Genomic DNA, 72,089 nt, shown 5'->3' on the forward strand with positions numbered 1-72,089 from the left:
TCTAATGCTCATTCTGAGTGCTGGGAGGTGAGAAACATGGGCTTTGCACTGAAAACTTCATTTTGTGTAAAACTGGCTGTGTGCATAATGAAAAATGCGTTTAGGAACAGATCAGAGTTACTTTTCTTAATGCTCATTCTGAGTGCTGGGAGTGAGAAACATGGGCTTTGCACTGAAAACTTCATTTTGTGTAAAACTGGCTGTGCATAATGAAAAATGCGTTTAGGAACAGATCAGAGTTACTTTTCTTAAATGCTCATTCTGAGTGCTGAGTGAGAAACATGGGCTTTGCACTGAAAACTTCATTTTGTGTAAAACTGGCTGTGCATAATGAAAAATGCGTTTAGGAACAGATCAGAGTTACTTTTCTAAATGCTCATTCTGAGTGCTGGAGAGTGAGAAACATGGGCTTTGCACTGAAAACTTCATTTTGTGTAAAACTGGCTTGTGCATAATGAAAAATGCGTTTAGGAACAGATCAGAGTTACTTTTCTTTGCTCATTCTGAGTGCTGGGAGAGTGAGAAACATGGGCTTTGCACTGAAAACTTCATTTTGTGTAAAACTGGCTTGTGCATAATGAAAAAGCGTTTAGGAACAGATCAGAGTTACTTTTCTAAATGCTCATTCTGAGTGCTGGGAGGTGAGAAACATGGGCTTTGCACTGAAAACTTCATTTTGTGTAAAACTGGCTGTCTGTGCATAATGAAAAAATGCGTTTAGGAACAGATCAGAGTTACTTTTCTTAATGCTCATTCTGAGTGCTGGGAGATGAGAAACATGGGCTTTGCACTGAAAACTTCATTTTGTGTAAAACTGGCTTGTGCATAATGAAAAAGTGCGTTTAGGAACAGATCAGAGTTACTTTTCTAAATGCTCATTCTGAGTGCTGGGAGTGAGAAACATGGGCTTTGCACTGAAAACTTCATTTTGTGTAAAACTGGCTGTGTGCATAATGAAAAAGTGCGTTTAGGAACAGATCAGAGTTACTTTTCTTAAATGCTCATTCTGAGTGCTGGGAGTGAGAAACATGGGCTTTGCACTGAAAACTTCATTTTGTGTAAAACTGGCTTGTGCATAATGAAAAAGCGTTTAGGAACAGATCAGAGTTACTTTTCTAACATGTCATTCTGAGTGCTGGGAGGTGAGAAACATGGGCTTTGCACTGAAAACTTCATTTTGTGTAAAACTGGCTGTGTGCATAATGAAAAAGTGCGTTTAGGAACAGATCAGAGTTACTTTTTAATGCTCATTCTGAGTGCTGGGAGGTGAGAAACATGGGCTTTGCACTGAAAACTTCATTTTGTGTAAAACTGGCTGGTGCATAATGAAAAATGCGTTTAGGAACAGATCAGAGTTACTTTTCTAAATGCTCATTCTGAGTGCTGGGAGGTGAGAAACATGGGCTTTGCACTGAAAACTCATTTTTGTGTAAAACTGGCTGTGTGCATAATGAAAAAATGCGTTTAGGAACAGATCAGAGTTACTTTTCTTAATGCTCATTCTGAGTGCTGGAGAGTGAGAAACATGGGCTTTGCACTGAAAACTTCATTTGTGTAAAACTGGCTGTGCATAATGAAAAAATGCGTTTAGGAAGATCAGAGTTACTTTTCTTAATGCTCATTCTGAGTGCTGGGAGGTGAGAAACATGGGCTTTGCACTGAAAACTTCATTTTGTGTAAAACTGGCTGTGTGCATAATGAAAAAATGCGTTTAGGAACAGATCAGAGTTACTTTTCTAAATGCTCATTCTGAGTGCTGAGTGAGAAACATGGGCTTTGCACTGAAAACTTCATTTTGTGTAAAACTGGCTGTGTGCATAATGAAAAATGCGTTTAGGAACAGATCAGAGTTACTTTTCTAAATGCTCATTCTGAGTGCTGGGAGAGTGAGAAACATGGGCTTTGCACTGAAAACTTCATTTTGTGTAAAACTGGCTGTGCATAATGAAAAAATGCGTTTAGGAACAGATCAGAGTTACTTTTCTAATGCTCATTCTGAGTGCTGGGAGGTGAGAAACATGGGCTTTGCACTGAAAACTTCATTTTGTGTAAAACTGGCTGTGCATAATGAAAAAGCGTTTAGGAACAGATCAGAGTTACTTTTCTTAATGCTCATTCTGAGTGCTGGGAGGTGAGAAACATGGGCTTTGCACTGAAAACTTCATTTTGTGTAAAACTGGCTGTGTGCATAATGAAAAAGTGCGTTTAGGAACAGATCAGAGTTACTTTTCTAAATGCTCATTCTGAGTGCTGGGAGTGAGAAACATGGGCTTTGCACTGAAAACTTCATTTTGTGTAAAACTGGCTGTGCATAATGAAAAAATGCGTTTAGGAACAGATCAGAGTTACTTTTCTTAATGCTCATTCTGAGTGCTGGGAGAGGAGAAACATGGGCTTTGCACTGAAAACTTCATTTTGTGTAAAACTGGCTGTGTGCATAATGAAAAATGCGTTTAGGAACAGATCAGAGTTACTTTTCTAAATGCTCATTCTGAGTGCTGGAGAGTGAGAAACATGGGCTTTGCACTGAAAACTTCATTTTGTGTAAAACTGGCTTGTGCATAATGAAAAAATGTGTTTAGGAACAGATCAGAGTTACTTTTCTAAATGTCATTCTGAGTGCTGGGAGTGAGAAACATGGGCTTTGCACTGAAAACTTCATTTTGTGTAAAACTGGCTGTGTGCATAATGAAAAAGTGCGTTTAGGAAATCAGAGTTACTTTTCTAAATGCTCATTCTGAGTGCTGAGAGGAGAAACATGGGCTTTGCACTGAAAACTTCATTTTGTGTAAAACTGGCTGTGTGCATAATGAAAAAATGCGTTTAGGAACAGATCAGAGTTACTTTTCTTAATGCTCATTCTGAGTGCTGGGAGGTGAGAAACATGGGCTTTGCACTGAAAACTTCATTTTGTGTAAAACTGGCTGTGTGCATAATGAAAAAGTGCGTTTAGGAACAGATCAGAGTTACTTTTCTTAAATGCTCATTCTGAGTGCTGGGAGGTGAGAAACATGGGCTTTGCACTGAAAACTTCATTTTGTGTAAAACTGGCTGTGCATAATGAAAAAGCGTTTAGGAACAGATCAGAGTTACTTTTCTAAATGCTCATTCTGAGTGCTGGGAGGTGAGAAACATGGGCTTTGCACTGAAAACTTCATTTTGTGTAAAACTGGCTGTGTGCATAATGAAAAATGCGTTTAGGAACAGATCAGAGTTACTTTTCTTAATGCTCATTCTGAGTGCTGGGAGTGAGAAACATGGGCTTTGCACTGAAAACTTCATTTTGTGTAAAACTGGCTGTGCATAATGAAAAAATGCGTTTAGGAACAGATCAGAGTTACTTTTCTAATGTCATTCTGAGTGCTGGGAGTGAGAAACATGGGCTTTGCACTGAAAACTTCATTTTGTGTAAAACTGGCTGTTGCATAATGAAAAATGCGTTTAGGAACAGATCAGAGTTACTTTTCTTAATGCTCATTCTGAGTGCTGGGAGATGAGAAACATGGGCTTTGCACTGAAAACTTCATTTTGTGTAAAACTGGCTGTGCATAATGAAAAATGCGTTTAGGAACAGATCAGAGTTACTTTTCTTAATGCTCATTCTGAGTGCTGGGAGGTGAGAAACATGGGCTTTGCACTGAAAACTTCATTTTGTGTAAAACTGGCTGTGTGCATAATGAAAAATGCGTTTAGGAACAGATCAGAGTTACTTTTCTTTAATGCTCATTCTGAGTGCTGAGGAGAAACATGGGCTTTGCACTGAAAACTTCATTTTGTGTAAAACTGGCTGTGTGCATAATGAAAAAATGCGTTTAGGAACAGATCAGAGTTACTTTTCTTTAATGCTCATTCTGAGTGCTGGGAGGTGAGAAACATGGGCTTTGCACTGAAAACTTCATTTTGTGTAAAACTGGCTGTGCATAATGAAAAAGTGCGTTTAGGAACAGATCAGAGTTACTTTTCTTAAATGCTCATTCTGAGTGCTGGGAGAGTGAGAAACATGGGCTTTGCACTGAAAACTTCATTTTGTGTAAAACTGGCTCTGTGCATAATGAAAAAGTGTTTAGGAACAGATCAGAGTTACTTTTCTAACATGTCATTCTGAGTGCTGAGTGAGAAACATGGGCTTTGCACTGAAAACTTCATTTTGTGTAAAACTGGCTGTGTGCATAATGAAAAAGTGCGTTTAGGAACAGATCAGAGTTACTTTTCTAATGCTCATTCTGAGTGCTGGGAGAGTGAGAAACATGGGCTTTGCACTGAAAACTTCATTTTGTGTAAAACTGGCTGTGTGCATAATGAAAAATGCGTTTAGGAACAGATCAGAGTTACTTTTCTAATGCTCATTCTGAGTGCTGGGAGTGAGAAACATGGGCTTTGCACTGAAAACTTCATTTTGTGTAAAACTGGCTGTGCATAATGAAAAAATGCGTTTAGGAACAGATCAGAGTTACTTTTCTTAAATGCTCATTCTGAGTGCTGGGAGGTGAGAAACATGGGCTTTGCACTGAAAACTTCATTTTGTGTAAAACTGGCTGTGCATAATGAAAAAATGCGTTTAGGAACAGATCAGAGTTACTTTTCTAAATGTCATTCTGAGTGCTGAGTGAGAAACATGGGCTTTGCACTGAAAACTTCATTTTGTGTAAAACTGGCTGTGCATAATGAAAAAGTGCGTTTAGGAACAGATCAGAGTTACTTTTCTAAATGCTCATTCTGAGTGCTGGGAGGTGAGAAACATGGGCTTTGCACTGAAAACTTCATTTTGTGTAAAACTGGCTGTTGCATAATGAAAAAAGTTTAGGAACAGATCAGAGTTACTTTTCTTTAATGCTCATTCTGAGTGCTGGGAGATGAGAAACATGGGCTTTGCACTGAAAACTTCATTTTGTGTAAAACTGGCTGTGCATAATGAAAAAATGCGTTTAGGAACAGATCAGAGTTACTTTTCTAAGCTCATTCTGAGTGCTGGGAGGGTGAGAAACATGGGCTTTGCACTGAAAACTTCATTTTGTGTAAAACTGGCTGTGTGCATAATGAAAAAGTGCGTTTAGGAACAGATCAGAGTTACTTTTCTTAATGCTCATTCTGAGTGCTGGGAGGTGAGAAACATGGGCTTTGCACTGAAAACTTCATTTTGTGTAAAACTGGCTGTGCATAATGAAAAATGCGTTTAGGAACAGATCAGAGTTACTTTTCTTAATGCTCATTCTGAGTGCTGGGAGGTGAGAAACATGGGCTTTGCACTGAAAACTTCATTTTGTGTAAAACTGGCTGTGTGCATAATGAAAAATGCGTTTAGGAACAGATCAGAGTTACTTTTCTTAATGCTCATTCTGAGTGCTGGGAGGTGAGAAACATGGGCTTTGCACTGAAAACTTCATTTTGTGTAAAACTGGCTGTGCATAATGAAAAATGCGTTTAGGAACAGATCAGAGTTACTTTTCTAACATGCTCATTCTGAGTGCTGGGAGGTGAGAAACATGGGCTTTGCACTGAAAACTTCATTTTGTGTAAAACTGGCTGTGTGCATAATGAAAAATGCGTTTAGGAACAGATCAGAGTTACTTTTCTAATGCTCATTCTGAGTGCTGGGAGGTGAGAAACATGGGCTTTGCACTGAAAACTTCATTTTGTGTAAAACTGGCTGTGCATAATGAAAAAATGCGTTTAGGAACAGATCAGAGTTACTTTTCTTAATGCTCATTCTGAGTGCTGGGAGGTGAGAAACATGGGCTTTGCACTGAAAACTTCATTTTGTGTAAAACTGGCTGTGCATAATGAAAAATGCGTTTAGGAACAGATCAGAGTTACTTTTCTTAATGCTCATTCTGAGTGCTGGGAGGTGAGAAACATGGGCTTTGCACTGAAAACTTCATTTTGTGTAAAACTGGCTGTGCATAATGAAAAATGCGTTTAGGAAGATCAGAGTTACTTTTCTTAATGCTCATTCTGAGTGCTGGGAGGTGAGAAACATGGGCTTTGCACTGAAAACTTCATTTTGTGTAAAACTGGCTGTGTGCATAATGAAAAAGTGTTTAGGAACAGATCAGAGTTACTTTTCTTAAATGCTCATTCTGAGTGCTGAGTGAGAAACATGGGCTTTGCACTGAAAACTTCATTTTGTGTAAAACTGGCTGTGCATAATGAAAAAATGCGTTTAGGAACAGATCAGAGTTACTTTTCTTAATGCTCATTCTGAGTGCTGGGAGGTGAGAAACATGGGCTTTGCACTGAAAACTTCATTTTGTGTAAAACTGGCTGTGCATAATGAAAAAGTGCGTTTAGGAACAGATCAGAGTTACTTTTCTTAATGCTCATTCTGAGTGCTGGGAGAGTGAGAAACATGGGCTTTGCACTGAAAACTTCATTTTGTGTAAAACTGGCTTGTGCATAATGAAAAATGCGTTTAGGAACAGATCAGAGTTACTTTTCTAATGCTCATTCTGAGTGCTGGAGAGAGAAACATGGGCTTTGCACTGAAAACTTCATTTTGTGTAAAACTGGCTTGTGCATAATGAAAAAGTGCGTTTAGGAACAGATCAGAGTTACTTTTCTAACATGTCATTCTGAGTGCTGGGAGGTGAGAAACATGGGCTTTGCACTGAAAACTTCATTTTGTGTAAAACTGGCTGTTGCATAATGAAAAAATGCGTTTAGGAACAGATCAGAGTTACTTTTCTTAATGCTCATTCTGAGTGCTGGAGGTGAGAAACATGGGCTTTGCACTGAAAACTTCATTTTGTGTAAAACTGGCTGTGCATAATGAAAAATGCGTTTAGGAACAGATCAGAGTTACTTTTCTTAATGCTCATTCTGAGTGCTGGGAGGTGAGAAACATGGGCTTTGCACTGAAAACTTCATTTTGTGTAAAACTGGCTGGTGCATAATGAAAAAATGCGTTTAGGAACAGATCAGAGTTACTTTTCTAATGCTCATTCTGAGTGCTGGGAGGTGAGAAACATGGGCTTTGCACTGAAAACTTCATTTTGTGTAAAACTGGCTGTGCATAATGAAAAATGCGTTTAGGAACAGATCAGAGTTACTTTTCTTAATGCTCATTCTGAGTGCTGGGAGTGAGAAACATGGGCTTTGCACTGAAAACTTCATTTTGTGTAAAACTGGCTGTGTGCATAATGAAAAAGTGTTTAGGAACAGATCAGAGTTACTTTTCTAAATGCTCATTCTGAGTGCTGGAGTGAGAAACATGGGCTTTGCACTGAAAACTTCATTTTGTGTAAAACTGGCTGTGCATAATGAAAAAGTGCGTTTAGGAACAGATCAGAGTTACTTTTCTTAATGCTCATTCTGAGTGCTGGGAGATGAGAAACATGGGCTTTGCACTGAAAACTTCATTTTGTGTAAAACTGGCTGTGCATAATGAAAAAATGCGTTTAGGAACAGATCAGAGTTACTTTTCTTAATGCTCATTCTGAGTGCTGGGAGGTGAGAAACATGGGCTTTGCACTGAAAACTTCATTTTGTGTAAAACTGGCTTGTGCATAATGAAAAAGTGCGTTTAGGAACAGATCAGAGTTACTTTTCTAAATGCTTTCTGAGTGCTGGGGAGAAACATGGGCTTTGCACTGAAAACTTCATTTTTGTAAAACTGGCTGTGCATAATGAAAAATGCGTTTAGGAACAGATCAGAGTTACTTTTCTTAATGCTCATTCTGAGTGCTGGGAGATGAGAAACATGGGCTTTGCACTGAAAACTTCATTTTGTGTAAAACTGGCTGTGCATAATGAAAAAGTGCGTTTAGGAACAGATCAGAGTTACTTTTCTAAATGCTCATTCTGAGTGCTGGGAGGTGAGAAACATGGGCTTTGCACTGAAAACTTCATTTTGTGTAAAACTGGCTGTGCATAATGAAAAATGCGTTTAGGAACAGATCAGAGTTACTTTTCTTAATGCTCATTCTGAGTGCTGGGAGAAGAAACATGGGCTTTGCACTGAAAACTTCATTTTGTGTAAAACTGGCTCTGTGCATAATGAAAAAGTGCGTTTAGGAACAGATCAGAGTTACTTTTCTAAATGCTCATTCTGAGTGCTGGGAGGTGAGAAACATGGGCTTTGCACTGAAAACTTCATTTTGTGTAAAACTGGCTGTGTGCATAATGAAAAAATGCGTTTAGGAACAGATCAGAGTTACTTTTCTTAATGCTCATTCTGAGTGCTGGGAGTGAGAAACATGGGCTTTGCACTGAAAACTTCATTTTGTGTAAAACTGGCTGTGCATAATGAAAAATGCGTTTAGGAACAGATCAGAGTTACTTTTCTAATGCTCATTCTGAGTGCTGGGAGGTGAGAAACATGGCTTTGCACTGAAAACTTCATTTTGTGTAAAACTGGCTGTGCATAATGAAAAAGTGCGTTTAGGAACAGATCAGAGTTACTTTTCTTAATGCTCATTCTGAGTGCTGGGAGTGAGAAACATGGGCTTTGCACTGAAAACTTCATTTTGTGTAAAACTGGCTGTGTGCATAATGAAAAATGCGTTTAGGAACAGATCAGAGTTACTTTTCTTAATGCTCATTCTGAGTGCTGGGAGTGAGAAACATGGGCTTTGCACTGAAAACTTCATTTTGTGTAAAACTGGCTGTGCATAATGAAAAAATGCGTTTAGGAACAGATCAGAGTTACTTTTCTAAATGCTCATTCTGAGTGCTGGGAGTGAGAAACATGGGCTTTGCACTGAAAACTTCATTTTGTGTAAAACTGGCTGGTGCATAATGAAAAAATGCGTTTAGGAACAGATCAGAGTTACTTTTCTAATGCTCATTCTGAGTGCTGGGAGGTGAGAAACATGGGCTTTGCACTGAAAACTTCATTTTGTGTAAAACTGGCTGTGTGCATAATGAAAAAATGCGTTTAGGAACAGATCAGAGTTACTTTTCTAATGCTCATTCTGAGTGCTGGGAGAGTGAGAAACATGGGCTTTGCACTGAAAACTTCATTTTGTGTAAAACTGGCTGTGCATAATGAAAAAATGCGTTTAGGAAGATCAGAGTTACTTTTCTTTAATGCTCATTCTGAGTGCTGGGAGGGTGAGAAACATGGGCTTTGCACTGAAAACTTCATTTTGTGTAAAACTGGCTGTGTGCATAATGAAAAAATGCGTTTAGGAACAGATCAGAGTTACTTTTCTAATGCTCATTCTGAGTGCTGGAGTGAGAAACATGGGCTTTGCACTGAAAACTTCATTTTGTGTAAAACTGGCTGTGTGCATAATGAAAAATGCGTTTAGGAACAGATCAGAGTTACTTTTCTAAATGCTCATTCTGAGTGCTGGAGAGTGAGAAACATGGGCTTTGCACTGAAAACTTCATTTTGTGTAAAACTGGCTGTGTGCATAATGAAAAAATGCGTTTAGGAACAGATCAGAGTTACTTTTCTAATGCTCATTCTGAGTGCTGGGAGGTGAGAAACATGGGCTTTGCACTGAAAACTTCATTTTGTGTAAAACTGGCTGTGCATAATGAAAAAATGCGTTTAGGAACAGATCAGAGTTACTTTTCTTAATGCTCATTCTGAGTGCTGGGAGTGAGAAACATGGGCTTTGCACTGAAAACTTCATTTTGTGTAAAACTGGCTGTGCATAATGAAAAAGTGCGTTTAGGAACAGATCAGAGTTACTTTTCTTAAATGCTCATTCTGAGTGCTGGGAGTGAGAAACATGGGCTTTGCACTGAAAACTTCATTTTGTGTAAAACTGGCTTGTGCATAATGAAAAATGCGTTTAGGAACAGATCAGAGTTACTTTTCTTAATGCTCATTCTGAGTGCTGGGAGTGAGAAACATGGGCTTTGCACTGAAAACTTCATTTTGTAAAACTGGCTGTGCATAATGAAAAAATGCGTTTAGGAACAGATCAGAGTTACTTTTCTTTAATGCTCATTCTGAGTGCTGGGAGGTGAGAAACATGGGCTTTGCACTGAAAACTTCATTTTGTGTAAAACTGGCTGTGTGCATAATGAAAAAGTGCGTTTAGGAACAGATCAGAGTTACTTTTCTTAATGCTCATTCTGAGTGCTGGGAGAGTGAGAAACATGGGCTTTGCACTGAAAACTTCATTTTGTGTAAAACTGGCTGTGTGCATAATGAAAAATGCGTTTAGGAACAGATCAGAGTTACTTTTCTTAAATGCTCATTCTGAGTGCTGGGAGTGAGAAACATGGGCTTTGCACTGAAAACTTCATTTTGTGTAAAACTGGCTTGTGCATAATGAAAAATGCGTTTAGGAACAGATCAGAGTTACTTTTCTAAATGTCATTCTGAGTGCTGGGAGTGAGAAACATGGGCTTTGCACTGAAAACTTCATTTTGTGTAAAACTGGCTGTGTGCATAATGAAAAAATGCGTTTAGGAACAGATCAGAGTTACTTTTCTTAATGCTCATTCTGAGTGCTGGGAGGTGAGAAACATGGGCTTTGCACTGAAAACTTCATTTTGTGTAAAACTGGCTGTGCATAATGAAAAAGTGCGTTTAGGAACAGATCAGAGTTACTTTTCTAAATGCTCATTCTGAGTGCTGGGAGGTGAGAAACATGGGCTTTGCACTGAAAACTTCATTTTGTGTAAAACTGGCTGTGCATAATGAAAAAATGCGTTTAGGAACAGATCAGAGTTACTTTTCTTAAATGCTCATTCTGAGTGCTGGGAGGTGAGAAACATGGGCTTTGCACTGAAAACTTCATTTTGTGTAAAACTGGCTGTGTGCATAATGAAAAAGTGCGTTTAGGAACAGATCAGAGTTACTTTTCTTAATGCTCATTCTGAGTGCTGGAGGTGAGAAACATGGGCTTTGCACTGAAAACTTCATTTTGTGTAAAACTGGCTGCTGTGCATAATGAAAAAATGCGTTTAGGAACAGATCAGAGTTACTTTTCTTTAATGCTCATTCTGAGTGCTGGGAGGGTGAGAAACATGGGCTTTGCACTGAAAACTTCATTTTGTGTAAAACTGGCTGTGTGCATAATGAAAAAATGCGTTTAGGAACAGATCAGAGTTACTTTTCTAATGCTCATTCTGAGTGCTGGGAGGTGAGAAACATGGGCTTTGCACTGAAAACTTCATTTTGTGTAAAACTGGCTGTGCATAATGAAAAAATGCGTTTAGGAACAGATCAGAGTTACTTTTCTTAATGCTCATTCTGAGTGCTGGGAGTGAGAAACATGGGCTTTGCACTGAAAACTTCATTTTGTGTAAAACTGGCTGTGTGCATAATGAAAAATGCGTTTAGGAACAGATCAGAGTTACTTTTCTTAATGCTCATTCTGAGTGCTGGGAGGTGAGAAACATGGGCTTTGCACTGAAAACTTCATTTTGTGTAAAACTGGCTGTGTGCATAATGAAAAAATGCGTTTAGGAACAGATCAGAGTTACTTTTCTAAATGTCATTCTGAGTGCTGGGAGGGTGAGAAACATGGGCTTTGCACTGAAAACTTCATTTTGTGTAAAACTGGCTGTGTGCATAATGAAAAAATGCGTTTAGGAACAGATCAGAGTTACTTTTCTAATGCTCATTCTGAGTGCTGGGAGGTGAGAAACATGGGCTTTGCACTGAAAACTTCATTTTGTGTAAAACTGGCTGTGTGCATAATGAAAAAATGCGTTTAGGAACAGATCAGAGTTACTTTTAAATGCTCATTCTGAGTGCTGAGTGAGAAACATGGGCTTTGCACTGAAAACTTCATTTTGTGTAAAACTGGCTTGTGCATAATGAAAAATGCGTTTAGGAACAGATCAGAGTTACTTTTCTTTAATGCTCATTCTGAGTGCTGGGAGATGAGAAACATGGGCTTTGCACTGAAAACTTCATTTTGTGTAAAACTGGCTGTGTGCATAATGAAAAATGCGTTTAGGAACAGATCAGAGTTACTTTTCTAATGCTCATTCTGAGTGCTGGGAGGTGAGAAACATGGGCTTTGCACTGAAAACTTCATTTTGTGTAAAACTGGCTCTGTGCATAATGAAAAAGTGCGTTTAGGAACAGATCAGAGTTACTTTTCTAACATGTTCATTCTGAGTGCTGGGAGGGTGAGAAACATGGGCTTTGCACTGAAAACTTCATTTTTTGTAAAACTGGCTGTGTGCATAATGAAAAAATGCGTTTAGGAACAGATCAGAATTACTTTTCTTTAATGCTCATTCTGAGTGCTGGGAGACTGAGAAACATGGGCTTTGTACTGAAAACTTCATTTTGTGTAAAACTGGCTCTGTGCATAATGAAAAAGTGCGTTTAGGAACAGATCAGAGTTACTTTTCTAACATGTTAATTCTGAGTGCTGGGAGGTGAGAAACATTGGCTTTGTACTGAAAACTTCATTTCTGTAAAACTGGCGCTGTGCATAATGAAAAAATGCGTTTAGTAACAGATTAGAGTTACTTTTCTTTAATGCTCATTCTGAGTGCTGGAGGATTAGAAACATGGGCTTTGCACTGAAAACTTCATTTTGTGTAAAACTGGCTCTGTGCATAATGAAAAAGTGCTTTTAGGAACAGATCAGAGTTACTTTTCTTAAATGCTCATTCTGAGTGCTGGGAGAGTGAGAAACACGGGCTTTGCACTGAAAACTTCATATTGTTTAAAACTGGCTCTGTGCATAGTGAAGAAATGCGTTTAGGAACAGATCAGAATTTCTTTTCTAACATGTTCATTCTGAGTGCTAGAAGAGTGAGAAACATGGGCTCTGCACTGAAAACTTCATTTTGTGTATAACTGGCTCTGTGCATAATGAAAAAGTGCATTTGGATCAGATCAGAGTTACTTTTCTAACATGTTCATTCTGAGTGCTGGGAGGATGAGAAACATGGGCTTTGCACTGAAAACTTCATTTTGTGTAAAACTGGCTGTCTGCATAATGAAAAAATGCGTTTAGGAAGAGATCAGAGATACTTTTCTTTAATGCTAATTCTGAGTGCTGGGAGGGTGTGAAACATGGGCTTTGCACTGAAAACTTCATTTTTTGTAAAACTGGCTGTGTGCATAATGAAAAAATGCGTTTAGGAACAGATCAGAATTACTTTTCTTTAATGCTCATTCTGAGTGCTGGGAGACTGAGAAACATGGGCTTTGTACTGAAAACTTCATTTTGTGTAAAACTGGTTCTGTGCATAATGAAAAAGTGCGTTTAGGAACAGATCAGAGTTACTTTTCTAACATGTTCATTCTGAGTGCTGGGAGGTCGAGAAACATTGGCTTTGCACTGAAAACTTCATTTTGTGTAAAACTGGCTGTGTGCATAAGGAAAAAGTGCTTTTAGGAACAGATCAGAGTTACTTTTCTTAAATGCTCATTCTGAGTGCTGGGAGGACGAGAAACATGGGCTTTGTACTGAAAACTTCATTTTGTGTAAAACTGGCTCTGTGCATAATGAAAAAGTGCGTTTAGGAACAGATCAGAGTTACTTTTCTAACATGTTCATTCTGAGTGCTGGGAGGGTCGAGAAACATTGGCTTTGCACTGAAAACTTCATTTTGTGTAAAACTGGCTGTGTGCATAAGGAAAAAGTGCTTTTAGGATCAGATCAGAGTTACTTTTTCTATAATGCTCATTCTGAGTGCTGGGAGGGTGAGAAACATGGGCTTTGCACTGTAAACTTCATTTTGTGTAAAACTGGCTGAGTGCATAATGAAAAAATGCGTTTAGGAACAGATCAGAGTTACTTTTCTAACATGTTCATTCTGAGTGCTGGGAGGTGAGAAACATGGGCTTTGCACTGAAAACTTCATTTTGTGTAAACTGGCTGTGTGCATAATGAGAAAATGCGTATACGAACAGATCAGAGTTACTTTTCTTTAATGCTCATTCTGAGTGCTGGGAGAGTGGAAAACATGGCTTTGCACTGAAAACTTCATTTTGTGTAAAACTGGCTGAATGCATAATGAAAAAATGCGTTTAGGATTAGATCAGAGTTAATTTTCTTAATGCTCATTCTGAGTGCTGGGAGACTGAGAAACATGGGCTTTGTACTGAAAACTTCATTTTCTGTAAAACTGGCTGTGTGCATAATGAAAAAATGCGTTTAGGAACAGATCAGAGTTACTTTTCTTAATGCTCATTCTGAGTGCTGGGAGGTCGAGAAACATTGGCTTTGCACTGAAAACTTCATTTTGTGTAAAACTGGCTGTGTGCATAAGGAAAAAGTGCTTTTAGGAACAGATCAGAGTTACTTTTCTTAAATGCTCATTCTGAGTGCTGGGAGGAGTGAGAAACACGGGCTTTGCACTGAAAACTTCATATTGTTTAAAACTGGCTCTGTGCATAGTGAAGAAATGCGTTTAGGAACAGATCAGAGTTTCTTTTCTTTAATGATCATTCTGAGTGCTGGAGGGTGAGAAACATGGGCTCTGCACTGAAAACTTCATTTTGTGTATAACTGGCTGTGTGCATAATGAAAAAGTGCTTTTAGGAACAGATCAGAGTTACTTTTTCTAAAATGCTCATTCTGAGTGCTGGGAGGGTGAGAAACATGGGCTTTGCACTGAAAATTTCATTTTGTGTAAAACTGGCTGAATGCATAATGAGAAAATGCGTTTAGGAACAGATCAGAGTTACTTTTCTTTAATGCTCATTCTGAGTGCTGGGAGGGTCGAGAAACATTGGCTTTGCACTGAAAACTTCATTTTGTGTAAAACTGGCTGTGTGCATAAGGAAAAAGTGCTTTTAGGAACAGATCAGAGTTACTTTTCTTAAATGCTCATTCTGAGTGCTGGGAGAGTGAGAAACACAGGGCTTTGCACTGAAAACTTCATATTGTTTAAAACTGGCTCTGTGCATAGTGAAAAAATGCGTTTAGGAACAGATCAGAGTTACTTTTCTTTAATGCTCATTCTGAGTGCTGGGAGACTGAGAAACATGGGCTTTGTACTGAAAACTTCATTTTGTGTAAAACTGGCTGTGTGCATAAGGAAAAAGTGCTTTTAGGAACAGATCAGAGTTACTTTTCTTAAATGCTCATTCTGAGTGCTGGGAGAGTGAGAAACACGGGCTTTGCACTGAAAACTTCATATTGTTTAAAACTGGCTCTGTGCATAGTGAAGAAATGCGTTTAGGAACAGATCAGAGTTTCTTTTCTAACATGTTCATTCTGAGTGCTAGAAGAGTGAGAAACATGGGCTCTGCACTGAAAACTTCATTTTGTGTATAACTGGCTCTGTGCATAATGAAAAAGTGCATTTGGATCAGATCAGAGTTACTTTTCTAACATGTTCATTCTGAGTGCTGAGAGGATGAGAAACATGGGCTTTGCACTGAAAACTTCATTTTGTGTAAAACTGGCTGTGTGCATAATGAGAAAATGCGTATAGGAACAGATCAGAGTTACTTTTCTTTAATGATCATTCTGAGTGCTGGGAGGGTGAGAAACATTGGCTTTGCACTGAAAACTTCATTTTGTGTAAAACTGGCTGTGTGCATAAGGAAAAAGTGCTTTTAGGAACAGATCAGAGTTACTTTTTCTAAAATGCTCATTCTGAGTGCTGGGAGGGTGAGAAAAATGGGCTTTGCACTGTAAACTTCATTTTGTGTAAAACTGGCTGAGTGCATAATGAAAAAATGCGTTTAGGAACAGATCAGAGTTACTTTTCTAACCTGTTCATTCTGAGTGCTGGGAGGGTGAGAAACATGGGCTTTGCACTGAAAACTTCATTTTGTGTAAAACTGGCTGTGTGCATAATGAGAAAATGCGTATAGGAACAGATCAGAGTTACTTTTCTTTAATGCTCATTCTGAGTGCTGGGAGGGTGAGAAACATTGGCTTTGCACTGAAAACTTCATTTTGTGTAAAACTGGCTGTGTGCATAAGGAAAAAATGCGTTTAGGAACAGATCAGAGTTACTTTTCTAACCTGTTCATTCTGAGTGCTGGGAGGGTGAGAAACATGGGCTTTGCACTGAAAAGCTTCATTTTGTGTAAAACTGGCTCTGTGCATAATGAAAAAGTGCGTTTAGGAACAGATCAGAGTTAATTTTCTTTAATGCTCATTCTGAGTGCTGGGAGACTGAGAAACATTGGCTTTGTACTGAAAACTTCATTTTCTGTAAAACTGGCGCTGTGCATAATGAAAAAATGCGTTTAGTAACAGATTAGAGTTACTTTTCTTAATGCTCATTCTGAGTGCTGGGAGGATTAGAAACATGGGCTTTGCACTGAAAACTTCATTTTGTGTAAAACTGGCTCTGTGCATAATGAAAAAGTGCGTTTAGGAACAGATCAGAGTTACTTTTCTAACATGTTCATTCTGAGTGCTGGGAGGGTGAGAAACATGGGCTTTGCACTGAAAACTTCATTTTTTGTAAAACTGGCTGTGTGCATAATGAAAAAATGCGTTTAGGAACAGATCAGAATTACTTTTCTTTAATGCTCATTCTGAGTGCTGGGAGGACTGAGAAACATGGGCTTTGTACTGAAAACTTCATTTTGTGTAAAACTGGCTCTGTGCATAATGAAAAAGTGCGTTTAGGAACAGATCAGAGTTACTTTTCCAACATTTTAATTCTGAGTGCTGGGAGGGTGAGAAACATGGGCTTTGTACTGAAAACTTCATTTTCTGTAAAACTGGCGCTGTGCATAATGAAAAAATGCGTTTAGTAACAGATTAGAGTTACTTTTCTTTAATGCTCATTCTGAGTGCTGGGAGGATTAGAAACATGGGCTTTGCACTGAAAACTTCATTTTGTGTAAAACTGGCTCTGTGCATAATGAAAAAGTGCGTTTAGGAACAGATCAGAGTTACTTTTCTAACATGTTCATTCTGAGTGCTGGGAGGGTGAGAAACATGGGCTTTGCACTGAAAACTTCATTTTCTGTAAAACTGGCTGCTGTGCATAATGAAAAAATGCGTTTAGGAACAGATCAGAATTACTTTTCTTTAATGCTCATTCTGAGTGCTGGGAGGACTGAGAAACATGGGCTTTGCACTGAAAACTTCATTTTGTGTAAAACTGGCTCTGTGCATAATGAAAAAGTGCGTTTAGGAACAGATCAGAGTTACTTTTCTAACATGTTCATTCTGAGTGCTGGGAGGGTCGAGAAACATGGGCTTTGCACTGAAAACTTCATTTTGTGTAAAACTGGCTGTGTGCATAATGAAAAAGTGCGTTTAGGAACAGATCAGAATTACTTTTCTTTAATGCTCATTCTGAGTGCTGGGAGACTGAGAAACATGGGCTTTGTACTGAAAACTTCATTTTGTGTAAAACTGGCTCTGTGCATAATGAAAAAGTGCGTTTAGGAACAGATCAGAGTTACTTTTCTAACATGTTCATTCTGAGTGCTGGGAGGTCGAGAAACATTGGCTTTGCACTGAAAACTTCATTTTGTGTAAAACTGGCTGTGTGCATAAGGAAAAAGTGCTTTTAGGAACAGATCAGAGTTACTTTTCTTAAATGCTCATTCTGAGTGCTGGGAGGACTGAGAAACATGGGCTTTGTACTGAAAACTTCATTTTGTGTAAAACTGGCTCTGTGCATAATGAAAAAGTGCGTTTAGGAACAGATCAGAGTTACTTTTCTAACATGTTCATTCTGAGTGCTGGGAGGTCGAGAAACATTGGCTTTGCACTGAAAACTTCATTTTGTGTAAAACTGGCTGTGTGCATAAGGAAAAAGTGCTTTTAGGATCAGATCAGAGTTACTTTTTCTAAAATGCTCATTCTGAGTGCTGGGAGGGTGAGAAACATGGGCTTTGCACTGTAAACTTCATTTTGTGTAAAACTGGCTGAGTGCATAATGAAAAAATGCGTTTAGGAACAGATCAGAGTTACTTTTCTAACATGTTCATTCTGAGTGCTGGGAGGGTGAGAAACATGGGCTTTGCACTGAAAACTTCATTTTGTGTAAAACTGGCTGTGTGCATAATGAGAAAATGCGTATAGGAACAGATCAGAGTTACTTTTCTTTAATGCTCATTCTGAGTGCTGGGAGGGTGAGAAACATTGGCTTTGCACTGAAAACTTCATTTTGTGTAAAACTGGCTGTGTGCATAAGGAAAAAGTGCTTTTAGGAACAGATCAGAGTTACTTTTCTAACATGTTCATTCTGAGTGCTAGAAGAGTGAGAAACATGGGCTTTGCACTGAAAGCTTCATTTTGTGTAAAACTGGCTCTGTGCATAATGAAAAAGTGCGTTTAGGAACAGATCAGAGTTAATTTTCTTTAATGCTCATTCTGAGTGCTGGGAGACTGAGAAACATTGGCTTTGTACTGAAAACTTCATTTTCTGTAAAACTGGCGCTGTGCATAATGAAAAAATGCGTTTAGTAACAGATTAGAGTTACTTTTCTTTAATGCTCATTCTGAGTGCTGGGAGGATTAGAAACATGGGCTTTGCACTGAAAACTTCATTTTGTGTAAAACTGGCTCTGTGCATAATGAAAAAGTGCGTTTAGGAACAGATCAGAGTTACTTTTCTAACATGTTCATTCTGAGTGCTGGGAGGGTGAGAAACATGGGCTTTGCACTGAAAACTTCATTTTTTGTAAAACTGGCTGTGTGCATAATGAAAAAATGCGTTTAGGAACAGATCAGAATTACTTTTCTTTAATGCTCATTCTGAGTGCTGGGAGACTGAGAAACATGGGCTTTGTACTGAAAACTTCATTTTGTGTAAAACTGGCTCTGTGCATAATGAAAAAGTGCGTTTAGGAACAGATCAGAGTTACTTTTCTAACATTTTAATTCTGAGTGCTGGGAGGGTGAGAAACATTGGCTTTGTACTGAAAACTTCATTTTCTGTAAAACTGGCGCTGTGCATAATGAAAAAATGCGTTTAGTAACAGATTAGAGTTACTTTTCTTTAATGCTCATTCTGAGTGCTGGGAGGATTAGAAACATGGGCTTTGCACTGAAAACTTCATTTTGTGTAAAACTGGCTCTGTGCATAATGAAAAAGTGCGTTTAGGAACAGATCAGAGTTACTTTTCTAACATGTTCATTCTGAGTGCTGGGAGGGTGAGAAACATGGGCTTTGCACTGAAAACTTCATTTTTTGTAAAACTGGCTGTGTGCATAATGAAAAAATGCGTTTAGGAACAGATCAGAATTACTTTTCTTTAATGCTCATTCTGAGTGCTGGGAGACTGAGAAACATGGGCTTTGTACTGAAAACTTCATTTTGTGTAAAACTGGTTCTGTGCATAATGAAAAAGTGCGTTTAGGAACAGATCAGAGTTACTTTTCTAACATGTTCATTCTGAGTGCTGGGAGGTCGAGAAACATTGGCTTTGCACTGAAAACTTCATTTTGTGTAAAACTGGCTGTGTGCATAAGGAAAAAGTGCTTTTAGGAACAGATCAGAGTTACTTTTCTTAAATGCTCATTCTGAGTGCTGGGAGACTGAGAAACATGGGCTTTGTACTGAAAACTTCATTTTGTGTAAAACTGGCTCTGTGCATAATGAAAAAGTGCGTTTAGGAACAGATCAGAGTTACTTTTCTAACATGTTCATTCTGAGTGCTGGGAGGTCGAGAAACATTGGCTTTGCACTGAAAACTTCATTTTGTGTAAAACTGGCTGTGTGCATAAGGAAAAAGTGCTTTTAGGATCAGATCAGAGTTACTTTTTCTAAAATGCTCATTCTGAGTGCTGGGAGGGTGAGAAACATGGGCTTTGCACTGTAAACTTCATTTTGTGTAAAACTGGCTGAGTGCATAATGAAAAAATGCGTTTAGGAACAGATCAGAGTTACTTTTCTAACATGTTCATTCTGAGTGCTGGGAGGGTGAGAAACATGGGCTTTGCACTGAAAACTTCATTTTGTGTAAAACTGGCTGTGTGCATAATGAGAAAATGCGTATACGAACAGATCAGAGTTACTTTTCTTTAATGCTCATTCTGAGTGCTGGGAGAGTGGAAAACATGGGCTTTGCACTGAAAACTTCATTTTGTGTAAAACTGGCTGAATGCATAATGAAAAAATGCGTTTAGGATTAGATCAGAGTTAATTTTCTTTAATGCTCATTCTGAGTGCTGGGAGACTGAGAAACATTGGCTTTGTACTGAAAACTTCATTTTCTGTAAAACTGGCGCTGTGCATAATGAAAAAATGCGTTTAGTAACAGATTAGAGTTACTTTTCTTTAATGCTCATTCTGAGTGCTGGGAGGATTAGAAACATGGGCTTTGCACTGAAAACTTCATTTTGTGTAAAACTGGCTCTGTGCATAATGAAAAAGTGCGTTTAGGAACAGATCAGAGTTACTTTTCTAACATGTTCATTCTGAGTGCTGGGAGGGTGAGAAACATGGGCTTTGCACTGAAAACTTCATTTTTTGTAAAACTGGCTGTGTGCATAATGAAAAAATGCGTTTAGGAACAGATCAGAATTACTTTTCTTTAATGCTCATTCTGAGTGCTGGGAGACTGAGAAACATGGGCTTTGTACTGAAAACTTCATTTTGTGTAAAACTGGCTCTGTGCATAATGAAAAAGTGCGTTTAGGAACAGATCAGAGTTACTTTTCTAACATGTTAATTCTGAGTGCTGGGAGGGTGAGAAACATTGGCTTTGTACTGAAAACTTCATTTTCTGTAAAACTGGCGCTGTGCATAATGAAAAAATGCGTTTAGTAACAGATTAGAGTTACTTTTCTTTAATGCTCATTCTGAGTGCTGGGAGGATTAGAAACATGGGCTTTGCACTGAAAACTTCATTTTGTGTAAAACTGGCTCTGTGCATAATGAAAAAGTGCGTTTAGGAACAGATCAGAGTTACTTTTCTAACATGTTCATTCTGAGTGCTGGGAGGGTGAGAAACATGGGCTTTGCACTGAAAACTTCATTTTTTGTAAAACTGGCTGTGTGCATAATGAAAAAATGCGTTTAGGAACAGATCAGAATTACTTTTCTTTAATGCTCATTCTGAGTGCTGGGAGACTGAGAAACATGGGCTTTGTACTGAAAACTTCATTTTGTGTAAAACTGGTTCTGTGCATAATGAAAAAGTGCGTTTAGGAACAGATCAGAGTTACTTTTCTAACATGTTCATTCTGAGTGCTGGGAGGTCGAGAAACATTGGCTTTGCACTGAAAACTTCATTTTGTGTAAAACTGGCTGTGTGCATAAGGAAAAAGTGCTTTTAGGAACAGATCAGAGTTACTTTTCTTAAATGCTCATTCTGAGTGCTGGGAGACTGAGAAACATGGGCTTTGTACTGAAAACTTCATTTTGTGTAAAACTGGCTCTGTGCATAATGAAAAAGTGCGTTTAGGAACAGATCAGAGTTACTTTTCTAACATGTTCATTCTGAGTGCTGGGAGGTCGAGAAACATTGGCTTTGCACTGAAAACTTCATTTTGTGTAAAACTGGCTGTGTGCATAAGGAAAAAGTGCTTTTAGGATCAGATCAGAGTTACTTTTTCTAAAATGCTCATTCTGAGTGCTGGGAGGGTGAGAAACATGGGCTTTGCACTGAAAACTTCATTTTGTGTAAAACTGGCTGTGTGCATAATGAGAAAATGCGTATACGAACAGATCAGAGTTACTTTTCTTTAATGCTCATTCTGAGTGCTGGGAGAGTGGAAAACATGGGCTTTGCACTGAAAACTTCATTTTGTGTAAAACTGGCTGAATGCATAATGAAAAAATGCGTTTAGGATTAGATCAGAGTTACTTTTCTTTAATGCTCATTCTGAGTGCTGGGAGGGTGAGAAACATTGGCTTTGCACTGAAAACTTCATTTTGTGTAAAACTGGCTGTGTGCATAAGGAAAAAGTGCTTTTAGGAACAGATCAGAGTTACTTTTCTAACATGTTCATTCTGAGTGCTAGAAGAGTGAGAAACATGGGCTTTGCACTGAAAACTTCATTTTGTGTAAAACTGGCTGAATGCATAATGAAAAAATGCGTTTAGGAAGAGATCAGAGATACTTTTCTTTAATGCTCATTCTGAGTGCTGGGAGACTGAGAAACATGGGCTTTGTACTGAAAACTTCATTTTCTGTAAAACTGACTGTGTGCATAATGAAGAAATGCGTTTAGGAACAGATCAGAGTTTCTTTTCTAACATGTTCATTCTGAGTGCTAGAAGAGTGAGAAACATGGGCTCTGCACTGAAAACTTCATTTTGTGTATAACTGGCTCTGTGCATAATGAAAAAGTGCATTTGGATCAGATCAGAGTTACTTTTCTAACATGTTCATTCTGAGTGCTGGGAGGATGAGAAACATGGGCTTTGCACTGAAAACTTCATTTTGTATGAAACTGGCTGTGTGCATAAGGAAAAAGTGCTTTTAGGAACAGATCAGAGTTACTTTTCTAACATGTTCATTCTGAGTGCTAGAAGAGTGAGAAACATGGGCTTTGCACTGAAAACTTCATTTTGTGTAAAACTGGCTGTGTGCATAATGAGAAAATGCGTATAGGAACAGATCAGAGTTACTTTTCTTTAATGATCATTCTGAGTGCTGGGAGGGTGAGAAACATTGGCTTTGCACTGAAAACTTCATTTTGTGTAAAACTGGCTGTGTGCATAAGGAAAAAGTGCTTTTAGGAACAGATCAGAGTTACTTTTTTTAAAATGCTCATTCTGAGTGCTGGGAGGGTGAGAAACATGGGCTTTGCACTGTAAACTTCATTTTGTGTAAAACTGGCTGAGTGCATAATGAAAAAATGCGTTTAGGAACAGATCAGAGTTACTTTTCTTACATGTTCATTCTGAGTGCTGGGAGGGTGAGAAACATGGGCTTTGCACTGAAAACTTCATTTTGTGTAAAACTGGCTGTGTGCATAATGAGAAAATGCGTATAGGAACAGATCAGAGTTACTTTTCTTTAATGCTCATTCTGAGTGCTGGGAGGGTGAGAAACATTGGCTTTGCACTGAAAACTTCATTTTGTGTAAAACTGGCTGAATGCATAATGAAAAAATGCGTTTAGGATCAGATCAGAGTTACTTTTCTAACATGTTCATTCTGAGTGCTGGGAGGATGAGAAACATGGGCTTTGCACTGAAAACTTCATTTTGTGTAAAACTGGCTGTCTGCATAATGAAAAAATGGGTTTAGGAAGAGATGAGAGATACTTTTCTTTAATGCTCATTCTGAGTGCTGGGAGGGTGAGAAACATGGGCTTTGCACTGAAAACGTCATTTTGTGTAAAACTGGCTGTGTGCATAAGGAAAAAGTGCTTTTAGGAACAGATCAGAGTTACTTTTCTAACATGTTCATTCTGAGTGCCTCTAGCGTTTTCTAGGGAAACGGACACTGATTGTGGAACGGAATTCCAAGATCGTTATTGATTATTTCCTTCACGTCCATTTCGTCTGACCACCTATCGACCACTTTTTTGTGACCTCCTCTATGATATGACATGAAGTTTATCCCTTTCGGATAAACAATCAGCTCTTGAACAATCACCAAAGTTGCAAAGATCTGTTGCAATACCTGTATCTACCCCGGCGCTGTTGGATTACAAATGAACCAGACAGGAAGAATTTCATCAGCATTAACATTTAGACGAAATTCCTAAATTGATGTCTGCCTTCCAAAAAGTCTGTTCTCGCTGTAATGATTCTTTCAAAAAGTATGTTTACACAGTTATGTTTCTTCGACGTTACATTTTGAAACATTGATTTTTGCCTTCAGAAATTTCACTATTATAATGCTATGAAGTTTACATACGGACGAATTTCATCAGAATTAACATTTAAACTAAATTCCAAAATTGATGTGTGCCTTCCAAAATGTGTGTTCTCGCTGTAATGATTCTTAGATGTTACATTTTGAAACATTGATTTTTACCTTCAGAAATGTCACTGTTATAATGCTATAATAGAATAATGAATGGGGTTAATAGGATTTTGGAATGGCTTTCTTGGACTACTGATTAGTTCACTTTTCTACCACTAGAGTGTGCGCTTTCACGGACGGACATGCTTTCCTGAAATCGGAAAGACTTTATGGAATACTGTCAGTGTTTTGGAATACAAAATATGGAACTGATTCCAACTTTTGTCGTTATGTAAACAATTTTTTTTTCACAAAGATGTAAGAATACTGCTTAACTATTGACGGATGCTCCATAAAATCCTCGTCGTCAGCTAAGAATCTTGGCATTGTATTCGATAGTAATCTGTCATTTGAGAGCCATGTCGCCAAAACCTGTAAAATTGCATTTTTCCATTTTAAGAATGTATCTAAACTACGTCATATGCTGTCACTGACAGATGCAGAGAAATTAATTCATGCATTCATGACATCAAGACTAGCTTACTGTAATGCACTTTTAGGTGGTTGCCCTGCAGGCCTATTACAAAAACTGCAACTTGTTCAAAACGCGGCAACTCTAGTTCATACACCTACAAAAAAAGTATGAGCATATAACCCCGGTTCTGTCAACCTTGAACTGGTTACCTATAAAGCATCGCATTAACTTTAAGATTTTGCTTATTACCTATAAAGCCCTACATGGTCTAGCACCGCAGTATTTGAATGAACTTCTATTATATTACAATCCTCCACGTGCATTACGCTCTAAGGCGTCCTGTCAGTTAGTAATACCTAGAATTTCAAAATCAAGTGCAGGTGGTAGATCCTTTTCTTATCTAGCACCCAAACTTTGGAATATTCTTCCCTGCACTGTCAAGACACACTCTGTCAGTTTAAATCTAGACTAAAGACGCATCTTTTTAATCTTGCATACACTACACTTCCATAATATTAATCCTCAGAGGATTTCGACTGCTTTATTTAGATCAACCGGAACCAGGAACACATCCAACAACAAATAATGTACTTGTCTGCATCAAAGAGTGCAGAACAGTACTCTACTCTCAGCCGGTCTTGTCTTATTGTTCCAAGGTTGCCGCAGGATGCAGTTCATGCCCAGACCTGATGGCAGAGCTGAGAATGGGAAGCGGTGACCTGACAAGAGCCGAGATGATAGAGCTGGATAAAGGACGCTGAATAAAGGACGCAGCAACTTGACACGATTTTTCTACAACACTTCAAATGCTATTAGATTGTTAATGATAATCTTAAATCTATAATTTACCTTATTCGATATTATTATGGAACGTCGTGCAACTAATATGGTCCAGTCCAGGTATGTCACCATAATGTAACGGAGTTAGCTGGGTTGTTTCCTGCAAGACACATATTAACCTTCCACTAGAGTGTACGGTTGTGTCTGTTATGTTTTAAAAAGACCTACTTTAATGTTTATTTATTTTTATTTGTAATTATGAAAGATGAGCACATTAAGATTTGTGCTGTGTTGCTTATGTTATCATGCATTATACTTTGAATGATAGCCCAAAGCCAGGATCACATAGTCCAAAGCCGGGATCACATTGAGCTGCACCACTTCAGAGACAATTGAATTGTAGAGTAAAATTATACTCATTGAACACTTTTTGAGTCATATGCAATCCAATTATTATGAATGACGTGATTACAGGTTACCAAAATTGTTTTAAAGTAGTTAAGTTCTACATAAACAGTGTCATGATTCCGCTATCATGTCATGTTTATTCATGATATTGGAGTGGAGTCATGGCATAACCTATTGTTTTATGTGAGATTGAATGATTCTTTCTCGTGTCTCGCCATTGTTCCCTACATCTCGTTCCTCGTCAGCCTCTCCTCAGTGCTAATCCCCAGCACCTGTTCCTCGTTATGATCCTGTGTTTGTTACCTTTAAAACACCCTCGTGTTCTTTTTCTTGTGCTCGTGCATTGTTCTTGTTCTTGTACCTGTTTGAAGTCCCTTGCTGTTGTTTCGTAGCTGTTCATTACCTGTACGTGTATGTAGCTGTCGGTGTACCTGTTGTTCCTTTAAGTGTCAGTTTAGTGTTTGTTTCAAGTACTTTGTTTTGTAGTTTAGTCAGTCATTGTCCTTGTTTAATTATATATATATATATATCCTGTCCTGTTTACCCCCTCGTGGGTCTTTGTTTTGTGTTTATTATTTCCAATATTGACTACTAAATTCCAAACAAAATTGTCCACCAAAACTTGGTTGATTTTTGATAAACAACGTCATTATTCCACAAAAATATTTTCCATCTAGTGGACATCTAGACGTATAATCGAACAAATCAAACATAATGAAAAATAAATTGAGCTATTAATGGACGAAATCATTATCATTTGAGATCGCTCTTTTATTTTAAAAAGGTCAGTTACTCTATTTACTATTTGTGTAAAAACTTTTAAAGGTTTCAAGGACTACATTATAAATTAATTTCAAGGCACATACATGGAAAACAGCAACACATATGGATGTGGAAACGCAACAATAGATATATGAAATAATTAAAAGTTACTTTGGTTCCCAATGGATTACCTTCACAGTTTACTGACCAAAACGATGATACCAGTAAGATAAGTCTCTTTTGTAAAAAAATGTGTGAACCTTATGCTAATAAAATGGACAAAACAATTTCTTGCTGTGTAATTTAACCTAGTTTCAGGTTGTAAAGTAATAAACAATCACTCATCAGCAATGCATTCATTAAATATCAGCTAGATTGCTGCTACAGTAATACCACTGTCAACTTTTGAGATATTGACTTATGTTATGTTGTGTTTCAATAAGGGATACAGTATATACTGTACATGTGACAAAAAATATTTAAAAACAAAAAAAAACAATAAAAAGGACATACAAAGATCAAGGACATATTTAACCACATTGTGGTCACATTTGAGCTAGTGCTTTGTTCAAAATGACATCACAGTCTTTTAAAGTAAATATACCAGACCAAATCAATGTGCTTTTTTAAGAAACAGATTGACTGGGTATGATTATGGGAACGGACCACTGCTCACAACCTAAAGATCTCTGCTTTAAACAATATCGAATTCCTTAGATTAAGAATTAGTTTACATAAATTATTACATTAAGACCTACTTCTTCATATCTTTAAGGCAATAAATAAACCTGCTAATGTTTAATATTAAATATTTTCAGGTTTTGGTAATAATCCAGCTATAACAACTTCCAAACTAACATTGAGGTCTTATGTAGCAGGAAAAATGTAACGACAATGTCCCTCAATGCTTAGACTACATTTACTTGCACATTTGTCTCAGTAATGGTTAAATTTTGGGTCTCCTCAACCACAAACAACTCTCAGGGAACCTGAGCCCTGACAATCGCACTGGACTTCAGTGAAACAATTCTTTATGTGGTACACATCAGTTAAAGCCTTTTAACGAAAAATGCATCTTAAGGTTGTTCCAGATTCTAACCGAATCAGAGACACATGGTTGGAACAGCCTGCTGGATGCAGAGGATAAATACTTTCTTGACCACGAATGTGTAGAAGCCCCTTTTACAGCATTTTGTTTGTGCTACTGAAAAAACATGTGTGTTTACAGTCTGTGCAAGGTCAAGGTCACCAAAGTATTCCTCAAATGTAGACAATACTAGTCATTGAAAATAAATGTTTGTTTTTAGGTAATGGCAGGAGCAGTTTGGATATAAATGAATATAGACTAATTATCAGTTTGTTAACACTTTTTTTAATGACTTGTTTATCTTAAAATAGCATATTCAACTATGATTCTATAGGAAATAATATCATATTTTTTGCCATTCCTATTCTGACAGACAACAATAAAAAAACATGTTTTTGAAGGAATTGTCAGTCATTGCTGCTTTTTTTCACTGTTTTTCTGCAACCACTATGGGCTGTTCAGTGATCTAGTCTGACCTTTGTGCCAAACTGGAGGGCAATGAAGGGTTAACTCCATCAATAAGAACTTCCACCTTACTACAAACCCCTACCCCATCTTACATCGTCCTGCCAGGCAAAAAAACTGCATATTTTCTCTCTTTCATGGGCCAGGGATTATGCGGCGAGGGTATAAATTTAGCCCACAAAATAAAATCTTGTCAATGCAAGTAAAGTATTTGAGTAACAGTGCATAAAAAACCCTATACACAGCAAGTCTTGATTCCAAACTTGGCTCTCTGTCCTGGATATCTGGTTGACCATTGTCCTAAAAAATTGTCCTAATTGCACTCATACAAGGAACTGATTGATGGATTATTAAAAATGGGTCTTGATAAGTAAAGCAAAAGCTAGATAATTGTGTGGATTTCCATTATGTTACTGATGAATGGATATGATAACATTCATTTGAAAGCATGAGTGATTCGATGTGATCTATGTGTAATGAACCCACACTGGTGTAAGTATGGAAACACCAAGTTTCTGGGTAATAAATGATTCTGGACAAAAATTCCCAAATTCGAAATAGTACATGTCATGGCCTAATTTATAATTTACAGAAAATGTAATTGCTAATTACTGTGTACAAAAGGTAAATAATCATAAAGTTGTCATTTTATCACTGTTGCATTACAAAAAAAACACACTAATCTCTGTGTACACCAAAACAAGCTGTCCCCTTGTGGATAAATGAGAGACATGGCTGATTATGCTTCATATCCCCACACCATGTTAACTGCTGTTCTCCTCTTACTGAGTGAATTTCAAGGTGATGAATAGTGGGTGGTGCTTTTCACTTCAATGTGATTTCCACAAAAGCTAATTTCCTGAATGATTGCTCCTTCTTTCCCCCGTTTTTAGAAAGTGGCTTCCATTTGCAAAAAAGCCCACAAACACAGTGTTGTTTCCTGACCACTGTGTTTTTTTTAAGTACGGTTGGGTGAAGGGGAAGGTGTTTTTCAGCAGAAAAAAGGGATATACTGTGGTTAATAACGGTTTAATTATCTAAAAGTGGTCAAGAAGCAGGACTTATACCAGGTAGCCTACAAACTCTGATTATACAAAAAAAAAGATAACTACAGCATCTTTGAACCAAACCACTTTCAGCCTCCATTTTATAAAACCATTTCACATTTACTAAGAATAAAAATATATATGTATAAGTATATTGTACAGTATATACATAACAATTGCATTTTCCTCCAACAAATTGTGTAGCACCCATTTAAAAGCATCATGTGCGGCAGAAGTCCACACTGGGAACACTGCTGCTCTTGCAGTAACCTATTCTGTTGTTACTAATGTGACAGTCTCTGGGGCCAATTCCTCCATTAGGAGAGTAAATGTGATTAATTCCGAAGTCCTCTTTTAAAAGCTGCTCATTCTTTAAAGACACTATCTGAAAGCTTGTTTCAGTCATTTCCAGAATGGAGCTATCCATTTTGGTGCCGGCCTCACAGTAGTCATCTTTTCTCCTGCCACGATTGTACTTCCAATTGGTTGATGATAATGACCTGTTTTTTTTGTGCATGTGCCAGCAAATAAGGCTCAGAAGTGTCACTAAGACCACCAAAACTGCTCCACCTATTACTCCGGCCAATAAAAGTGTGGAGGTGTTGTCTTGCTGAGCAGCCTGCTCAGATTCAGAATATGTAGATAAGGATTTGGTCTTTGCCTCAGAACAGATAGTATCCTCCCCTGGCCTATAAGTGTTAAGATTATCAAGAACATACACGCAAATCCGATAGAGAGAAAGTGGCTCTAGATTTGTTAGGCTTAGCTGGCGCTGGTTTCCCGGGACTGTTCTTTCTCGAGTGATGTCACTCATTAAGCTCTTCCCCATCTTCACCCATCTCACTTTGTAAGCTGTCACAGTAAAGTAGGATTCCCAGCTCATGTCAATGCAGGTAGAGTTAACAACATGAAAGGACATTTTTAATGGGTCCTCATAGGGAGGTAGGGGCAAAAGAGGGAACTGTGGTACTGGGGTTGTTGGGTTGGCTGAGGTGGGGTTAAAAGCAGGGGATGAAATGGTAGTGATGTGAGCAGATCCAGGAGTGGAGATAATGGAGGTCTTGCGGGGTGATAATGTAGATGGATATGAATGGGTGGGCCAGGGATGCAGCACTGTGCCCGCTGGGCAATCAATGGCATCTAAGGTCAGTTCTCGGATTACCGTGCCACGAACCCTCTCTGGACTTTGGCATGTAAATCCACGGACATTTACCAAAGATGGCAGAGACCTAAGCCAAGCAATGACCCACTTAATGCTGCAATCACAGCGCCAGAGGTTGTTTCTCGCATTAAGGTATCTCAGGTTTCTCAAGCCATCAAAGACACCTGGTGGAAGAAACTGAAGTTGGTTGCTGGAGATATCTAACCTTTCCAGTTTTTTAAGATCAGAGAAGGCAGCCACATTAATACTGTCAATCTGATTTTCTTGCAGATTGAGTTTAGTCAGGGATGTACCGGGGAGCAGTGGTGGTGGAGTGGTGAGTGCATTGCGTGCCAATGAGAGCTCTTTGAGGTTCACAAGATCCTGGAATGTCCCAGGAGCAATGTCCCTATCTTCCAGTAGGTTTCCATCCAGCAACAGTCGTTGTAGTGTGGTGACATTCTGAAAGGCGTCCTCATTGATGTCAGCGATGCGATTCTCATCCAATCGCAGCTCCTTCAGATCTGCTGGTAATCCGATAGGTATGCTGCTCAAATGGTTTTTAGTGAGGAAAAGAAGCTTGAGGCTGACAGCCTCCCTAAATGCCCCCTCTTCTACTCCTACAGAAGAGATCGAGTTGTCATCCAGGTGGAGTTCCTCCAGCATGGCTAGCTGAGCTAGTGCTCCCCTGGAAATAGTCTGGATGTTGTTTTCCTGGAGGTGAAGCACTCGAACATGCATGGGAAGGTTGAGGGGAAATTCATCCAGCTGGTTTCCATATAGGTAAACAGTCTCTACAGAAGCAACATTGTGTAGGTCCAACGGAAAGCCGGCATTGTTGATCTGATTGTTGTGGAGGAAGAGGGTCTTAGATCCCTTTTGCACCCCCAGAGGCACAGATGTGAGGCTTCTCTCATTACAGTAAACAAATGTTTTTTCACAACGGCACTCTTCAGGACAGGAGTAGACAGGGGTGAGCTGCATATGCAAACTTAACAACACTGTTAACCAGAACCGAAAAAATGAAGTCCAATAATTCTTCCAAAATCCAGCTTGAAACTCCATAATGAAAAAGAAATGGAGGGGTAAGAAATGACAAAAACAGACAAAACCACAGTTCTGAGGGAGTAAAAAGGAAACTTAGCCAAGCCAGCACAAAAAGTCCTCTAAAATGGTATTTTGCAATGGTTATGCTCAGTTTGCAGATAAACCAGAAATGTATAAAGTAATCCTTGATCCTTTGTAGTCCTTGTCTGGTAAGGTTATTAGAGTGCATGGGCTCTTTCAATTAAGCCATCTAAGCTGAAATATCAGATCATTCCAGAACTCTTCTTGCTCATTACAGGGCCCAAGCAGGGTGTTACTAAGAGTGCACTGGGGCACCTAGAGATACTGGCCACCTCTCAGCCTGCTGTCAAGTGCTCATGGGCCACAGCCCAAGCTGCTTCCAGAAGTTGTGACATTTGGCTCCAGGGACCTTCAAAACAAGGAGGAATTAGAATACAAACATAAAAAATGTAATAGCTTTTATACATGCATCTTACTCTCTGAGAAAACAATTAAAGAGGAAATCTTGAAACAAACTGACTGTGACAGGATTAAAAGCTTGGATTGTAAAAAATAATGCAACTTTGTTAGACAAAAATGACACATTTTAGTTTAGTTTAAATTAGTTTTAGTTTGTTACAACTCTTCAGGGTACATTAATTTAGTCATTTGGCAGACGCTTTTATCCAAAGCGACTTACAGTGCACTTATTACAGGACAATCCCCCTGGAGCAACATGGAGTAAAGTGTCTTGCTCAAGGACACACTGGTGGTGTCTGCTGGGATCGAACCAGCAACCTTTGATTTACCAGTTCAGTGGTTTAACCCACTAGACCACCATCTCACATCTTACATGGCTTCTGATTATAATCAAAACAGGAAAAATGCAAATGGCGTCATTGTAGTGTATCTAAGAACGGGCACGAACTGTCATGACAGTGAAAAACAATCAATTAAATTGTGGGAGGGGGGGCTCTACAGCTCAGAGTGATTAATACTGCCAGTCAAATTAAATGGGACTGGTGTATAATTTTGCATCAGTAACTGCAGTAAATGATCGATTCTCTCTAGGTAAAAAGGTTATATGGTAGCTTAAGGTCTCTGAATTAAAGGGGTCATATGGCACGAATACATGTTTTTCTGTGTCTTTGGTGTGTTAAGTTGCCCTCACATGTATTAGACACATAAAATTGCACGAATTAAAGTGTTGGAACAAAAAATGCATTCTAATGCTCACCCAGACCTGCCTGAAATGCCTCGTGTAACCACAACCCCACAAGTCAGTTCGTGGTATGATAAGGTGGGCGTACCTGTAAGTACAATTGCTTTGGAACCTGATGTTCCAAATATGGTATGAGGTGATACATATCCGTCACATGCTTGAAGTATTCAACCAATTACTACGCACTGGTTAACTGGCAATCAAAGCACACCTCGCTTTTCAGAGCGATGAGCTTTGTAAAAAATCTGTGCATTTCAGAGAGTCGGGGCAAAGAGGAGATACAAACATGCAAGGTATGTGGAAAATACAGCATTTTTGAACCTTAAATCGTGTTTAAACATTACATTACATCTAAAACAAATGATTTAAAACTCACATTGGATCTAACTGTAAGATCAAAGTGAATTACTGAATGTACTACTGAGTGTGTACCGTTTTGGCTGAAAAACAGGCTTTTTGGCTGACATTTATGCTATCATGTTTCACAAAACATTTTGCAGTTGACTGATTTTTTTAACAGATGCTAACAAGTAGAGCACAGCACAGCACTAGTGTGGATCAGAGAGTATAAAAAGGTCCTATATTAACTAAGGCTTTTCAGCATCTATTACCTTCAGTGGAGACCTTTATATGATATTGTGGCCTGTAACACGTGCTTTGTCTATGTAGCTCTCTGTAGACCAATTTATCGGATGTGCGCACCTGGACTGCAGGTAATTCCGGTCTTTGTTTTTTTATCGATCTGGCTAGTGTCTTAACTTAACGTATAACTATTTATTGTTTATTTAATTTGTTATTATTGAGTGACTTTCCTATTTTAATGTATAATAATTGTATTAAATAAACGATTTGTTGAATGTGGTTCTCTAATAACTTTATTACATAAAATAATTGTTGAATGCCTTGTGTATTTCTGGTATCAACAGTTCTTCTTTTGCTTGTTATCAGAAATAATCTACAGGCACTCTATTATTTGCGAACTTGTACCGGAAGTTAAGGGCTTTCCACGAATGCATGCATAGCAGTAGCGAACCCTCGGGGCCCTATGTGATGACCTAAACTATATCGTCAAATTTATTATTTAAAAAGTATAAAATAGTATTTTCCAAAAAATCAGCCGCTTTATAAGATGTGTATAGTTGAATTCCTGGATTTATGCAGACCCTATCCACATGAGATTTCCAAGTCCGAATAATGTTCTTAAATAACAGTTGACCGTATAAATGTTGACCGTATCCCATTTAAAGGTGAGATGAAGTGGTGTTGTTTATTGTTTTATACTGTTATATGAGGTCTACTTATAACGTTTGAGTGGTATTTACATCGAAAAACATCAAAATCAATAAGTAATAATCTATCTCTACCCAGGTTATGAGGCCAGCTCTGCAAACGCACAGTTTTAATAACACCGCTTTGATTGGATAGCTGTTTGCGTAGTTGGAGGCTTCTTTGAATTTGGTTCGAGACGTAACGTTAGGTTACTCATAAGCACCATTCACAGTTTTCACAGGGCATGAGTATTATCTGAAGATCTCCTGTGATTTATAAACAACATCCCCACATCAGTATTTCATGTGCACATGCACGGCATGATTTTACTCAAATTTACTGACTAATTGTTTCCAGATGTTATGACAAGGCTTTGCGTATAGTTTGTATAGCCTGTACTTGTATTGCGTTTAATGACATATGAACGTACCTGTCAGAATTTGAGACCAGTGATCCCTAACTGGACGAGACTCAGGAAATTTATGGATATCATCCAGCACCCCAAATAATACCAAAACACTTCAAAGCAGCCTCCATAATTCGCAAATGGTGTATAAAACATTGAAAAAAGATATATGAGCCCACCAAATCACAGAGATGGCGATTCGCACGGACTTAAGATCACAGACAACCCCTGCAATTAATACAAATGACTAGAGGTCCGCATAGTGCTCGGGGCACATCAAACGATCTTCAAAGCATAGTGACGCATAGTACAAAAATGTTTTACTCACATAAGATCTCTGCACCATTGAAATGAAACGAGCAAACGCTCCATGTTTTTCCCACATGAGCTGAAACGTCTTTAAAAATTAACTTTAACCCAGCATTCCTAATATCGGAATCCGAAGGAAGGTTAAGCAGCGACTATATTCTTCCACAACCAGGGATGGCACAATATTTAGCTATCTTTAACCGCATGTTTGTTTATTGCTTGCTTGCTCTATCTCAGGGGTGTCCAATGTCGGTCATGGAGGGCTACAGTCCTGCAGAGTTTAGCTCCAACTTGGTTTAACACACCTGTTTTGAAGTTTCTAGTCTGCTTTGAGAGACCTTGATTAGCTGTTCAGGTGTGTTTGATTAGGGTTGAAGCTATACTTTGCAGGACACCCCTGCTCTATCTGGTTCCGCGACACTCATTCTGTAATGCGCGATCCAGTGAGAAGGGTCTAGCAACTTGCACTCTCAGACTTGCACGCACAGACACCGTCGCTTCCTGTGATGTCACTTGCAGTCGACACTCGTTGTCTTCGCACGGCTTGCATTTTGCATGCGTAGCACAAGCACGTGTTGGATTGAGAAATGATGTTCTATTAACAAAGTTCGGGAGTAACCCAAGCATATAAATCAGCACGCCGTTCCATCACCGGCAAATACCTATCAGCCGATCACGCAATCTCAGCACAACCATCTCGGCTGGTACATCACTAGGAATCACAGCATCTAAACTATCAGCCATAGCAAGCTCCATTATAAATAGACAAACAATCTTACCTGATGCTTCTCGCCAGATAAACATCGTCAAATTCCTTTACGATGTCTGAGATCTTTCGGCGCCATCTTGTGCACCCCAGCTCTCCAGTTCAGAGTCAGATTCTACGGACACTTCACAAGCTTCTCCTCGGGGCCGCCAGCCACGCTGCTCGGAGCGGCGCGCATCTAAGCGCAAGGCTTCGGCATCTCCCACCAGAGCGATCTCCACCTCATTCACCGGCGTCGTCTTACGCCTCTGCAAACCCCAAGATACCATCATTCCGCAAATGGACGGTCCAGAGTCTTCATAGGGCCCTCACCAACGCGGAAATCCCATTCAGCAGGCGGATGTCAAAACTACAGCTCTACACCCTCTTCGTGTCGTCCCAGACTGACGCCACACCGCCGGTCAGGTCGGCCCGAATGGCTGCCAATGACGAGTCAGGCTCGGCTCGAGGTCCCCGTCCATTCCAGGCACGAGCAATCTACCTCCGCGGCTCGGCATGGCCTCTCTCACTCGAGACGCCGCAGCAGAAATTCAGCTAATCCAGGTAGCGCACCTGTTGCGTTGGAAGCCGCGGACATCCCGGCTAAGCACCTCAGGCAGGCCGAGGCATCTCAGCTCGACGCGCATGACATCACTTCGTACGCAGTGGGTCTCCCAGAAAAAGCCGTCCGGAAACCTTCAGGAGCACCGGCTCAACATCACGTCTCTGGCGCAAGGTTGCCTTCGCTAGGGACACAAGCGCTGGTCTCAGGACAACAAGTCTTCGGCGCAGCTGCCGCTGCTAGCGCGACCCCGTCTCCGCTAGACACACAACCAGCCGCCGTAAGATCCGCCTTTCCCGCCCCAGGCTCCTGGCCCGTTCCCGTTCCCGTTCACGCCATTCCCTCCTCTCTCTCTCTTCAACAGGCACGCCCTGCATTCTCACTGGTTACAGCGATCGCGATGCCCGCGCCTCCAAATGCGCCTGCGCTGGAACTTCCACAAGTCTCTAGCGGAGTCAGAGTGCAGATTTTGGCAGGTGCGGATATCGATCTTTATTCTCTTCTTTCACCCCTGTCACCTCCATCAGTTGAGCGTCAGATCACATACGGAGATTTATCTTTCACTTTAAAAAATGCTTCACCCCAACAGTTCCGCACGTTATCATTTCCTGAATTCACGGTAGCTTTCTCACGCTACACGGAAGTAATATGCACGGTGTTCCCCGATAGGAGACGCGAGCTAAGTGATTACTTGGCCCTCGTGGCTGAGCTCGCTCTCTCCTATGGAGGAACTCACTTTTACACATATCATAAGCTTTTCTCCGCCAAATGCGCATTTCGTGTAGCTCAGTGGAACCAATGCCCTTATTGGGGAGCCCTGGACGCTGAGCTGCATGGTAGGGTTTTCTTGGGGGTGAGAAACATCTCCTGTGCTGTTTGCCGATCCGTGGTGCACTCCACCGGCGAATGCCCTCTAGTCTCTCCCTCTCACCCTCCATGCACATCTCCGCCTCACCAGTCCACTTCTAAGGTACCGCGCCTGCCAAATCGCCCAGCTACCTCGAATCCACGCAAGACCACCGACTCCCGCGCACGAGAAGCCTGCAACAAATTAAACATGGGCAATGCACCAGGCAGAGCTGTCGGTACCTGCATGTGTGCACTTTCTGCAGCGGAGCGCACGCTCGCCTTGTTTGTCCTGTATCGCATTCCCATGCCAATAAAATATTCAGATCTTACTTCTCGACTCCCGTGAACATTTCTCATTTGTCTCATAAGTTGTCCTCGCACCCTAACCCGCGGTTTACTGATTATCTCCTGACCGGCATTTCGAACGGCTTCGACCCCGGCGTCATAAGTCTCCCTTTGCAAAGTTTTATCTGCACCAACCTACAGTCGGCAACAAACGAACCGGAGGCATCGATCCTATTTGCATCGGAGGCAAATTTGGCATCGATCTCCTTTTACAGAAGGAGATCGATGCCAAATTTATTATCGGCCCCTTCGAGGTACCTCCATTCACCACTTATCGCATCAACCCCATTGGCGTTGCTACCAGAACATTTTCAGGCAAGAAACGTTTAATATTCAACCTCTTCTCCCCACGGTTCTTCATTTCCGATAATTAACAGCTTAATTCCAATAGACAAATTTTCCCTGCACTACCACAAGATCGATCCTGCAATTAAATTGATCAAAAAGGCTGGTCGAGGCACCAGGCTAGCTAAAGTCGACATCACCTCCGCCTTCAAAGTCATGCCAATCCACCCAGCCTTCTGGCATCTTTTCAGGATACAATGGCGTATAAAATTTTACATCTCAGTCCGCCTACCTTTTGGCTGCAGAAGAAGCCCCAAAATTTTCGATGTATTGTCAGAGGCAATATGCTGGATTCTTTCCAATAATTACGCGATCCCATACCTAATCCACTTTTTTGATGATCTCACCACCAGATTCCGTGAGAATCTCTCTGTCAAAAGGAAAAATAGACAGAACGATCCTGATCGTTTCCTCCTTGAGAAATATTTGCAGATGTTCGAAACGAGAGCTCCTTTCGGTGCTCGGCCACCTTCAGCTCACTGGCCTATCGTATCTTCGGCACTCTTCGAGCTCTATCCCCTGGTGGTTGCGGCATACTTATGGGGCAAGGAATGGGCGGCTTCCAGCATCATAGTGCATTGCGACAACGAGGCAGTCGTGCATTGCTTTAACAAAGGGCGATCTCATTCCCCCACCTTAATGCCGTTCCTCAGACGTCTCATCTGGATCTCAGCATGCGACCAGTTCATATTAACAGCCAGACATATCCCTGGATCGAAGAACTTGAAGATCGAAGATCTCGTTTTGCCTTCCAGAAGTTCAAGCTGCTAGCACCCAAAGCGGAACCTGTGCCCACCCCTCTTCCACCTTATTCAGAGTTGATCTTTCAGTGAATCACCCACTGCATAACCTTCTCGATGCCTCTCTCAATTCCATCGCTCAGGCAGTTTCCCCCAGGACCCTGCAATCATACCTTACGGCGTGGAGAAGCTTCAAATCATTTCACAGGGCTTTCAGTATTTTCTTCCCGAATTTTTCACTCCTCACCATCACCTCCTTCATCTCATTTCTCAACACTGCCAAAAGTCTTCAGGCCAGCTCCATCAGAGGTTACCTAAGCGGACTCCAGTTCTTCCACAAACTGATTTTCAACTCTACGTCGCCAGCCATAGCAAGCTCTCAAACATCAATGGTTATCCAGGGCATTCGAATATCCCAACCCGCCCGTCAGGATGTTGGGAGACCCATCACCCTGGAGATTCTCACCAAATGTATCTCCACCCTCCGAAAGGGATACCACTCAAAGCATGTTGCCCGCACACTCGACGCCATGTTCACATTGGCGTTCTACGGTATTCTACAATGCTCAGAGTTCTCCCCCACATCCAAATTTGACCCCGCGGTTCACCCCACAGTGTATGACCTTCAAGTGCTGGATTCAGAGACAATTTCTTACTCGATTAAGCAAAGTAAGACTGACCAGACCAGGAGAGGCCATTTCATCTATGTCTTCAACCTCCAGTCACAGATTCAACCGTATGGAACCCTCCTAGCCTATCTTCGCTACAGACAACCCTGGACAGCAGCCTTATCGGATCCCATTTTTATCTACGAATATAATCGCCCGGCTTCACGATTCTGGTTTCAGAAGCACCTTAAAGCCTTCCTGCTCCAATCAGGAATCCCTGCAGAAAACTATTCCGGTCACTCCTTCCGCATGGGCGCAGCCACCACAGCCCTCCAAAAGGGCCTATCTCAGCCACAGATCCAAGCCCTAGGCCGCTGGTCATCGGAGGCTTTTAGAAGCTACATTTGGACAGACTTGTCGCTCATCAGGAAAGCCCATCAAACCCTCCTTTCCCGTATTGCCTGATAGTCTCGGCTGTCAGTGCAACCTCGGCCACGTTGACACAAGACTCCCAAGAAGGTCGTAACACCTCAGTAAATACTGGCTCAACATCTACAGTGTGTTTGTCCAGCCTCGTCATTCGGGAACGCCTTCGCAGAGGATGGCTCTCACATAGGACGCTCTGCTGAGCCGGTATTCATTTCTGATGTCAGCACCGCCACATGAACCTCTCATGAGGCAACCAGCTCCTCCATATCACAATGTTGGTCTCATCATCTCAAAGATAGCCTCATCGCAGCAACGCCCCCTCAGAAGCCTGTGCTTCCACACTAAGCCACACTACAACAGACACCAATCTCCAGGAAGCCATTTTCTCAGCAGCGACCAGCTCGCAAGGGTCCGAGCTTCCAACTAGTGATCTGCAGCGCAGACGCCACCAGCTAAGAAAGACACCACCCGCCAGGAATCCTGCAGCAAAGCAGCAACAGCCCTGCAGTGGTCAGAGCTTCCAACAAGTGTTCTCAGCAGACACCACACATCTTCAGGCCTGCATCACAGCAGCAACCGCCCCAGCGGGGCCCTCATCCTCTCATAGTTACCCACTTCCGGATTGCACCTCCGTAACGCCAAGCATGGTTCATTTTGGGGATATATGCGTACTTCAGCGGATGTTCAGTTTTATCAGCATTTAACCGGCTCGAGCCGGTTCCGAGCCCGGCGCACTTGCCCTGACCAAGGTAGAGTGCTCCGGGTTCGGATAGATCCGGTGAGCTCGGAGCCCACTCCCTGCACAACCAGCCAATACGCATAACCTGCATACCCATGCTTACCAATCTTTCCCTATAACGGAGCTATTTATCTGCGAGGGCGAACTCGTGAAATTATGTTTCATTAACAAAGTTCGGGAGGAACCCAAGCATTTAAATCAGCACGCCGTTCCATCACCGGCAAATACCTATCAGCCGAGCACGCAATCTCAGCACATCCATCTCGGCTGGTACATCACTAGCAACCACAGAATCTAACCTATCAGCTCAAGCAAGCTCCATTATAAATAGACAACCAATCTTACCTGATGCTTCACGCCAAATAAACATCCCTCCTCCACCCCCGGCTCCTCTCACTTTCCTCAGTCCAGCAGGACCCTCGGGGGGATGTTTTCTGAGCTCGAGCTCGTTCCGAGCCCGGCGGGGCTCTTGCCCTGACCAAGGTAGAGTGCTCCGGGTTCGGATAGATCCGGTGAGCTCGGAGCCCACTCCCTGCACAACACGTCAATACGCATAACCTGCATACCCATTGTAGTAGAGTAGGCGGGGCGACACCGTGGTTCGAGTCTGGTGAGTAATTGTGAATGAGCGCCAGCTGTGCGCACACCGGCCTCGAATCACGTAGGAGATTGGGAGCATATAAAAGGAACGAGCGACCGGACCGTCGAGGAGAGAGGTCCGGGCCCGAAGTGTTTGTATATGTATTTATGTTTTACTGTGTTGTTGTGCCGGCTGTTATATTACTTTATTAAATGTTTTAAAATGTCTTCCGGTTCCCGCCTCCTTCCTTCCTTTTATTGAACGTTGTTACACCCATGCCTACCAATCTTTCCCTATAATGGAGCTGTTTTTCTGCGAGGACGAACTCGTGAACATTTTGTGGTCACCGTAACTTTAAGTGTATTGTCCATGTGTGATAGTATATATTAAACAGTATACAAAATGTTGTCGGTCGATGTATGTTGAGTACTTGTTTATACAAAGAGTTGGTATAGGTGAACTAGTCAACCATTATATCACTCTGTCTGTCCGTCACTCGTTTTAAAACATAAACTAAACCAGCTAATTATATGGCATACATACGTTGAAACCACTGGATAGCGTATCGTCACTGTTTAATTATTTGTGGTGAAAATAAGTTTGTAGAAGTGCTTGATGGTGTTGATTTGACATAAACTTACTGACGTAATTTACATTCAAACGGTCTCAGTAAGATTCGCTAATTAACAAAAACTACATCTACAGCATTTTTTTATTATGTTGGCTTGACAGAGCCAACATACTGTTCTTTGTTCTAAGCTTATTATGTTGGCTTGACAACGCCAACATACTGTTCCTTATCTTATTATTATTATTATTATGTTGGCTTGACAGACCCAGCATACTGTTCTTTGTTCAAAGCTTATTATTATTATTATTCTTGTGATCCCCAAAATTTCTGACTGCTACTCCTCCTAGAGCTTTCAAGCTACATGCACCAAACTTTCCACAAACCTTCAAACTGGTCTGACTTGAGTTGCTATATCTTTTTAAACTGATCCAGGTTCTGGTTTTCGAAAACCATTCCCTCAAAACCCCCTAATATCCCATAGACTTAACATTGCGACAAACTTTGAGTTGCACAAAGTTGAGTCAGTTGCAGTCAGTTGCAACTTTGAGTTGAGTCTGTTGCACCCCTGGGGTGTAAGAGCCACCCAAAATTCCCCCTATACTTATAATGGAAGAGGAAATATGGCCATATAAGGCGTTATAACTGTCCCGTGTTGAATATCTTGGCAGTACCACCACTTAGAGACATGGGGGTGGGCTCATTTTACTCAGGGAACCAATCAGTATCCCAGAAACATTAAGTTACGAAGCCACGCCCATAGCAACCATTTAAACCAACCTAGCAACCGCTCCCATGACTCCCCTTATAAAAAGTCCAGATGGATATCTTTGCAGCACAGTGTCGTAGAGACACGGGGGTGGGCTCATTTGACTAAGTCAACCAATCAGTATCCCTGAAACTTCATTGAGCTACGAAGCCACACCCATAGCAATAAAACATGTTAACTTAGCAACCATTTAACAAGACCTATCACTCTACATCGGAACATCTTAAGAGACATGGGGGTTGGATCGTTTCACTTAGGGCTTGACGCATCATCAACTGACAGATGCTTAAGCCACGCCCATTTCAACCAAACAGGTTACCCTAGCAAACCATTTTGCAATATGTATATCTCTGCATCTGAACATCATAGAGACACGGGGGTTGGTTCGTTTCACTCATATCTTAGAGTATAATCAAATGACAGATGCTAAGCCACGCCCATAGCAACCAAACAGGTTAGCCTAGCAACCGTTTTGCAATACCTATATCTCTGCGTCGGAACTTCGTAGAGACACAGGGGTTGTTTGTTTCACTCATAGCTTAGAGCAAGGGTTCCCAACCTTTTGCAAGCTGCCCCCCCAAAGCTGGTTCATTGCAGTTGGGGCCCCAGTGCCCCTCCCCCCCACACCACCTTGCATAGATAGATAGATAGATAGATAGATAGATAGATAGATAGATAGATAGATAGATAGATAGATAGATAGATAGATAGATAGATAGATAGATAGATAGATAGATAGATAGATAGATAGATAGATAGATAGATAGATAGATAGACCTAGGCTGTTATTTTTAGGCCCGCATTATTATTATTATTATCATCAGTAGCGGTAGGTAGGCCTGTCATCATTACTAGGCTATTGCTATATAATTATATGAGGTTACATGCTTTATTGTTGTTGTTGTTATTATTATCATTATCATCAGTATAGGCCTATTATCATTACTAGGCTATTGCTATAATTGGGAATTGGCAGCAGACCTGACATTAATGTATGCGTTATTATTATTATTATTACTAGGCCTAATAGTAGGTATCATCTGCATTTTTTTACAGAAGCTTGCAGGTAGGTGATGTTAATGTGAGACCTGAGCCTGCTTTGCCTTGCAAAGTTCCTAAATTCATGGCTCAATGTTTGATAAACATAGTCTCAAATCTTTCTCGATTTGTGCACGATTGTGGTATTTCGTTTTGAGTGCAGTCATTTTTGAGAATCCTGCTTCACACAAATATGTCGACGCGAAAGGAAGGAGAATCTTCAAGGCGACATCACAGAGTTCAGGATATTCCTGCATCAATGCTGCCCAGAATGACGAAAGAGGGCAGGAGCTAAATAGTTCCTTCAGTCTACTGTCACTCTTCAGCTCAATAAGCTGTTCCTGCATTTCAATTGATAGCTCGTTTGCTGTGCACACAAACGGATCTCAAACCCACGCAAAAGAGCGGTAATCCTTTTTAAAGTACGTCACAAATTGTTTTCTCATTGCTGACAGGTGCTCAGACGCTGATTGAAATAGTGAGGAGAAATCGTGTGAAGTGCCTGCATCAGTGATAAAGTCTGCAAGGCTGGGGAACATGTTGCAGTTCCCTCGACTGAGGGAACGGCGGCCATGCCAGAGATCTAGTTTTTAACGTTACCTTTGAGTGCAGATCATGAATCTATCTGTCTCTGCGCAGGTAACTGCGATTCTGAAGGAGGATGCAAGAGTGGGAGCCGTAGTTCTGCACGCGGGGGTGAATGACGTGAGAATGCGGCAGTCGGAGATCCTGAAGAGGGATTTCAGGAGTCTGGTCGATACTGTTCGCAACGCATCGCCCACGGCGAGGATCATCGTATCAGGGCCGCTTCCTACTTACCGACAAGGGAACGAAAAGTTCAGTAGACTATTTACGCTTATTAATTGGTTAAAGTCATGGTGTATTGAACAGAAGCTGCTCTTTGTAAATAATTTTGATCTGTTCTGGGAGCGACCAAGGCTCTTCCGCCCCGACGGGCTGCACCCCAGCAGCATTGGAGCGGAAATTCTGTCCGACAACATCTCAAAGACGCTACGCACCATTTGACTAGTAAGTACAAATTTTAACCATAGTCTGTGTTCTTCTCACCCAACTGTTAAGAATGTTACAGTTAAGAATGTAACTGCTTTCAAATGCATAGAGACTGTGTCTGTCCCCCGAATAATACAACCAAATAATAATTTATTTAAAAGTATGAGAAAAAATCTTATCATGATTAAACCAAAAGACAATATATTTAATGAGCAAAACCAACGCCTAAAGTTTGGGCTACTTAATATTAGATCACTAATTCCAAAGGCAGTTATTGTAAATGAAATGATCACAGACAACAGTTTTGATATACTTTGCCTTACTGAAACCTGGCATAAGCCAAATGATTACTTCGGTCTAAATGAGTCTACTCCACCAAGTTACGGTTATATTCACGAGCCACGTCCGGTTGGTCGAGGTGGTGGTGTCGCAACAATCTTTAGAGACTTTCTTACCGTTACTCGGAGAACAATGTATACATTTAAATCATTTGAAGTGCTTGCGTTGAACATAACTGTTCCAAATAAAAGTAAAAAACCATTGGTCTCTCTTACATTGGTTACTGTGTATAGACCCCCTGGGCCTTACACTAATTTTCTGATAGAGTTCGCAGACTTCTTATCGGATCTATTAGTTAACGTCGATAAAGTACTGATTGTTGGAGATTTTAATATCCACGTAGATATTGCTAACGATCCATTAGCTGTGGCGTTTAAAGAACTACTAGACTCTTGTGGTGTAACACAATACATCAATAGTCCTACTCATCGCCTTAATCACACAATGATTATTAATCACTTAATCACACAATGATTATATCTCACGGAGCCGATCTAACCAATATCGATGTTATACCTCAAAGCGACGATGTTTCCGATCAACATCTTATAACATGTACACTGCGCACTGCAGAAATCAGTTGTATATCTCGTTATCGACAGGGTAGAACAATCACCTCAACTACTAAAGATAGTTTCGTAAAGAACTTGCCAGATCTGACTCCTCTAATAACCTTTCCAACTAATATAGAATCGCTCGATGACATGACCAGCAACATGGGCACCATTTTCTCTAATGCATTAGAAGCGGTCGCACCTATGAAGTCAAAAAGGATAAATGGAAAGATCACGGCACCATGGTATAATAACACCACTCGCACCTTAAAAAGAGAAACGCGTAAACTGGAGCGCAAATGGAAACAAACCCAATTAGAGGTCTTAAAAATTGCATAGAAAGAGAGTGCAAGCTGTTACAAAAAGGCACTAAAAGCGGCAAAAGCCGAGCACTTCCGTAACCTCATAGAAAATAACAAAAACAATCCAAGGTTTTTATTTAGTACAATTGCTAAACTAACAAACAAACAGACTCCACCTGACCTGGGTATTCCGCCGCACCTTGGTAGCAATGAATTCATGAAGTTTTTTACTGAGAAAATCGAAATAATACGAGACAACATAGCTAAAACCAAACCTCCAAGTGTGTCGGAAGAATTAGTTTCAACCGTCACCCAAAAAGAAAAGCTAGAGTGTTTTTCTCCTATAAATCAAGAAGATTTAATTAAAATAATTGCAACATCCAAACCGACGACATGCTTATTAGACCCCATTCCGACTATTTTACTAAAAGAGTTACTACCTGCTGTAATTGAGCCCATTTGTAACATAATCAACTCGTCAATTAATCTAGGACATGTCCCAGGGCCCTTTAAGATGGCTGTAATCAAGCCTCTCATCAAAAAACCAAACTTAGACCCCAATGAACTTTTAAGCTATAGACCAATTTCAAATCTACCGTACTTGTCTAAAATACTAGAAAAAGTAGTGTCAACTCAACTGTGTACCTTCCTACAAAATAATGACATGAACGAAAAGTTTCAGTCTGGCTTTAGACCGCATCACAGCACTGAAACTGCGCTCGTTAGAATTACAAATGACCTCCTTATTGCTTCAGATAAAGGTAACATCTCACTCATAGTCCTGCTTGACCTTAGTGCTGCTTTCGATACTGTAGACCATAAAATACTACTAGATCGCTTACACAGTTATATCGGTATTCAGGGACAGGCACTGCAATGGTTAAGGTCTTACTTAACAGACAGATATCAATACGTCCATTTAAATGGGAAATCATCAAATCTTACGCAAGTAAATTACGGATTACCTCAGGGATCGGTCTTAGGACCCTTGCTTTTCTCCATATACATGTTGCCCCTTGGCAACATTATTAGAAAACATGGAATTAGCTTCCACTGTTATGCAGATGATACTCAACTATATATCTCATCAAGACCAGATGATTCCTTTAAGCTATCCAAACTGGCAGAGTGCATCGAGGACATAAAACATTGGATGACTAGTAATTTCTTCCTTTTAAACTCTAGCAAAACAGAAATATTACTTATAGCACCAAAATCAAGTAAACAGAATATCTCCGACTACAGCTTGCAAATTGAAAGCTGCACTGTTTCTCCAACAAATACAGTTAAAGACCTAGGCGTTATATTAGACGGCAACATGTCATTTAAAAATCACATCTCAAATATCACAAAAACAGCCTTCTTCCACCTTAGAAATGTTGCCAAATTACGAAATAGTTTATGTGTTGCAGACGCAGAAAAGCTTATTCATGCATTTGTGACCTCACGGCTTGACTATTGTAATGCTCTACTTAGTGGTTGTCCTGTATCATCGATAAACAAACTACAGTTAGTTCAGAATGCAGCTGCCAGAGTTCTTACTAGGTCAAGGAAATACGATCACATAACCCCAAGTTTTATCATCGCTTCACTGGCTACCCATTAAGTATCGTATTGATTTTAAAATTCTTTTAATTACTTACAAAGCCCTGAATGGTTTAGCACCTACTTACTTAACCGAGCTTTTATCACGTTACAACCCATCACGCTCTCTAAGATCTCAAAATTTAGGACTTTTGATAACACCTAGAATAACAAAATCCACCAAAGGGGGACGAGCTTTCTCATACGTAGCACCTAAACTCTGGAATAGCCTTCCTGATACTATTCGAGGGTCAGACACACTCTCCCAATTTAAATCTAGATTAAAGACACATCTTTTCAGCCAAGCTTTCACTTAATGCATAGTTAATGAACAGCAGCTACGCTAATTATTCTCTTTATTCTCTTCCCGCCGCTGCCTCGGGATGCCCATCCCGAGGTAAGAAGAAGTTCCACCATGTCCAGACGACTGACAGATGCCCATCCCCAATTTGAGATTACGCCAGCTGCAGACTGACTGACCATCCCAGCTCCATCTAAGGCAATTCCACCACCAGCCAAGAGAAATATGACCATCAGACCATCCCAGCTCAGACCACTACATCCCCAACCAAGAGCAAAGACGGATTATTTGTTTTATTAATGCTGAAGTTACAATATTTGGTATTAAATGCTAAACTAAAATCACATGTCACCAGTTTGAGTGCAGCTATGACACGTCAGAGGGGATCTTGCCCTCCCGGTTGAGCCTGGTTTCTCCCGAGGTTTTTTTCTCCATTAATCAATCATTGGAGTTTTGGTTCCTCGCCACAGTAGGGCAGTGTTGGCCTGCTCAAAGGGAGACTGCATTCATTCATTTATTTATTTATAAATTAGATATTATTTATTAGAATGATCTTACTCGTTGTATAAACACCAAGCACTGTGCTGTGTTCTAACTTATCTGTTTTTCCTGTTTGCCCCTGTAAAGCTGCTTTGAAACAATACACATTGTGAAAAGCGCTATATAAATAAACTTGAATTGAATAGTTTTTGTGTGAAGGCATGCACTTTGTCTGCAAGGAGCAAAATATGAGGCCTTGCAAAGACAGGTTGAGGCCGTTCGAGCGGTCAAATATATCGACCAAATCCAATATATTCGAAAATACTTAACGATTCTAGTGTGTGTGTGTGTCTTAGTCGCGTGGGTAGTTTTAGCTAAGTGTAGCAACTGCCTAGCAGTTTAAAAAAATTACTGGCAAGGGCTGAGATCTAATCTTTAACAAGAATGTTTGTGGGTTTACTGTTGGGGTTTGTAGTAAAGGCCTATGTAAATCGAGATTGATAACAGACTAGCGAGAGCTGGCACAAGCAGCTTGGCAAGAAACTAGACTAGAGTGAATGGAGAGCTATGTCGTGAGTCAATTTAAATGCATTGATTTATTTTTGTGTGAGAGTGAGTGAAAATTTACATTTACACCCCGCTCTGCTTACCGCCACAGAGTGTGGCTTACCGCCACAGAGCCGTCCTGAGAACGGCGGCTGCCATGCGCATGCGCGATTCATTTGCAGCCTGGACGCGGAGGGGTGTGTGTCTCCTCTCTGCTCTGACTGCTGCGTGAGGCTACTGAGAGACTGACCGCCTGTGAGTGCTTTTGGATGGGAGAGGGGCTCACGGCAGCACCCGCTGCTCGTTGTGCACAGTAGGCCCAACTGCAGAGTGATTCGTGCTTTCAAGTCTCCAAACACCACAAAAGTCTCCAAAGACACCAGTGAAAGTCGCTGGATTTGTCGCTTTTGACAACAACAAAAAAGTCCCCAGAAAGATGTTTTTTTTGTGTTATAATCAGTGTTTGAAGTGGGGGGAAAAGGTGGCGGTACTCTCTTTGCATTGGCAAATCATTACATTTTTAAAGTGAAAAACAAAACTATTGCTGTTACAACAATTTATTGTTATTTATTTATTGTCAACAGAAATGTATTTAAACATGTTTGTGTGTGCGTGGCTGCGTCTATTTCACAAAAACTAAAGGAAAGCTTTAACTTCAGCCTTTATTCTGACTAGTTTATTAGTTTTATATATATATATATATATATATAGACATATATACTGTATATATAACTAAATACGACCTCACGTTTTATACGTTTGCAGCCTCTGACACTTCCGTCCGTCATAAAAATTAATTCGGATGGGTTCGATTTTCTGCATTTTTTGCATCCGTAGCAAATATTTTGAGGGGTGTTTTTGACAATTGAGAGCCACCAAATGATGAATATGAAAAAATGAATACGACAGTTTCAGACTCAGTCAGGGTGCAAGGACCTTAAACGTTTGATGCTTTGCGCAGCTTCTCGATGAAAAATAAAACAAATGAGCGCCGTTTTCTAAAGTCTATGAGCGCAGCACACACAAATAAACTAAATTGACATACTGCAGTTAAATCTCAAAATGTGTTTTTATATTTATAACTTATAACTGAATACAGTTCAGCAACATGCATCACACGACCTGACGACCAAGAGAGCTGACAATTGACCATCGCTTAATTTATCATCACCTCACGATTGAAAATGTGACACTGATTTCATATGACAGTTCAACAAACAAGTTAATAATATTAAGTCACTTACATTTTAGACGAAATAATGACTGTTTTGGTCTATTTTAGCAGCGAAAATAGATCCGATGAATCCAAACAAAGGTCACAGCATAGCGCATCTCACAGCAACACTCAATCGTGTTTTGAATGATTCAGTGTTTTGAAAGAATCGGCTGAGTCAAAGATTCAACGACCCATGCACAAACATCTCTCATTCTTGATGAATCGGCCGTTTCAACGAATCGTTTGAATGAACGACTCAATGACTCGCTTAATAAAACCGCTTATCATCTGCATTTGCACTCACTTTCCACAAACCAATCAAATTTGTTCTAAACTCTTTTTTTTAAGCGGTCAAATATATCGACCAAATAGGACAGAGGACGCAAGCCACATAGGACATAGCCCCATAGCCACAAAAAGCCACATAGCCACAAATAGGACGCAAGCCACATAGTGTCATCCAGATGCTTCGCCAGATATGATTTGATTTCTGTCAAAAACCACTTCACCTCCTCTCGCAGCTCATACAACCGCTGTAACAACCACCCCCTGGAGAGCCAGCGAACTTCAGTGTGCAGAAGCAGCTGTTCGTTCCCTGACCCCATCTCCTGGCAGAGGACCCCAAACAAGCGAGAGTTTAGCAGCCGTGATTTGATGAGATTTATCATTTTCACCGATTGGTTCAGCACAGAGTCAAAAAGAACCGGCATTTTTTTAGCAGCTAGTGCTTCACGATGGACCATGTAATGTGTCCATTTCACAAGTGGAGCTGCTTGCAGAACGCGAGCAGCTAGGCCACCCTCACGCCCAGGCATTGCCTGCGCACCATCCGTGCATACGCCAACGCATCGGTCCCAAGCCAAACCATTTTCATGGATAAAAATATCAAGGACAATGAAAATGGATCTCCTGTAGTGTGCAACTGAAGAGGCCGGCAAAACAGGACATCCTCCTCAATCGCCCGCAGATACCTGACATAGGTGAGGAGCTGTGCCTGCCCAGCAATATCAGTGTATTCGTCCAGCTGCAGCGGGTAGTAAGGACTCTTTTTTACAAACTCTATCAGTTGCTCTCTGATATCATTAGACAAGTCTACAATTCTCCTAGCGACTGTGTCATTGGTCAGTGGTACTGCACCGAGTTTGGCTGCTGCACTATCGCCTATCATTATTCTAAAAGAGGGTCTTGCCGATTGTATGCAGTTTACCCAGTTTACCGATTCTTTTGGCCACTACATACGATGCCTCCAAACACAAATTTAGAAACTCTTTTTTTAAATCAGTCTAAACACATTTTAAATTTTATTCAGGAGTTATTCATATACAAAACTATAACTTTTCATGACAGTAGTTTAGTGATAAAAAATGTGTTCTCACCGGTTGAGAACCACTGACTTAGAGTATCATCAACTGGCAGATGCTAAGCCAAGCCCATAGCAACCAAACAGGTAAGCCTAGCAACCGTTTAGCAAATGCCTATATCTATGGACCCGAAAATCATAGAGACACGGGGGTTGGTTCGTTTCACTCATAGTTTAGAGTATAATCAAATGACAGATGCTTAGCCACGCCCATAGCAACCAAACAGATTAGCCTAGCAACCGTTTAGCAATACCTATATCTCTGCATCAGAACATCACAGAGACACAGGGGTTGGTTCGTTTAACTCATTGCTTGGAGTATCATACTAGCAACATGCTAATTATGCTAGCGAACATGCTAATCATGCTAACAACATACTAAGCCCGGTTTTTACACACTGGGGTCATATTATTTTTTCCATCATGTTAGAAAAAGTTTAACAATAAAACCTTTCAAACTATTTCAAACTCTTCAGGACAGGCTTTGTCAAGCCAACATAAAGTTTGTGCTCAAACTTTACAATCTAGTTTTTGTATACATTTACTAAACATTTTTAAATTAAATTTGTATTTGTTAAGTTAAAATGGACAATAAACACCTATGTTTTTATTAACTAACATTAACAATTATTAAATGTATGTATATATTGGTCTCATTGTTTTCTTCTTACAGATGCACCATTCAATACTACCATTTTCTTAAAAAAAACTGGTGCCTCAGTGCACATCATGTTGCACATTTTATCACTGTAGTTTATGCCCTGCCCTGAAACCAACAGCACACTGAGGAAAATAAAGCAACACTGGGAAGGCCATTTAAAAAAGCTGTTGTTTTCCAAATAAATATGTACAAGTAAAAAATAAGAATAAACTATTGTACGTAGAAAGTATATGCTATATGCAGCAGGATTAAATATAATTTACAGAAAAAGTTATATAAAAATAGATTGTGTATTATCAGGAGGATATAATTAATATTGCACTTAATTATTATTTCACAAAGATTTATTAAATTGCACGGTGGGTAAAAAAGAGGTAGATGGCCTGAGGGAAGATACTGTTTTGTGTCTGATTATTTTGGTCGTCAGTGCTCTGTAGCGCCGACCAGAAGGAAAGCATTGTGAAGAGATGATGGCTTGAATGTGAGACGTCCAGGGTGATTTTCTGAACCATTTTCCTCACTCTGGATATATACATGAAAGACTTTGCCGATATACATGCCGTTATATTATAATATAACATTTATTTTTAATATTATATATATATATATATATATATATATATATATATATATATTAGTCATATTTATTTAAATGTTAAAATAAAATAATACAAAGATATAAACCTTGTCGTAGATCTGCAGAGATAAATTCTCCAGTTTATTTGTGTTGACTGCAAGTGACGTCACAGGAAGAGTGCAAGTCTGACAGTGCAAGTCTGAGAGTGCACGTGGAATTCTGCACCCAGATGCTATTGGATCCAGTGGGCGGGGCAAGAGAAGTAGTAGTTGATATTTTCCTATGAGGCGGTGTTCGACCTATCAATTTCATCATAGATAGGTGCATTTAAGAACCTCGTGTTTGCTGGGCATGGTGTCAATAACAGATGTAATCTCAGTAACAAGGGTGTTTTTAGTTCTGACACTTACACGATGTTCGCGTGAATACGATTCCTTCTTAATAACAAAAGCTCGGGCTAAAATTTAGATTTTAATTCATTGCACCTTTAAATGCATTAGGCAGCATTTTATATACTATTTGTAAAGCTAATGCCTTTATATTATATTTGAGATTTTTTGGCAAATGGACAAGTCATGTAGGTAGAGATAGGTAGAAGCACAGTTAAACTGCAAAATAGTTTGTGGTGAAATCCTCGACTATGAAGCACACCGAATGACTAAAGAGTAGTCATCTGCGTCTAAATAAACATAATTATATAATACAACAATAATTCAATTCTTCACTTATAGACAATTTTTGGATTTTGACGGGTATACTTTAGCCTACCTTATCAAACAGGATTTTTTCCGTACCCGAGAATACATTAAATACTTAAGAGCTTGCCAATCACTCCCCGTTCTTCATGTGCTTGGTACATTGAGACCCAGCGCCATTCCCAGAACATAGTTTAAACGAATCCGTTCATTGCTCCTCTGCACCCACTGCTCATCCTGGCAGCATAGTTAGCCTTCTCCCGAATGGAAAGCTCAATGTCCACGGTAAGTATAGCCTACTTTTTCGCTGCTCCCTGTGATTCTCATTCCCCTACCAAGCCTTTGTCGAGACCACTTTTGCAGGAGTCGTCACCCAAAACAGCAAACTCGCCGAAAATGGAAAAAATACATCACGTCACCACTGCAATATACTTATTTAAAGCGAAAAACAAGAATTTACCTATATTATTTCCTAGAGATGTTTACAGAAGAGAATTGTGCTGGTAACGATCTGTTTACTGCACACCCCGACTCTCTCTTTCACTCACTCTCTCTGGTTTGCACTCGCGTTTCGGTCGGGTCCTCCCACAGACCCACACTGTCCGGATGGAAGAGATGACAGGCAGGGGTGGAACACTTACGTTAACTACCCAGTGTGTGTTTAAGAATATAGCTTGCTTTTCGTGTATTTTTATATCACTGTATAATTATTTGTTTAGATTAACGATTTTTAATTTCGTATTAGATAAAATGATCACGCAATACATTTGAACAGATATGCATGGGATGAAGACAGAAGGGGTTCTGTCAGATGGTTTAAGACGTCAATGTTAGCTGCTTCAAAATGCATGCCGTTAACGAAATCATTTAATCTTGTCCATGTGCAGATTTGATATTTATGCTACTATAATGAAGATGAATTAAACTCACTCACCATCTATTAAGATGTGAAAATTGCTGACTTAAAATAAATAACAACTTACATGCTTAATACATTTGCCTTGTAAGAATGTTGTGGTAGACTTCAAATACAAACACTGAGACTGGTGAGATACTGTTTAATTAATATTGTTACAAATATGTGAAATGTATCAATAAAATAGACGATTTGGGCATAGTAACATGCGTTATGTGCATCTAGCAGCAGTGGCCGAGCCAGAAGGGAAGGTGGTACTGAACATTTCCTGACATTCATTAGCCACCCTGGGTGTCACCCCAACATGTGATTTACTACTTATGTTGATTGACACCTGATTTCACCTCACATTGAACGAAGCCTTTATTTTGACATTCGGCAGCAATGCTTGCATGTGATGTCAACGGACACAAATGTCATGTCCACTGAGTAGCGGAAGGACTAAATGCTGCTCTATTTACCGCTATCTGTATTCTATTCTATTCAGTACAGGAAAAAGTTGTGCGATTGATTGTACAAACAGATTGAGCGCAAAATCTGAGATTTTGTATTTTTAAAGACGGTCAAAAGAAAGAATGAATGAAGACGCCAATGCATCACTACAATGACAAGACAAATGTAATATTGAAACATGGATGTTTACTTGACAATTCATGTCAGACTCAGGTAAGTTATTTTGTTGAACCATAATAGATTTACATACCTACTATCTAACTTTACACCCTTGTTTGGGGCATGCATTTAAAGGAGAGGTTTTTCGAATGGTTTGACTAGATGTTAAATAAGTCTCTGGTGTCCCAGAGTGTGTTTGTGAAGTTTTAATTAAAATTAAAGCTGCAAAGCAGCATTTAGCGGGTTCGAGCGATTTAAGGCACCTAAAGGTTTTAAGATCTGCCATCGCCGACCAGGCTCGGGAATCGCACCATAACAGATCCACGACAGACGACACTCTAGCGCACCAAGTAAAATGTCAGAAACATTTAATATAGTTGCAGAGATATATATCTTGCTAAAAGGCTGCTAAGATAATCCCTTTGATTGCTATGGGCATGGAATGGCACTTGCCAACCATAAGTCAAACGAAACAACCCCAGTGTCTCTACGATGTTCTGTTGCAGAGATATAGGTCTAGCCTAATGGTTACTAAGTTAACTTGTTTAGTTGCTATGGGTGTGGCATGGCACCTGTCAATTGATAACACACTAAGCCAGAAGTGAAACGAACCAAGCCCTTTGCCTCAATCATATTCTACTGCAGAGATGTAGGTCTGGCTAGACAGTTGCTAAAATAATCTGTTTGGTTGCTATGGGCTTGGCTTGGCAGCTGTCAATTGATATGTAACGAAGCTATTAGTAAAAAAAAGCAACTACTGTGTCTCTAACACATTCTATTGCAGATATATAGGTATTTTTTGTTAATCCAATGCACATTCTTCAAAATATCTTATTTTGTGTTCTGAAGAATTAATATTGATTAAAAAAAAACAACCACCTTAAATAGATAATTGATTCACATTCATGGTGTGCAACAATATTCCAGAAGGCTGTGCCATTTCACTGATGCTTATTTGGTTAGGTGGTCTGGTGCCTCTGAAGGCCATTTGGAGTACAGTGAGCTCATTGTCATGTTCAAGAAACCAGTTTGAGATCATTTGAGCTTTCTGACATGATCCATTTCCCTGCTGGAAGTAGGCATCAAAAGATGGACATGGTTGGCGACAATCCTCAGGTAGTAAGTGGAATTAAATATACTCCATGCCTTATATCCAAGTTTTTCTCCGGTTTGATGCTCGGTTTGAACTTCAGCAAGTGGTGTTCATCACATGTGGATGGGAAAATGGATTGAGTTTATGCCATGTGACTGGCTGATTAGCATTTTGATTAGCAAATTATTTTTTTATTAAAGACATGTATTAAAAACAGCCATTAAAATGAATGATATTTCACCTTTTTGACTGTTGTGAAGGCATGCCTCTTCCGATGAGAATCACATGTTGCATGCTTGTTTTGTGTCATAATATGTATAATAGTACTTAATGGCAAATCAGTTGGATTATTTATTAAGGAGTAGCGACCTTCACCGTACTCGTTTCACGCTAATATCATAAAGGACCCTGTTATGGTCACAAAACTAAAAAAACTCAACATGTTTTTGATGATTATTGACCTAGAGAGTCCAAAGAAATGTACTGTGGTGGAAATTTCGAAATTGCTTGAAAATCCTTGAACAAGTTAGCAAAAGTAGTTTTTTTACATCATCACCAATAACTCACAAACCATTTGATAGACATCAATGGTTCAAGAGGCAAAGTTGTTATGAATGAGGAGATCTATTGTTTGATATCAATAGTTTGTGTATTAGTCAAATGTCACGTGACACAAAGTTGTCTAGGCCACCAAAAGACATGTACATTTAGCCATTTTTACCTTATATAGTGCCACCTAGTGTCCAAATGCCACGTTATTTTGTATGTGACCTCGGAGTGATGGTCTACATATATTTCCCGAGGCATATGATGATATGTTAAGCCGTTCTGGATTTATGGCCATTTAAATGTGATAGGCTCTGCCCATTTTTTTTATTTTGGCGCCCCTAAGCGACCGTGAAAGGAAATTTCAACTTTTTTTCGATAATTAGAAGAAGTCATCTGCATTATTTTGGTTCCGATCGGTCGAAAAACCAACGACTAGTTCGCGAAAGTAGGTTTTTGACACCCTCATTGTTAGAGCAGGACTGTCTCCCAAATAGCACCGTTCTAGGGTGGGAGTGAGACGGCCCGTTACAAATACCAGTGTGACAATTTCTTGACCTTGACATCCCTAACGTTAGTTAGCTTACATTTCTGTATAAGTACGGTTTAAGTGTAAGTTACTCAGTGTAATTTGCTTAGAGTTTGTTTGTAAAGTCACTTATACTAAAATGTAGTGTAAATGTAAAAAGCTTAAAGATAAAATTGTATAGTAACTATTATCGTCACATGTTGTATTGTTTGTTTTAGGACACACTTGCAGCAGGCCACTGGATGCTGACTACTGAAGGTTAGGTTGTGTGTGACGGTGCTCAGCACAGCTTCATGTCTGGCCTTCCTGACTTGAGTACCAGGACGGGGCAGCGTGTATCTTGGAGTCCACTGAAAGGTATTATTAGTTGAACAACTTCCTTATCTGCATTTTATAGATATGTTAATGTTATATACCTGTTAAGACCTTTAAAACAATATTTCTCAACGAGAGATGGATTGTTTTAGGGCAAATTATGTAGAAGTCACCCCTATTTAACACTAGCAAGCTGATGATTTAATTCATGTGGTTTAATATGATATATTTTGTATATTTAAAATGTAACATTTAGTTTTTCCTGACTCTTTGTAGATATTAATCCAGAGAGTGGAACAAGAAGAAGCGTTATCTAAAATGCCAGGATACAGGTGAAACAGGTTCTAGTTAACCCACATGTTGCCGCTCTTCTAAACACAATGATGAATTTTCAATGTAATCGATGAAAAGTAAGAAGCACGCACGCACGCATGCACACACACACACAGATCTCTGAATTACATAATTTTATTATTCTCTGACTGTATATGTTGTCCTCTGTTTTTCTCTGACTATAAATTGAATATCTAACATTATTCTCTTTATTCTTTTCCATAGTTCTAGCTATTTGTTGTGCTCTGATGGATCAAGATGTGGACCGTTTTACGTGCTGTTTAAACATGAATGTTTAAACTTTCATTGTTTAAAGTGCCATGATGGCTACTATGAAGTTGTAACTGAATAAAAATATTTTTATGTACAACAAGGTTCAAAATTTGTCTGTAATGTATTTTTGTATCAATTAAAAAAATATTAAACACTATATCCAGTATGCAAAACATACATTGATATATACAGTGATTTATGTATTTCTTCTAAATGCAGTAAATTTAAATCAAGCAATCTGCTGTAAAAAATACAGCATTATACTGTTGCTATTCAAAATTCAAATTTTTTCCTGTATTCTGCAATTACAGTAACTGGCTGGCAACCCTGCTGACAGTAATTTACTTTATATTTTACAGGATTTTTTTTTACATTTTACTTTTAAGTTACCGCAGGTCCCTGGGGTTTGACTTATAAAATAGCGGTACTTATAATGTCTTTATTTGCAGCTTTGCCTCGTTCAGTGTGGATGATTTCCATTGAAAACTAAAAAAATCCATCGCTCTCTTGTCTCCCGTAAGGCTGGGAATAGTGTTCTGTGCAGCCAACAACAAATCAGTTCGTAAGCTTTGCTACTTCTGCCATGGTGTTGGAACTTCACACATGTGAAAACAACAATGGCGGTGGCGTAATGGGTGGACACATTCAGAACAAGGGGCGGAAATATTATAATAAGATCGGCAACTTACGTCAGTAAGTGCGATTTCTGAAGCGCTCGTTTTCTAAAAGGCTTGCAGAGATAGGCTTACATAAAAAAATTAATGATTTGTCTTTTTTCACGTTTTCTGAGTTGGCAGGTGCACTAGAGACCCGATGTTAACATTTTAACATGGAAAAAGTCATGTTTTTCATGACATGTCCCCTTTAACATTTTCCCAGCGTTTTCAAACCTTCTTTTTCGAAGTCGATTAAAAGCGGCAATTAGATTCCAACCCTCCGATTGGTGCTCTTCTTCTTCTCATGTGTTTTATGGTGCTTTGCATGCAGCATATTTCGCCACCTTAACGTGTGGATCATTAAACGTCAAAGGTACTAAACCGTCAAAGATAATACAGCTGCAAATAGCCAAACCTTAAGCATATACAGTATAATTATACCACACCAATCAACAGTTTTATGTTACTTCATGACTTAATGAAGTGTGGTTTCAAGTTGCATTGTTTTAAAGCAGCCAGAGAAAAGAAAACAAGTGTAAATCTTTAAATTATCCTGAATTCAGTGACGGGGTGCACTCATGAGCTTTGTTCCTGAGCAGTTAACCTTATTTACTTGTACATAATCTGCCATTGATTTATTGAGGTATAGTGCCTTCGGGGTATTTCCCCAGTCTAAGCCAATATCTGTGAATCAGTCCCATAGGCAGTTCTTAACCTACATTTATCAGCTTGAGTTTCAAGAGTTATTTTGAGGTTTAATAAATGCAAAATCAAGTTTTGCGAGCATTTAAGGAGCATTGAGAAAATGAGGGCTTGGATACAAATCAATGAAAGCATAGTCATTGTTATAAATGAGGCTGACACATTCATGCACAAACACACACCCAATACTTGTTGCCAAACAGCTCTCCTGTGCTCAGCCTACCATGATGGAAAAATTCACATAGTTTTACATTTAAGACTTTGTGAGTATATTCTTTTTAGTTCTTTAAAAAGACAACAGTAACTTGTTATGTGTCATATAGAGCAATACAAAAACTAATGTTAGGTTGCTGTGCATAATAGGAATGTATTTATATACTGAAGGACATCATAAAAAAAATTGAACTTCACAGAATGTGCGGCAGCAGTCATCTGACAAGATTATAAACCATTGTGACATAATCTTCAGTAGTTTCAGTAGGACTGACAGGCAGAGCGAGAGAGCAGTCATCTTTTCCCGAACATGTCAGACTGAGCTTCTGTCTATCCAATGAGTGGCAGCCTTTCAAAAAAACTTTTGCTTATAAAATCCAATAATCCATCAAGCCACAGAATTAAAACTAAATTTTTTCTTATGAACAGTATGTTTAGAACCCCCCATTACAAATCTATTCACATTGAGAACTTCATCTGGATGTAATTATACAGTTGAATAAAAACATACCCCTTGCTAATCTGTTCTAGACGCTAAAAGATCCAATTCACATCATTACATTGTAATACTTGAGTTTTGCTCATGTGGTGTTTAAAGGATATAGGTTTAGCTGATTTGTGTTTATTTCTGAGAATGTGGAGCAGATAATAGTTTTCGTATTATGGGTAGTAAAGATTTACTATTTTCAACTTTTCTAAAGATCAAAAAACCTGTTAAGTTATAAAGAGTAACTGCTCTCTATCCAAACTGATAACAATCCACACAAAAATTCACTCACAAAAAAGAATGAAAGATCTGTCACACCTATCATTTTGTTAATCTCTGATTATATCTTTAAAAATTGGTTTTAGTTTGGGTTTATTGCTTTAGACACTCCCATCAACCAAGTTATTGATTTATGTGCGGATACTAATAGTGCTTTGGAATTTAGTTTACTCTTAGTAATTGCACCACGTTTGTGTTGGCATTATTAACAATAAATTAATGTAATGTGTAATGTGAACAGTTTGATCCAGTTAGACTCTCTCTCTCTCTCTCTCTCTCTCTCTCTGGATAATAACACCTGTGTGAAGTGTGTTATGATCATTACTGCACAGACGGGGCAAGACAAGAGGTGAAAAAAAAGAAAGGGAACCAAGATCATTGTGTGTCTGGGCCCTTTGTATAATTCATGGCTTGCGTCGCCCATTTGAATCATTTTCTTCTCACCCTTCAGACTTTGGCAACTAAGATAAATTGCACTATGCAAGAGCTAGGCCTCATGCAACTGCAGGCCTCATGTTCTTATGCCATAGCTACTCAAGATGAAGAGATCGTGTCCCTGTGTTCATTATTAAGAGAAGCTGGAGAGAGCCATGTACCAACACTTGAGTGAAACCTGACGGAGGGCTAAATGCTAGAGAAATACATTAATCATTTATTCACACACTCGTGCACATGTATACACATGCATACATATGTTCTTACTAATAAAGTTAAACAATCATATCAAAGACTTTTACTATTTTAACTACATACAGTTAAGTCTATGAATATAACAACGTAAAGCTTTAAACAAGGTAAACGTGGTTGTACTGCAAAATTAATGCTTTTATGTTAATCCAGGCTCAAACTAAAGCAAGCATTAAGGCTGATTCACTACTTTTTCACAAATACTATTCATTTTACCTGACTTTTCCGATAAAGCAATGTGTTTTTTAAGATTATAATAATTATTATTTTTGTTAGTACACTTTAATTTAATATCCTCTAGTTACAGTTGAAAGAAAAAGTGAACCCTTTGGGCTTACTTGGATTTCTTCATAAATTGGTCATAAAATGTGTTCTGATCTTCATCTAAGTCACAACAATAGAGAAACACAGTCTGCTTAAACTAATACCGCACAAACATTATACGTTTTTATTTTTTTATTGAACACAACATGTAAATATTCATAGCGCAGGGTGGAAAAAGTATGTGAACCTTTGGGTTTAATAACTGGTTGACCCTCCTTTGGCAGCAATAACCTGAACCAAACATTTCCTATAGTTGCAGATCAGACCTGCACAACGGTCAGGAGAAATTTTGGACCATTCCTCTTTACAAAAGTGTTTCAGTTCAGCAATATTCTTGGGATGTCTGGTGTGAATCGCTCTCTTGAGGTCATGCCACAGCATCTCAATCGGGTTGAGGTCAGGACTCTGACTGGGCCACTCCAGAAGGCGTGTTTTCTTCTGTTGAAGCCATTCTGTTGTTGATTTACTTCTATGCTTTGGGTCGTTGTCCTGTTGCATCGTCCATCCTCTGTTAAGCTTCAGTTGGCGGACAGATGGTCTTAAGTTTTCCTGCAAAATGTCTTGATAAATTTTGGAATTCATTTTTCCATCGATGACAGTAATCCGTCCAGGGCCTGAGGCAGCTAAGCAGCCCCAAACCATGATGCCCCCTCCACCATATTTCACAGTTGGGATGAGGTTTTGATGTTGGTGTGCTGTGCCTTTTGTTCTACACACATAGCGTTGTGTGTTCTTTCCAAACAACTCAATTTTGGTTTCATCTGTCCACAGAATGTTTTGCCAGTAGTGCTGTGGAACATCCAGGTGCTCTTTTGCAAACTTCAAACGTGCTGCAATGTTTTTTTTTGGACAGCAGTGGCTTCCTCCGTGGTGTCCTCCCATGAAGTCCATTCTTGTTTAATGTTTTCCTTATTGTAGATTTGTCAACAAAAATGTTAGCATGTGCCAGAGATTTCTGTAAGTGTTTAGCTGACACTCTAGGATTCTTCTTCACCTCATTGAGCATTCTGCGCTGTGCTCTTGCAAGTCATCTTTACAGGACGACCACGCCTAGGGAGTGTAGCAACAGTGCTGAACTTTCTCCATTGTAGACAATCTGTCTTACCGTGGACACATGGACATCAAGGCTTTTAGATATAATTTTGTAGCCCTTTCCAGCTTTTTGCAAGTCAACAATTCTTGATCGTAGGTCTTCTGAGAGCTCTTTTGTGCGAGGCATGGTTCACATCAGACAACGCTTCTTCAGAACAGCAAACTCAAAACTGGTGTGTGTTTTTTATTGGACAGGCCAGCTTTAATCAACACATCCAATCTCATCACATTGATTGGACCCCAGGTTGGCTGACTCCTGGCTCCAATTAGCTCTTGGAGAAGTCATTAGCCTAGGGTTTCACATACTTTTTCCACCCTGCACTATGAATGTTTACATGTTGTGTTCAATAAAAACATGAAAACGTATAATGTTTGTGCGGTATTAGTTTAAGCAGACTGTGTTTCTCTATTGTTGTGACTTAGATGAAGATCAGAATACATTTTATGACCAATTTATGAAGAAATCCAAGTAAGCCCAAAGGGTTCACATACTTTTTCTTTCAACTGTATTCAAACGCTCCACCATCATCCCTGGCTGTACAGAAGAAACCCAAAATCTCTGAACTTAATGACTACAGGCTTGTTGCTTTAACATGTGTGGTCATGAAGACTTTTGAGAGACTTGTACTGGCCCACCTGAATGACGTCACCAGACCCCGTCTTGTTCCCCTCCAGTTTGTTTACTGAGCAAACAGGTTTGGGAATGACGCAGTAAACATGGGACTGCATTACATCCTACAACACCTAGACAGACCAGGGATTTACATCAGGATCCTGTTTGTAGACGTCCGCTCGGCCTTCAACACCATAATCTTGGACCTCCTTCTGCCCAAGTTTACCCAGCTCTCAATTTACATCCATCACATGTACCATCAGCAACCGAGAGCTGAATGCATTCAAGACAGTGGAGATGATAGTGGATTTCAGAAGGAACCCTCCATCACTTCCTCCCCTCACCATCCTGGACAGCACTGGGGATACTGTGGAATCATTCCGGTTCCTGGGCTCCACCATCTCTCAGGACCTGAAGTGGGAGTCCCACATAGACTCCATTGTAAAGAAGGCTCAGCAGAGATTATACTTCCTCTGTCAAATGAGGAAGTCCAACATACCACAGGAGCTACACACCCAGTTCTACTCAGCGGTCATTGAATCTATGTCTGGTATGGCTCGGCTACCAAATCAGACCTACGAAGACTACAACAGACAGTTTGTATTGCTGAGAAGATTATTGGTACTCCTTTGCCCACACTTCAGGACCTGTATGATTTTAGAAGGAAAAACAGGTTGAGAAAAATCATAATTGACTCCACACACCCTGCACACAAACTTTTTGAACTGTTGACCTCTGGCCGGCACTTCAGGGCACCAAACACCAGGACTTCCAAACACAGAAGCAGTTTTTTTTCCTAGGCAATCTCTCTCCTAAACAGATAACTGCTCCTTAAGAACAATATTTTTTATGAATATACCATACGTATATAAGTGTCCGTGTTTCTGTTTGCGCACTGCTTTAAAAAAGTCTGAATATCAGGTCAAGTTCCGATGCCTTCCTCCCCTCATGTCCCTATGCAGGTGTGCTCGTCCACAGCAGTCAGTTTGTGTTTATGATGAAGCACACATGGCACATCGCAGACAGGCACAGCATAGGAAGAGAACCGCAGAAGTGGGGGTCACATGATTAAAAACATGATTAACTTGTATACTGTACATTAGTGTAGCTCCTCTATGCCCTGCCTTTATAAAACGCTTGGATTTTGTCAAAACTCATCGCTTTGAAAAACGCGGTGTGCTCGGATTAGACAGTTGCCCAGTGCGTTGTTATTGGCTGAATATCTCAAGCATGTGGCTTTGTAGACATTTGTTGAAAAATGAAACAACATGACACAATTGGGTGAGTGTGAGGGAATATAAATAAATTGTGTTAATATATATAACATTTTGTTTAGCCCGTCCCTGGCCCGAGAAGCACGGGTTGTAGCCCAGCCCTTGTCCGGCAGTTGCCCGAGTCTGACCCAAAGCCCGTCTTTATACTACTGTTACACTCAAAATAGCTCAGATTTTGTATTTAACTGTGATTATATAGTCAATTTAGAAAAATTTTGGAGTGTTTTTTGTTTGTTAAATGTATTTTTTTTTTAAGTGGCGACATCGACAGCAAGCGGCTTCCAGCCGGCAGTAAGTTTACCACGTTTGATCAATTTAACCTATATATAATATCACATCAACACTGGACTAGTCCAAAATAAAATCCACAGATATAAAACACACCACAGTAGCCTATAACACAATGTTAGATTAAAAGTTTATTATCACCATCTCAGAACAAAGGCATTTCTAACAAAAGTAGAGAGCAGGGCAGACTGCTCTGCTGGGCGAAACCGCGCCTCGTAGTGAAAAAGCAAACGAATAATGAACAAGGAAATATAATATAAAACCTGAAAAATCACAACTTTACCACAGAACATGGCCTTGGCGATTTTTCTCTTAATGTTCTCCATTGCACGTGAAGCGAACGTTGTCTATGGCTGGAACCTCTTTGCGTGCATCACGCGTCGCTGCATGCGTGCGGAAAATTCGCTATGGGTCCTGTGATAGGTCATAAAATGTATTTTATGTATAAAACGTATTTTCCTTAAACAGATCCGAGGCCTGATCCGCGTGTGAGTTATGACGTAAATCGAAAATTTGCCCGAACCACGCGTCTACACAATGGAGAATCACATCACACGTGCTCTCAGGAACATTTATGTAATTGATCTTTTGCCACTATATCCTCTAAAATCTGTATCTAGCGGCAATTATATTAAGACACGCAGAATAAAAAGCAGATACGTTTTAACAACAGTAGTGCCACGCAGAGCAGCTAAATGGACATCCATCCATCCATTTTCTACCGCTTATCCGTGGCCGGGTCGCGGGGGCAGCAGTCTAAGCAGGGATGCCCAGACTTCCCTCTCCCTAGCCACTTCCTCCAGCTCTTCCGGGGGGACACCGAGGCGTTCCCAGGCCAGCCGGGAGACATAGTCCCTCCAGCGTGTCCTAGGTCTTCCCCGGGGTCTTCTCCCGGTGGGACATGCCCGGAACACCTTACCGGGAAGGCGTCCAGGGGGCATCCGGAAAAGATGCCCGAGCCACCTCAGCTGGCCCCTCTCGATGTGGAGGAGCAGCGGATCTACTCTGAGCTCCTCCCGAGTGACCGAGCTTCTCACCCTATCTCTAAGGGATCGCCCGGCCACCCTGCAGAGAAAGCTCATTTCGGCCGCCTGTATCCGGAATCTTGTCCTTTCGGTCATGACCCACAGCTCATGACCATAGGTGAGAGTAGGAACGTAGATTGACCGGTAAATCGAGAGCTTCGCTTTGCGGCTCAGCTCCTTCTTCACCACGACAGACCGGTACAGCGACTGCATTACTGCAGAAGCTGCACCGATCCGTCTGTCAATCTCCCGCTCCATCCTTCCCTCACTCGTGAACAAGACCCCCAGATACTTGAACTCCTCCACTTGAGGCAGGAACTCTCCACCTACCTGAAGTGAGCAAGCCACCCTTTTCCGGCTGAGAACCATGGCCTCAGATTTGGAGGTGCTGATTCTCATCCCAGCCGCTTCACACTCGGCTGCAAACCGTCCCAGCGCATGCTGAAGGTCCTGGTCTGATGGGGCCAGCACGATGACATCATCCGCAAAGAGCAGAGATGCAATCGTGTGGTCACCAAACCCGACGCCCTCCGGCCCCTGGCTGCGCCTAGAAATTCTGTCCATAAAAATTATGAACAGAACCGGCGACAAAGGGCAGCCCTGCCGGAGTCCAACATGCACCGGAAACAAGTCTGACTTACTGCCGGCAATGCGAACCAAGCTCCTGCTCCGGTCGTACAGGGACCGGATGGCCCTTAGCAAAGGGTCCCGAATCCCATACTCCCGGAGCACCCTCCACAAGATGCTGCGAGGGACACAGTCGAATGCCTTCTCCAAATCCACAAAACACATGTGGATTGGTTGGGCAAACTCCCATGAACCCTCCAGCACCCTGAAGAGGGTATAGAGCTGGTCCAGTGTTCCACGACCGGGACGGAAACCACACTGTTCCTCCTGAATCCGAGGTTCTACTATCGGCCGGATTCTCCTCTCCAGTACCCTGGCATAGACTAAATGGACATACAATAGTAAATGTTACGAACGCTCTTATATGTACTTTTGTTTGCAATGTATATTTGCGTTTGTGTGTCTGTACTCTGTTTCCGATTTGGGAATCGATTGGCTGATCCGTCTGTCAATCTGCGGGCGTGGGGTTCTGACGTCAGAGATCGCTCCACCAATTGACAGTTATAGAGCGCCTTACGAGGGGTTTAAATATGGATGGCGGCAGAGTTAAAAGACACTCTGGTTTGGGCAGAGTGCACGCTCTTTGAGGACTGTTTGCTCATTTGAGACCAGTCTGAGAGATTGTTCCGTGCTTTGGGCTTTACGGTGTTTTGCTGTTTGTAGTCAGATCAATGCTCTCTTGTTTCGTTGTTCGTGTTGGTGTTTGTTTGTCTGCTCGTGCGTTTGACAATTTCGCCATGGAAGCTTCAGCCATTGTACCGGCTTTAAATCAATTATCTTGGCTGGAGAGATTGTGAGTCAGGTAAGCAGGTCGCGTCCTACATACATGCACGTAGATTAAACATCAATGTATTAGACACATTAGAATTAGGAGTGGTGCTTAAATGTATGTTTAGTTTTGTTAGTGAGTTTAATTTATGTATAGCGTCTTGTACGCTGAAGATGTTTCTTTCTACATTTTCTGTTGTTAGTCAGTTAGATCATTGATATTAGTTAGCTTACTTTTGGGTATATTTTGTTCTTTGATTTAAGCACCACTCTTTAACTCTCTCCTCACCACCAGATTGTTTATTGATTAAAATGTAATATTATCATAATTTTCTTTACTTTGTATATATATTGTATATATCTACTTTAGATCCCCCATGGGGTCCGGCCGGGCTCTGCCTCAAGGAGCGACGTGGGGCCACCCTCCCGTGGACCCACCACCTACAGGAGGGACCGTAAGGGGCCGGTGCAAAGTGAATCGGGTAGTAGTCGAAGGCGGGGGCCTCGACAACCCGATCCCTGGACGCGGAATCTTGCTCTAGGGACATGGAACGTCACCTCTCTGACGGGGAAGGAGCCGGAGATTGTGTGTGAGGTTCAGAGATTCCGAATAGAGATAGTCGGGATCACCTCTAAGCACAGCTTGGGCTCTGGAACCACACTCCTCGAGGGAGGATGGACTCTTCACCACTCTGGAGCCCAGGGTGAGAGACGGCGGGCTGGTGTGGGTTTGCTTATAGCCCCCCAGCTCAGCCGCCATGTGTTGGAGTTTATCCCGGTGAACGAGAGGGTCGCTTCCCTGCGCCTTCGGGTCGGGGATAGGTCTCTCACTGTCGTTTGCGCCTATGGGTCAAATGGCAGTGTAGAGTACCCGGCCTTCTTGGAGACTCTGGGTGGGTGCTGGAAAGCGCCCCGACTGGGGACTCCGTCATTCTGCTGGGGGACTTCAACGCCCACGTGGGCAACGACAGTGACACCTGGAGGGGCGTGATTGGGAGGAACGGCCCCCCTGATCTGAACCCGAGTGGTGTTCTGTTATTGGACTTCTGTGCCAGTTACAGTTTGGCCATAACGAACACCATGTGCAAGCATAAGGGTGTCCATCAGTGCACATGGCACCAGGACACCCTTGGCTGGAGGTCGATGATCGACTTTGTGGTTGTTTCATCTGACCTACGGCCGTATGTCTTGGACACTCGGGTGAAGAGAGGGGCAGAGTTGTCAACTGATCACCACCTTGTGGTGAGCTGGATCCAATGGCGGGGGAGGAAGCTGGACAGATTCGGCAGACCCAAACGTACTGTGAGGGTCTGTTGGGAACGTTTGGCCGAATCGCCTGTCAGAGAGATCTTCAACTTCCACCTCCGGCAGAGCTTCGACCAGATCCCGAGGGAGTCTGGAGATACTGAGTCCGAGTGGACCATGTTCTCCACCTCCATTGTCAACGCAGCCACTCGGAGCTGTGGCCGTAAGGTCCCCGGTGCCTGTCGAGGTGGCAATCCCCGAACCCGGTGGTGGACACCGGAAGTAAGGGATGCCGTCAAGCTGAAGAAGGAGTCCTATTGGGCATGGCTGGCTTGTGGGACTCCCGAGGCAGCTGACAGGTACCGACAGGCCAAGCGGACTGCAGCCCGGGTGGTTGGGGAGGCAAAAACTCGGGCCTGGGAGGAGTTCGGTGAGTCCATGGAGAAAGACTATCGGTCGGCCTCGAAGAGATTCTGGCAAACCGTCCGGCGCCTCAGGAGGGGGAAGCAGTGCCCTACCAACGCTGTTTACAGTGTAGGGGGGCAGCTGTTGACCTCGACCGGGGATATCATCGGGCGGTGGAAGGAATACTTCGAGGATCTCCTCAATCCCGCCGTCACGTCTTCCATTGAGGAAGCAGAGGCCGAGGGCTCGGAGGCGGACTCGCCCATCACCCGGGCTGAAGTCACCGAGGTAGTCAAGAAACTCCTCGGTGGAAGGGCACTGGGGGTGGATGAGATCCGCCCTGAGTACCTCAAATCTCTGGATGTTGTGGGGCTGTCTTGGCTGACACGCCTCTGCAGCATCGCGTGGCGGTCGGGAACAGTGCCCTTGGACTGGCAGACCAGGGTGGTGGTCCCTCTTTTTAAGAAGGGGGACCGGAGGGTGTGCTCCAACTATCGGGGATCACACTTCTCAGCCTCCCCGGGAAAGTCTATGCCAGGGTCCTGGAGAGGAGAATCCGGCCGATGGTAGAGTCAATGCTTATAGGCCCTGGTCAGTCAATTCCAGGATGTGTTCTCGTAAAGGCCGGGCAGACTCGGATAATTCAGCACGAGATCCGAACGCCACCGGGAGTCGTGGTGAGACAGCGGCCCTATCGGGTCCCGGAGGCTCGTCGACTGGCTATACAGGAGGAGATCAGCAGGATGAGAGAGATGGGAGTAATAGAACCCTCACGTAGTCCCTGATCCAGTCCTATTGTGATGGTCCCAAAACCAATCGGCACTCTCCGGTTCTGCAATTACTTTTGACGGCTAAACCCGACCTCTAGCTTCGACAGCTATCCGATGCCCCGGGTGGATGAGCTCTTGGACAGATTGGGAAAACCTCGTTTTATTACAACACTGGACCTAACCAAGGGATACTGGCAGGTGCCCCTCTCACCAGAGTCCCGTGAGAAAACTGTGTTCAGCACGCCCTCAGGTCACTGGCAGTACACAGTGCTGCCATTTGGTCTTCATGGGGCACCTGCCACATTTCAGAGGATGATGGACATTTTACTGCGCCCACATCAAGCTTATGCGGCGGCGTATATAGATGATCTGGTCATCCACTCGGGGTCCTGGGATGAACATCTGGACAGATTGACTACCTGTCCTTTGAATACTTGAGTATTGCTTTAAAAGGTGCACCACACATTCTGTTTACAATTATTTACAGACCTCCCAAATATTCCCCAGTCATTGTTGATGATTTTTTAGAACTGCTATCAGCTATTTCCTCAGAATTTGACTGCTTTGTTATTGCTGGAGATTTTAATATTCATGTAGACAAGACAGAAAACAACTCTGCAAATGAACTTTTAAATGTTTTAAACACTTTTGATCTGATCCAGCATGTGCACGGTCCCACACACAATCGTGGACTCACTCTGGATCTGCTCATTAGCAAGCGTCTAAACATTTCATCCACTATTATTAGAGATGTGTCACTGTCTGATCATTTCTGTATTTTCTTTGATATATCAATCAGTCCTGCCACTGAAAATAGACCCGTTTCTATAAAAAAGAGATTCATAAATGAGAACACCAGTGAGCTATTTATGAATGCTCTGTCTCTGTCACCGAGTATATCTGCAGACTCTAAAAATGCTATCGTTAAAAATGCTATCGATGCCATTGCTCCAGTAAAGGTCAAGCCGATAACTGGCAGGCGTAAAGCACCCTGGAGAAACACACCAGCAGTACAAAGCATGAAAAGAACATGCAGAAAAGCTGAGCGTATGTGGCGAAAAACCAAACTTGAAGTTAACTATAACATATATAAAGACAGTCTGCATGCATTTAATGTTGATTTAGGCAAAGCTAGACAGAATTTTTTCTCTAATATTATAAACTGCAAAATAAATAACACTCGCACCCTTTTTGCAACTGTAGAGAGACTAACAAATCCCGTTAGTCAAGTTCCGAGGGAAATGCTGTCTGATTACAAATGCAATGAGTTTGCAACTTTTTTCCTTCAAAAGATCAGTAATATCAGAATGGAATCAGCAAAGCTCCATGCAGCAGTCAGGTCAGTCTGACTTCAGTACATCAGAAATTAGTAACTGATTTTAAGGCGTCAACTTGCAGCCTTGACACACTTCCCACATCCTTTTTAAAAGAGTGTTTAACTGTTTGGAAGCAGATCTCCTAAAAATAGTTAATACCTCACTGCTCTCAGGAACTTTCCCAGAGTCCCTTAAAAATGCAGTTGTCAAACCACTTCAAAAAAGGGCAATCTAGACAAAACCTTACTGTCTAACTACAGACCAATATCTAATCTTCCTTTTATAGGCAAGATCATTGAAAAGATTGTCTTCAATCAGCTGACCAAATTCTTGAACTCAAATGGCTACCTGGACAATTATGGTCTGGTTTCCGTAAGCATCATAGCACAGAGACAGTGCTCATAAAGATAATTAATGATATTCGATTGAATTCTGATTCAGGCAAAATATCAGTTCTGGTTTTACTAGATCTCAGTGCTGCTTTTGACACGGTAGATCACACCATTCTCATACATAGGCTGGAAAACTGGGTAGGGCTTTCTGGGTTGGTACTTATATGGTTTGGGTCATACCTTAAAGGGAGAGGTTACTATGTGAACATAGGCAACCATAAATCTGACTGGACACCCATGACTTGTGGTGTTCCACAGGGCTCAATTCTTGCTCCGCTCCTCTTCAATTTGTATATGCGCCCACTTGGCCAAATAATGAAAAAGTACCAAATTGCCTACCACAGCTATGCAGATGACACTCGGATCTATCTAGCCCTCTCACCCAATGACTACAGGCCTATTGACTCTCTTTGCCAGTGCATTGATGAAATTAACAGCTGGATGTGTCAAAACTTCCTTCTGTTAAATAAAAACAAAACTGAAGTGATTGTTTTTGGTAACAAGGATGAAACTAACAAGGTAAACACATACCAAGACACAAAGCAAGGAAAAAATCTTGGGGTCATTTTGGAGTCGGACCTTAGTTTCAGCAGTCATGTCAAAGCAATAAGCAAATCAGCGTACTACCATCTCAGAAACATAGCCAGAATCAGATGTTTTGTCTCATGCCAAGATTTAGAGAAACTAGTCCATGCTTTCTTCACCAGCAGGGTGGATTACTGTAATGAACTCCTTACAGGTCTTCCCAATAAGACCATCAGACAGCTGCAGCTCATACAGAACGCTGCTGCCAGGGTTCTTACCAGAACCAACAAATCTGAGCATATCACTCCAATCCTCAGGTCCTTACACTGGTTACCAGTCACTTTTAGAATCAACTTCAAACTATTATTAATTGTTTATAAATAACTCAATGGTCTTGGACCTAAATACATCTCAGATATGCTCATTGAATATAAACCAAACAGACCTCTCAGATCATCAAGATCGAGTCAGTTAGAGATAACAAGGGTTCATTCAAAACCGGGCGAGTCAGCGTTTAGCCATAACGCCACCTGTATCTGGAATCTGCTTCCAGAAGACATTAGATGTTCATCAACAGTAGCTACTTTTCAATCCAGATTAAAAACACACTTGTTTAGCTGTGCATTCACAACATGAGCACTGTGCTGGTTTACATCAACTGCACTTCTATTTCTATTTTTTTTATTTTGCTCTTATTCTTTTTATATACAGTTGTGTTCAAAATTATTCAAATTGGTCGGTTTGACATTGATTATGATCATTCAGTCATCCTGCTTACAATTAAATCAAAGAGGCATGTGTAGGTCAGACAAATATAACATAACATTTATAATGCAATAACCACAAATGTCTTTTCTGAGCTCACATCATTATCAGTTTTATTCAACCCCCAAGTGACATTCAATCTTAATACTTAGTACAACATCCTTTTACAGTTATAACAGCTTTTAAACGTGAAGCATAGCTTGACACAAGTGTCTTGCAGCGATCTACGGGTATCTTCGCCCATTCATCATGGGCAAAAGCCTCCACTTCAGTCTTCATTCTTAGGCTTGCGCACTGCAACTGCTTTCTTTAAGTCCCACCAGAGGTTCTCAATCGGATTTAAGTCTGGTGACTGCGATGGCAACTTCAAAATGTTCCAGCCTTTAATCTGCAACCATGCTCAAGTGGACTGGGAGGTATGCTTGGGATCATTGTCCTGTTGAAAGGTCCAACGTCTTCCAAGCCTCAGGTTTGTGACGGACTGCATCACATTGTCATACAATATCTCCTGGTACTGAAGAGAATTCATGGTACCTTGCACACGCTGAAGCTTCCCAGTACCTGCAGAAGCAAAACAGCCCCAAAGCATGATTGACCCCCCGCCATGCTTCACAGTAGGCAAGGTGTTCATGCCTTGTTCTTCCTCCTCCAAACATAGCGTTGATCCATGGGCCCAAACAGTTGTAATTTTGTTTCATCAGTCCACAGAACACTCTCCCAAAACTTCTGTGGTTTGTCCACATGACTTTTGGCATACTGCAGTCGACTCTTCTTATTCTTTGGGGACAGCAAGGGGGTGCGCCTGGGAGTTCTGGCATGGAGGCCTTCATTACGCAGTGTGCGCCGTATTGTCTGAGCAGAAACTTCAGTATCCACATCTGACAAATCTTTTCTCAGTTCCTCAGCAGTCACATGGGGACTTTTCTCCACTCTACGCTTCAGGTAGCGCACAGCAGTCGAAGTCACTTCGCACTTGCCTTGCCTTGCCTTGCCTT

The 72,089-nt window shown here is 40.8% G+C and overlaps 1 protein-coding gene across 2 annotated transcripts; it reads right to left on the reverse strand.

Annotated features, from left to right (window-relative positions):
* Nucleotides 1-26,756: 26,756 nt before the first annotated feature.
* flrt2 (fibronectin leucine rich transmembrane protein 2) lies at nucleotides 26,757-52,567 on the reverse strand. 2 transcript variants are annotated; one of them, XM_056765327.1, is made up of 2 exons: nucleotides 52,485-52,567; nucleotides 26,757-31,305 (listed from the first exon to the last, which is right to left on the reverse strand). In XM_056765327.1, exon 2 carries the CDS (start codon nucleotides 30,891-30,893, stop codon nucleotides 28,908-28,910), a length of 1,986 nt encoding a protein of 661 aa, XP_056621305.1. In that variant the 5' UTR covers nucleotides 30,894-31,305; nucleotides 52,485-52,567; the 3' UTR covers nucleotides 26,757-28,907. The 2 variants fall into 2 exon arrangements, with proteins under 2 accessions (XP_056621305.1, XP_056621304.1); XM_056765326.1 differs by having other exon boundaries at nucleotides 52,098-52,550.
* Nucleotides 52,568-72,089: the final 19,522 nt, after the last annotated feature.

The sequence above is a fragment of the Triplophysa dalaica genome, chromosome 13 (assembly GCF_015846415.1).
Source record: "Triplophysa dalaica isolate WHDGS20190420 chromosome 13, ASM1584641v1, whole genome shotgun sequence".
NCBI lineage: Eukaryota > Metazoa > Chordata > Actinopteri > Cypriniformes > Nemacheilidae > Triplophysa > Triplophysa dalaica.

Excerpts from the sequence above, each read along its gene's own strand:
- flrt2 (XM_056765327.1), bottom strand. The coding sequence starts at position 30,893 with ATGGAGTTTCAAGCTGGATTTTGGAAGAATTATTGGACTTCATTTTTT.